The sequence below is a fragment of the Bos indicus genome, chromosome 19 (assembly GCF_029378745.1).
Source record: "Bos indicus isolate NIAB-ARS_2022 breed Sahiwal x Tharparkar chromosome 19, NIAB-ARS_B.indTharparkar_mat_pri_1.0, whole genome shotgun sequence".
NCBI lineage: Eukaryota > Metazoa > Chordata > Mammalia > Artiodactyla > Bovidae > Bos > Bos indicus.
Window position 1 is genome coordinate 26,898,417 of NC_091778.1, and position 70,985 is coordinate 26,969,401.

At 51.5% G+C, this 70,985-nt stretch overlaps 1 protein-coding gene across 3 annotated transcripts; it reads right to left on the minus strand.

The window, feature by feature from the left end:
- Positions 1 to 9,500: 9,500 nt before the first annotated feature.
- WSCD1 (WSC domain containing 1) lies at positions 9,501 to 57,063 on the minus strand. Of its 3 annotated transcripts, none has more exons than XM_019981841.2 (9): positions 56,997 to 57,063; positions 44,697 to 45,399; positions 37,752 to 37,866; positions 37,215 to 37,399; positions 35,372 to 35,493; positions 20,474 to 20,633; positions 19,309 to 19,473; positions 15,794 to 15,994; positions 9,501 to 14,203 (listed from the first exon to the last, which is right to left on the minus strand). In XM_019981841.2, exons 2-9 carry the CDS (start codon positions 45,121 to 45,123, stop codon positions 13,851 to 13,853), a joined length of 1,728 nt encoding a protein of 575 aa, XP_019837400.2. In that variant the 5' UTR covers positions 45,124 to 45,399; positions 56,997 to 57,063; the 3' UTR covers positions 9,501 to 13,850. The 3 variants fall into 3 exon arrangements, with proteins under 3 accessions (XP_019837400.2, XP_070628988.1, XP_070628989.1); XM_070772887.1 differs by lacking the exon at positions 56,997 to 57,063 and adding an exon at positions 55,774 to 56,022; XM_070772888.1 differs by lacking the exon at positions 56,997 to 57,063 and adding an exon at positions 55,724 to 55,742.
- Positions 57,064 to 70,985: the final 13,922 nt, after the last annotated feature.

Here is a 70,985-nt window from a genome sequence, read left to right on the forward strand (position 1 = left end):
GAGGGGGGAGGTGGGAGAAGGAAGGATGGAGAACACTCTAGGACTTGCTCCCCCTCCTTCTGAGCATCAGGCAGGACTGGGTGGCTGCCATAAGCCAGTGGACCAGGCCACAGTCTGTATGTTTGCTCCTGGCTGAACTGCAGGTAAATATGGCCCCTCCCTGAGCTAAGCTTGTCTGGCAAGTGCTTATCCAGCACACTAGGTGTCTCTGGGACTGAGACAGGTTACTCTCCCCACATTCCTGCACCAGTGACCTCCATTTTGTCAGTACCTGTGGTTCCCCACAAGCAAAGCCCAGCTGCAGCCTGGCGCCTGCTTTGCCATGGCGGCTCTCCATCTGCCCTTCTCTTCACTTCCTGCATTCCATTTGGCTTCCGTGGGCTCTCCAGACATCTCCTGCCTGCACTGCTCTCTGACACTGTGTAGCAGCTTTCAAATCAGTATTTGTCCCTGGAGGATCATGGAAGGGGCTGAGAAAATGAGCCAGAGACACCCATCGCTGCTAGCCTGGCTGCAGCACTAAGTTCCTGTCTTCCTGAGGGTCATCAGAGGATTGTCCTGGACCCAAAAGGATGAGACATGCTTCTCTGTATCCCTTAGGAACATATCTGGAATGACACCGACTGGTGTGGCTTCTGTAACAAGCGTGTCCTTGGAATTTTCCTGAGTTGTGAGGGGTCCACGGTTGGATGATGGAGGAAAAGGTTTATGGTCATGACTTAGATTCTAGGAAACGCCTTGCTTTAGTCAATGGAGTGGATAATTTTTCTATATTTGTGTGATTTTCCCCCTCATTACTCATTTGCTCATTGATGTGTTTGATTATTCACTCAACAAACATTTCACAAGCACTGAATGGAACGACTGGGTAAGAGCAGTTAGCTGGCAACTGGGCACCCTAGGTTCAATTCTCAACTCCCTCATTTCCACACAGTTTTTTCAAGCCCCCAATTCCTTATCTGTGAAATACAATTAGATATAGAATCTGCGTCATTTTATTGTTCTGAGGGATCAGTAAAATCACCTTTTAAATCCTCCATAAAAGGCCACTATTATTACTGTTGCTGATGCTGTCATTGTTCAGTTTAGTTCAGATCAGTCACTCAGTCGTGTCCAACTCTGCGACCCCATGGACTGCAGCACGCCAGGCCTCCCTGTCCATCACCAACTCCCAGAGTTTACTCAACCTCATGTCCATTGAGTTGGTGATGCCATCCAACCATCTCATCCTCTGTCGTCCCCTTCTCCTCCTGCCTTCAATCTTTCCCAGCATCAGGGTCTTTTCCAATAAGTCAGTTCTTTGCATCAGGTGGCCAAAGTATTGGAGTTTCAGCTTCAGCATCAGTCCTTCCAATGAATATTCAGGACTGATTTCCTTTAGGATGGACCAGTTGGATCTCCTTGCAGTCCAAGGGACTCTCAAGAGTCTTCTCCAACACCACAGTTCAAAAGCATCAATTCTTCGGCGCTCAGCTTTCTTTATAGTCCAACTCTCACATCCATACATGACCGCTGGAAAAACCATAGCCTTGATTAGATGCACCTTTGTTGGCAAAGTAATGTCTCTGCTTTTGAATATGTTGTCTAGGTTGGTCATAACTTTTCTTCCAAGGAGCAAGCGTCTTTTAATTTCATGGCTGCAGTCACCATCTGCAGTGATTTTGGGGCCCCCCAAAATAAAGTCTCACTGTTTCCATTGTTTCCCCATCTATTTGCCATGAAGTGATGGGACCAGATGCCATGATCTTAGTTTTCTGAATGTCGAGTTTTAAGCCAACTTTTTCACTGTCCTCTTTCACTTTCATCAAGAGGCTCTTTAGTTCTTTGTTTTCTGCCATAAGGGTAGTGTCATCTGCCTATCTGAGGTTGTTGCTATTACTTTTAGCCGAGAGTCTGGGGGGATGCTGGGGAAGCAGACATAAATAGCATGGCCCCTGCCCTAAGAAAGCTCACAGTCCAACTGCAAAGGCAGATACAGATAAGACAAGGGTCATTGAGGGTTAGCGGCAGAACCATGGAAATGGACTGTGGGGATTACAGAGGAGAGACCTGTGAACCGCACTTGGGGGAACAGAGAAGGCTCCTCAGAGAAGGCAGGTCCATTCAAGTGGGTCTTGAATGGTATTTAAGATGCTAATAGTCAGAGATGGGAAAGAATGACATTCCAGGGAAATAGAAGACAATGAACTTGAGCAAAGGACAGCTAACCATCTATAGTAGCTGAGCATCACATGAAGATGGCAACAAGGAAGAGGATGTTCATGTGGCCACATTACAGAGGGCTTTGCATGCCAAGCCAAGGCAGGGCGGGAGGGGGCATTTGGGTTTTATTCTGTTGGCCTTGGGCAGTGCTTCCAGCACCTTCAGCAAGGGAACAATAGGATCTGATTGTTGCCAAGGGTACAACCTGCCATTATAAAAATAAATACATTCACCCGAGACTCTGAGGAAATTGGCAGGAATAAGCAGCCAGATTTTCAGTGCTTTGCCTATGTGAGTTAGCTTCTTGCCACAGGCAAAGGGGCCAAGAAGAATGATGTCACGGGGGCCTTGGGACGTCTCGTGTGCAGAGCAGGTGGCCAAATTGCGCCTAGCAGGCACTGTGAGGCTGAGGAAGTAAACAGGAAGGCATTTAGCACAACGGCTCACTTCCTCCAATCCCTGTGGCTCCAGCCGACTCCTGGCAATCTGGGGAAATTATAGATGGGACGCCGAGGTCTGGTGGGACCGGTAACAAAGCACATTAGAGCCAGATGCATCCGAGTCTGAATCCTCATTCTGCCACTTAATTAGCTGGGTGACCATGAGGACCAATTGTTTAACCTTTCCAAGGCTCAGTGTCCTCATCTGTAAAATGGGAATAATAGTGACTGTTTCTTCCTGTACCTTCTCAGTGGGAGAAGGTACAGGAAGTTTTAAGCATAACACCAGATATGCAGTAAGTGCTCATGTTAGAGCAGGTGATATGAATGATTTTTTTTAAGTCGCTCAGTCGTGTCTGACTCTTCGCAACCCCATGGACTATACAGTCCCTGGAATTCTCCAGGCCAGAATACTGGAGTAGGTAGCCTTTCCCTTCTCCAGGGGATCTTCCCAACCCAGGGATCGAACCCATGTCTCCCGCATTGCAGGTGGATTCTTCACCAACTGAGCCACAAGGGATGTTAAAAGGGACTTTGGGACTCCCCTGGTGTCCCAGTGGTTAAGAATCTGCCTGCTAATGCAAAGGACATGGGTTCGACCCCTGGTCTGGGAACTAAGATCCCACATGCCACTAGGCAACTAAGCCCGTGTGCCACAGCTGGAGCCTATGTTCCGAAGCAAGAGAAGCCACTGCAATGAGAAGCCTGAGCACTGCAATTAGAGTAGCCCCTGCTCGACGCAACTAGAGAAAGCCCAGATGCAGCAACAAAGTCTCAGCACAGCCAAAGATTAATTAATTAATTAAAAGAATAAAATAAAAGGGGCTCTGGGGACTTCAAAAGGCTCTGCACACAGGCCTTCCTCACTTCCCACACCTTCCTCTGTCATATCTTCTTGCAGTTCCGCTCTGCCCACACTGCCAACAGCCCCGGAACTGGCTGGAGAAGAGCAGGAGTACAAAGATAGCTCCCTGCCTCAGAGGGTTTATTGTCAGAAAACACAAAAGCGTATCATACATTTTTCACCACTTTTCTCCTAAGAGGGTAAAATACGCATCGTGTATCTTTTTTTCCCCCCAGAACCTTACAAATTTTAGCTGTAAATGGTAAAACACATCAATGAATTTCCCCATGAATATTTATTGAAATTGCACTTTTAATACAAAGCCATTTGAAAAGTGAAACTCCAAGGAAAATGCATTTTGTGCAGCCATTGATCTTAAAATATTTACTATGAATATGCTCATCCTGGAAATATTGCACACTGCTTTTTATTATTTGTTCTGGATGAAATCACAGGGATTTGGCCAAGATGGTTTTTACAAGCGGAGCAGTACTGGCAAGATGATCCTCTGGATGGCATTCAGCTTGCTTCCTTTCCAGTCCTTCGGTTTGTTGGTTTCTGGCAACTGTTCCATAGACACCTCCGGGATTCAGACATGACTAGTGAACGGAGACTAGAGGCACACCTGGAGCAGGTGAGCTCTGAAAACCGCTAACTAGAAAAGCATGGGCCTGAAGTGGAAGGATCGTCAGGTCATCTTGTCCAATGCCCTCACCTGTACATGACATGAAAGAAAAGTGAAGTCGCTCAGTCATGTCTGACTCTTTGCAACCCCGTGGACTATAGCCTATCAGGCTTCTCCGTCCATGGGATTCTCCAGGCAAGGATACGAGTGGGTTGCCATTTCTTTCTCCAGGAGATCTTCCCGTCCCAGGGATTGAAGTCGGGTCTCCTGCATTGTAGGCAGACCCTTTACCACCTGAGCCACCAGGGAAGTCCATGACATGACGGTGCCCTTAAAGACTGGATGCCATTTCTCAACTCACCCACTGGATTGGTAAACCTGGAAAAGAGTGATAATTCCTAAAGCCTGTAAAGATGCAGGGAGATAAACATTGTATACACTGGTAATGAGACTATGAATCGTTGCAAACTTTTCTGAGAGCGGGCCATCAGTATTGATTAAAGTTGTAAGTACAGGACTTCCCTGGTGGTCCAGTGGTTAAGAATCCACCAGCCAATGCAGGGGACATGGCTTCCATCTCTGGTCTTGGAAGATTCCACAGGCCTCGGGGCAGCGAAGCCCCTGCACCCCAACTACTGAAGCCCCTGTGCCCTAGAGCCTGTGCTCCGGAATAAGAGAAGCCACCGCAATGAGAAACCAACACACCACAACTGGAGAGTAGACCGTCCACTACAACTAGAGAAAGTCCACGCACGACAACCAAGACCCAACATGGCCAAAAATCAAGAAAATTTTTAAAAACTGTAAGTACACATACCCTTTGAATCAGCAATTTCACTTTTGGGAATCTGTCCTATAGATCTAAAAGCATCCATGCAGAAATGCATATGTAGAGTGATGCTTTTTACAGCCTAGTTTGTAGGAGCCCTAGCTAGAAACTGCCTAGATATTCACCAAAAGGGAACTGTGTGAATGAAGCAGTCCCTGAATCTGTAGACTGGTGGTCTCTAAGTATTATTCATTGCTCATTTAATGATAGCATGTACTTCCAGAACATGGATATTTATTTGCATGTGTGAATATCTTAAGTGTAGGGTAAACAAATACAATGGAGAAGGCAATGGCAGCCCACTCCAGTACTCTTGCCTGGAAAATCCCATGGATGGAGGAGCCTGGTGGGCTGCAGTCCATGGGGTCGCTAGGAGTCGGACACGACTGAGCGACTTCCCGTTCACTTTTCACTTTCATGCATTGGAGAAGGAAATGGCAACCCACTCCAGTGTTCCTGCCTGGAGAATCCCAGGGACATGGGAGCCTGGTGGGCTGCCGTCTATGGGGTCACACAGAGTCAGACACGACTGAAGCGACTTAGCAGCAGCAAACAAATACAAAATAGAAATTTTAAAGAGATGAGATTAAAAATAAAGAGATAGAACTTTGAATATTTTTTCTTTGTGCCAGTGGGGTGCAGGCTCCCTGTTTTGGAGGTTACTAGAGAATATCATGCTACCTTCCTAAAGGAGTGAAATCAAATACTGGGGACCATCATCTGATTTTGCAAAAGTGTGACTGTACAACGCAGATTGTTACGCCTTTTTATCTTCTACTAACTGATGCACTATCATTCATGGATATAGATATAGTCACACTCACACACACATGGTTTTACATATTCATAAGACTATAGAGAGCAGTGTGCATGGATTATACCAGGCTGTCACTATTGGGACTCCATTGAGGGCAGGACAGGAAAGTTAGAAAAGAAAAGAAATTGAGGAAAGGGGGAAGATCTTTAAAAAGACTATAGCAAAATGGGAAAATATTGCTAACATGAAATTGAAAGCTGCTCAGTCTGACTCTTTACAACCCCGTGGACTGTAGCCCACAAGGCTCCTCTGTCCATGGAATTTTCCAGGCAAGAATACTAGAGTGGGTTACCATTTCCTCCTCTAGGGGAGCTTCCCAACCCAAGGATAGAAACTGGGTCTCCTGCAGTGCAGATTCCATCTGCCAAGGAGAACAGGCCCGTGCGCCACAACTGCCGAGCCCCAGGGCTGCAAGTACTGAAGCCCGTGTGCCTAGAGCCTGTGCTCCTCAACAAGAGCGGCCCCAGCAGTGCGAAGCCCACACACTGCAACTAGAGAGTAACCCCTGCTCGCCGACACTAGAGAGAGCCCTCGAGAAGCAACGAAGACCCAGTGCAGCCAAATATAAATAAGGAAATCAGTAAAAGTTTAAAAAACAATTCACTTATGGGCTCCACTGTCCAGCACAGCCGTCAGATCTGAGCTGACATCCTTTGCATCTCATGTCCTCTTCCCAGTTCCATGACTTGGCCTTACCCTGAGCAGCAAAACAAAGCTCAGTCCAGTGATGAGAAAGAGAGAAAGAGAGGTTTGGGCACAGGGTCCCCAGACAGGGCAGCTATGGTTGGGATAACCTCTACCTGCTGCTCCAAGGGGCAGGAGACCAAGTCAGGCCCAGGATGCTTCCTCAGTCAGAACTCACTGGTGCCAGAGATGGTCCCACTGTCCTTGGCTACTGGGCCGTTTGAAGGGAAAATTGAATTATAATCCTAACATCTTCTGTACATCTGAAAATTTGTCATAGTAATTAAATGCTAATAAGGCGAAGGAGATTAAATGGATAGTTTCCTTAAAGATCACACTCCACCATCCAAGGTCAGGTGGAAATTATAAGTAATGTAGTGGTGTAGTCAGATCACTCCGGCTGAATAAATGTCACGACCAAAGCAAGGAGTCACTCAGTTTTCTATATTTGAACATCTCATTAGAGCCTGTGTCATTCAAAGATGTATCGGGTGGCAGAGAGGTGACATTTAAGGTCTCTCATGGAAAGCCAAACCCTTAATTATCTGATGGAGGTTAATGTGGCTATGGAACAGGGGAAGCCTGAGTATAACAGGAAATAATGGATTATGCTAAGAACTGGTTTCAATGGTAACCCCGGGGAGTGGACCATCCTGGTAGGATGTGGGGCCAGGGCCAGAGTTTTCCTGCCTTGCTGGTTCCCTGCCAGGCTGAATGGAGGGAACCAGGACAGTCCTCCTTGGTATCAAGAAGCGATGCCTGATGAAACTTCCCTGGTGGTCCAGTGTCTAAGACTCGGTGTTCCCAATTCAGGGCCCTGGGTTCAATCTCTGGTCGGAGAACTAGATCTGGCATGCCACAGCTAAGAGTTTGAAAGCTGAAACTAAAGATCCTGCCTGCTGCAAAGATCAAACATCCCATGTACCACAACTAGGACCCAGCTCAGCCAAATAAATAAGTAAAATATATATAAAAAAATACAACACTGTTCCTGTCTTCACTGGTTTCAAAGCCAGTGAAACAAATAAGTAAATATAGCTTTTCAAGTGAATGGAAAATGTTGTTGAATTGATTGCTGCTGTGTTAGTCGCTCAGTCATGTCCAACTCTTTGAAACCCCATGTAGCCCACCAGGCTCCTCTGTCCGTGGGATTCTCCAGGCAAGAATACTGGAGTGGGTAGTCATTTCCTTCTCCAGGGGATCTTCCCCACAGCCAGGGATCAAACCCAGGTGTCCTGCATTGCAGGCAGATTCTTTACAGTCTGAGCCACCAGGGAAGCCCATTGAATTGATTATCGAATTTGAAAAAAGAAAAGGAAGAAGAGAAGAAATAAACAAAAATCATTTTTATGTTAAGAGGATTTTACTTCTCCCGGGGCACTATCCATTCTGGAGGAGACCTGACAAAGACTGGCTTTTTCAATATCCAGACTCTGGTCACTTGCAGTGGTCAGGATGGCTGGCATGTGATTTAAAGGGACAGCTGTCTTCAGCAGCCGGAGCCCACACCTGCATGTACATGGAAACACACACAGACTGCTGGGCTCAGGTCCACCAAAGATGCTTATCTAATAATGTTTTGGAGGAGCAGGGCCTTTCTGTTGCCTGGAATGCTTATGACTAAGGAGTGAAAACTCTGAGCTCCTGATTTAATTGTTCAGTCACTAAATCATATCCAACTCTGCAACTCCATGGACGGCAACACGCCAGGCGTCCCTGTCCTTCACTGTTTCCCATAGTTTGCTTAAATTCATGTCCACTGAGTCAGTGATGCTATCTAACCACTTCATCCTCTGCCACCCCCTTCTCCTCCTGCCTTCAATCGTTCCCAGCATCAAGGTATTTCCCAATGAATTGGCTCTTCCCATCAGGTGGCCAAAGTACTGGAGCTTCAGCTTCAGCATTGGCCCTTCCAATGAATATTCAGGGTTGATTTCCTTTAGGATTAACTGGTTTGATCTCCTTGCAGTCCAAGGGACTCTCAAGAGTCTACTCCAGCACCACAGTTCAAAAGCATTAGTTCTTTGGCACTCAGCCTTCTTTATGGTCCAACTCTCACGTATATACTGGAAAAACCATGAAGTGAAGTGAAGTGAAAGTCGCTCAGTCATGTCCAGCTCTTTGAGTCCATGGGATTCTCCAGGCCAGAATACTGGAGTGGATAGCCTTTCCTTTCTCCAGGGGATCTTCCCAACCCAGGGATTGAAGCCAGGTCTTCCGCATTGCAGGCAGATTTTTTACCAGCTGAGCCACCAGGGAAGCCCCATAGCTTTGACTATACGGACCTTTGTCAGCAAAGTAATGACTCTGCTCTTTAATATGCTGTCTAGGTTTATCATAGCTTTCCTTCCAAGGGACAATTATGGTCCCCATCTCTAACCTCAGACCTTTGAAAAGCCCTCCTCCCTCTGAGGAAGGCCCTTAACATTGAACTCAGGTGCCCACCAAAAATATCTTGGCAAAGAATTAGCAGTGAAATGAATGGGGTCACTTCCAAACAAGTTGAATGTGCACAATTGCCTCAATTCTAGAAACTTCTGGAAGAGTTATAGGGATGCAATACAGGGGCAATCAGGTGGTTTCAGGGAAGGAGCCCATATTCTGGCCCTAGCCACCCCCACACCTCAAAGCTTCATAGGAAACCCACCCCCATTCCCAATCTCATTTTTCTTATCTGCAAAATAAAGGTTTTGAACTTTGGGCAACTCAGTCTCAGAAACTAAATTTGGTAAGGATTGAATGAGACAATTTATGGTTTGGGTTGGTCAATCAAGAGGATTGATTTTTCCAAGGAAACCCAGGTGACCTCATTATGTACCAACTTAAAAATGCTACTTGTCCTGGCTGACAGAGCACAGCTTCCTACTGAGCATCTCGCATCCACCCCCATTCCTGCAAAAAGCAACTTCTTAATCCGACAGCTCATTGTTGTTCTTGTCTCTGTCTTCATCTAGTTCTGCCACAGAGATAGAGAATATCAGAATCCCAGGGTCTCTCAATCCAAGCCTTGTAAAAAACCCTCTGGGCTGTAAGTAACAGAAACCAAACTCAACCCAACATAAACAATAAAGGGAATTTATTGGCTCATGTAACAAAACCATCCACAGGCAGGGCCAGTCACAGGCAAAGATGGATCCTATGCTTAACAGCATCAACAAGGATCTGGTTTCCTTCTGCCTCCTGACTCTCTCTTCTGTTGTCAGCTTCATGCTGGGAGGGGTCCCCTCCAGGATTCCCAAGACAGCCCCTGTCAAGACCCAAGGTTACCTACTTCTTCGTTGACATCTAGCAAGGTGAATAAAAAGAGCCTTTACTCAACATTTCCAGAAGTCTTGAAATTCCCTCTGGCTCCATTGCCTTAGGAAACATGACCATCACTGTAGCCAGAGAGATGGGATGAGGTGTGGACTTAGCCCAGGTAATGCATCCCACCCCAGAAATGATGACAGAGACAGCTCCAGCAGAACATAACCCGCCCCTGCCAAGAGACATCAGGGGCTGCTGGGAAAGGAAATGGGGAAATGAACACCAGGGATGCAACCAACAGCCTCCAACTCGTCTCCCATTTTACAGATGGGGAACCGAGGCCAGAGAGAGAGAAGGCCTGTTCTAAGATCACAGCAGAGAAGAGCTGGGACCACGACCCACCCCTTTAATCTGCAGACTTGATCCTATTTCCACTCTACTCTAATTCGACCTTGTTCAGGCCAACTCAGGAAATATTGAGTGGTCATCAATGTGGGTTCAGATCAATCAATTTCTCCCCAAACCTTAATGAACTACTTCGGAAGCATCACATTTTAAACACTTCCAACAAATTTTCAGCCAAAAGAAAACAAACCTCAGTCCCAGGAATTCTTGCAGCCACAAAGATCAACCCCAGCACTTCCATCTCCCCTCTTGGGGCCCCCTAAGAACCAAGTGGCTCCTGTTACTTTTAAGGGGAAAAAATGCATTCTGGTGTGCAAACATTCTCGCATATTCATGCACTCTAAATCTAATTTTAGCTGCACGAGACTTCATTATAAGACGCTCACATAATTAAGCAGTTTTCTTCCCAGGGTTTGGAAGCCTGTCTATTCTTCTCTCTCATTAACACATCACTGGGATTATCAAGAATGAGTTTCAGTTTTTTCAAATTATATATTTTGGTTTTTCCAAATTGATCCACAACGGGAGATGAAATCCATGAAAATTACATGTTTTAACACAGGTTTGTGCAACTCCACAGCTTTGCTATTAAAATTGGAATCTGTAAACAGGATTTCTCTGTTCTGGTCTGATTAGCTACATCTGCCATGCTTCTCTCCTAAATTCAAGCCTGTTTTACTCCTTGGCTGGCTGGGACAGCATCTTCTTTATGGAGAAGCTGAGAGCTAGAGATGAGACCTAACTTGAAGAAGCAAACAGACTTTCCCAAAAGAACAGACACATCCCCTTCCCGTGCTTCTCAGGAGCTGGTGGGGGCGGGGGGGGGTGGGGTGGTGGTGGTGACTGCTGAGAACCATTAGCACATGGGGCCTTAACATCTTACTCACCCAACATCCAGGATCAGGTGCTGAGGTTCAGGTATCTTGCCAGGTGGACTGACTCAACACAATGCACCCCAATCCCATCATTCCACTTATCTGCATGCCTGGCTAAGGTGCACAGTAAACTCCAAGGCCATCTGAGCAAGTGGCCCTCCACCTGAAGGAGTGAGGGTCTCTGGGTACCTGGCAGCAGGGAACAGTCTCATCATCTATCAGGAAAAACAGGCTGGGACTGCTGTTCTCCTGAGCCCAGGGGGCCATGCCCTGGCTGCAGTCCTAATCGGTCCTCCAGCCACTCCACTGCCCTTTGCAGACTCCTTGACATTTGAGTCTTCTCCCCAAAGACTGTCTGGGTGGCCAGGAGAGTGAGGGTCACTGCCAGGGAGCCAGTTTCTGGACTGGCTTCCCTCTCCTCCATCATCCAGGGCTGCAGTCTCCTTTGAGATTTTAGGTTCACTCTGGGATGCAGGTATTCCCTGGGCCCCCTTCCAAGGCAGGGTGAAAACTCCTGGTGGATTTCAACTGCTCCTGCTACTCAGGAGAATCAGCCTCATCAGGGCTTGTCGCATACTTGATCCTCGAGCCATGCTGTATCAATAATTGCTTATCAAGACCCTGGAGTTTCCAGCCTTGAGCTGAGCCCCAGCAATGCTTTAGGAGGATCTAAAATGGCCTCAGCATCGGTGTGGGTTTGGGGGAGACTCAAAAAGAACTTGGAGGCCACCAGGAACGGATGCTCAAGGCCATTCATTAAAAATTGAAGGCTAGGGAGGCTTCCCTCTGAGGAAGGGCCTCTCCTCTAGGGCCCTCAGCTCTGCCTGCCCCCACTGGGGTGCTGTCAGTTCCTGATCTCCAGCCAGGGAGCAGGTGGTCCCACATTCCCATGCCCAGCTTTCCCAAACCCTTCACGCTGATGCAGAGGTCAGACCAGCAGGCCCAGCCCAGGCCTGGAGAAACTGCAGAGGGACTCAGGGACTGCCCAAGTTCAAGCCCATCCACCTTTCTCCCTCACAGGGGTCAGTGTGTGGCCGAGCTCTCAACAGCCCTCCCTGGGTCCCACTTGTCCTGGGCTGTGCTCCCAGTTTCACCTCACCCTCTAGACTTCAGACCCCTGGTCTCTGCAGCCCCATTTCCGAGCCCAAGATGTGTAGTGAAGGGTGACCCAAGAAGGTAATTAGCATCAGCACCCCTCCCCCTCCCAGGCTGAGCACTGGCTGGCAGTGAGGAGAGTCCTTTTCTCTGTCCCCTCCTCTGTCCTCACCCACCCACTCCCACCTTCTTCCTGCACAGACTCAGAGGCACGCACCCACACCCACTCATCGGTTCTCAAAACACACAAGGGTTTTTCCAAACCTCTGAGCCTTCATGCGTGCTGTTCCCTCTGCTTCAATTCCCCTTCCCCTTCGCTCCATTGGAATAATGTCTACAGACTCCTCAGGACCAGTGCAGAGCCGCTGCAATGCATTATCTGACCTCCACACCCCGCACACACACTCGTCTCTTGCTGGATTTCTCACTCCCTCCCCCAGCCCCTCTAGGCCCTGAGCAGCGAAGAGGAGGCCATCTTCTCAGGAGCCCTGTAAACTCATACACAGCAGTGCCGCTAGCGCCAGCTTCCCATATCCCCGAATGGGAAAGATGTCAGTGTCACAAAAAGAGACAGAGGGTGTGACAAAGAGACCCAGTGACAGGAAGTGGAGGGTGAATAACAGTGAACCGAGAGGGCTGGCGGGTAGGGGTCAGGCAGAAGCTGCAGCCATGGCCTCCCTCCCAGGGTCTTGATGGGCCATGCTGGCCCCCACTTCCTCATGACCAGGAGTGGGGGGATCCTGCGAAGAGCTGTCAAGATGGGTGGGGCAACCAGCCCAGTGGCCCCCAAGACTCATCTCTCCTGGGTCTGCCCAGCCCAAGCAGCCCCCTCCACTGGCACTGCTGGGATATGGGCCCTCTCCTGGAGGCCTAGCCCCCTCCCACCCAACCCGCCACCCCCACCCCTGGTCTCCTCACCCCTACACCCTGCTTCTGGGATAAGGCGTGAGTCCCCAGCTTTATGTGGAGAGTCGGAGAAAGAAGCCAGGCAAGGAGGCGCCAATTCAAGGAGTGCTGACATTGGATGGGGCGGTGGGTGCACAGAGCTTACAGCCGGTCCTGAGGTGGGGGTGTCTGTGGGCGGCTCTGCTCTGCCCATATCGCCACCAGCCCATCCAAGGAGAAGGGAGAGGCCAGGCTACAGAGCCGGTCATAACACCACGCACACTGGGGGATGCAGACGTGCACTCAGGGCTGCCTGGCCCGGCGGCCATAGACTGTGAGCCCGTCTCCAGGCCAGGGTCCTGGCTCCTCGGGGCACTAAGCCCACCCAGCCCAGCATCCCGCAGTCAAAGCCCCTGACCAGCAAGCCTGCACTGGGCTGGCGACAGGAAACCCCGGGTCCCTGAGAACTCGGGGTGCATGTGTGTGTCAGGGTGTCAGAGAGACAGACAGGCAGCCCCTGGGAACACATAACCTGGCGTCTGCGGGCCTGCACTGACGTTCGTGTTTGCAAGTCTGAGAGTGTCAGGCACGCCCAGGGTGGTGGCTTAGGCGCATTAACGGGACACCGTGAGCAGAAAGTGGCAGGTCTAAGCAGGTCTGGCAAGGAGTGTGTGTCTCTTTGCATCTGTCCTGTGACATCAGGTCTGCTGGCTGGGAGTCAGGCCCAGGTGTCCCTGTGCGGCAGGGACGCAGCCCCAGGGCGGGCCTCTGTGCAGGTGGCATAGGCCCCTCCTCTGAGCATCCCAGGGAGGCAGCGGCAGGCGAGCGTCCCAGCGAGCACGTGTGCAGCCCCGTGAAGGCGGCCGGCTCCCGGTGGGGTGGGCAGAGCGGGCCTGGAGCCTATCATCTGGGCACGTACTCCCGGGGCAGCCCGGCCCAGTTGTGGTCGCGCAGGGCCTGATCCACCGTCCGGATGTAGCCGTTGATCAAGTCCTTCATTTCCGGGGTGAAGGGCTCAGGGTCGTGTGGGCGCCGGCCGCGCCGCCGGAAGCTGCCTTCCTTGTTGTTCTCCACGCACAGCAGGCGCTCCTCACTCACGGACACGTTGAGGAAGGCTACCATCTCCCTCAGCGTGGGCACCAAGCTGCGCCTCAGCTCCTCGTAGTGAACCACCAGCAGTCGCTTGCCATACTTAAGCCAGTCCAGCACATGCGAGGACCACCACGACGCATAGCTGTTGACAAAGTCCGGCCACTCTGTGGAGAAAAGAAGGGGTGCCGTGTCAGAGCCCGGCCCGGCGGGCCTGGGGCCTCCCCTTCTGGGGGCCAGGATGCTCCATCCCCCTCTGCCTGGGACCAACCTGCCCGGATCCCCCCACCAAGGAAGGATCTCGTGAGGGGTGACCTTGTGAGGGGGACAGTTACTATGAGGCTGGGCTCTGAAGAGCCCCAAGCCTGCCTGGGAGGTGTGACCTTGGGTCCGCCTTCCCCTAGCAGTTTCCTTGGAAACACACCAAGACACATGGGGTCTGAATGTTCCAAGAACTGGTTCTCCCTCTGATGGACCTTGACCGCTGGAACCATCCCTGGACAGGAAGAGCCCAGGGTCTCAGGCCTATGGGACACAGCAGAGTTAGACAAGCAAGGCTGGGCATCTCTGTTGAGATGACCCTCAGTTCACCTTGATGTTGCCTTGGCAACTGTGCACATCATCCAGTCTGGGTGATGGGGGCTGAGCAGTGTGTGAGGGCAGATGCTGGGCTTCCCAAGGACATAAAGATGCTGTGCAGGCTGGGTTTCCTGTCCCAGGTGCTCCTATGCAGCTACACGGGGTGCATAATTGATGCTTATTGACACATGGGTGTGACCGCCAGTTTAACCAGTGATGTACAACAAGGCAAGGGTTGGAGCTGCAATCTTGGACAGATGATCTGGTCCATGACATTTTTTTTCCAGCAAATTTAGAAAGTCAGTGCCCCCACCCCCTCCCTGCCTCAGTGGAGAGAAGGATGCCAATATCAAGAATCACCCCCAACAAAATAAGCTTCCATAACTGGGTTATTGCACTGTGCTCAGTCACTCATTCATATTTGACCCTTGTGACTCCATGGACTGTAGCCCACCAGGCTCCTCTGTCCATGGAATTTTCCAGCCAAGAATACTGGAGTAGGTTGCCATTTCCTCCTCCAGGGGATCTTCCCTACCCAGGGATTGAACCCTCGTCTCTTGCGTCTCCTGCATTGGCAGGTGGATTCTTTACCACTAGCGCCACTCTGCGATGCTGTGGGAAGCATTTGCTTTCTCTGATCTTCTTAACGATCCTAAGAGGTAGGGGCCATAGGGTTTTAAGGTGAGAAAAGCAAGGCTCAGAAGACAGGGTCTGCAGCTTGCCTGGGGTCACTGGCCTGGTAAGAGGCCCAGGAGGGATCAGAGCTCAGCCTGCCTGCTGGCTCAAGGGGAATCAGAGGGAGGCAGGAATGGCTGGAGAGGGGAGTAGCCTAGGGGGAGTGTGTCAGGGAATGGGGAGAACACCCACCAGCCTCAGCTGACCACACAGGGACAGAAGCAGGAGCCTGCCCAGCCTCGTTTCTCATCATGCCACCCAATCTGCTGGACACAGCTTCGTTTTGTATCACTCACCGCCCTGACTTGTGTCTCTCTAATCCATTACCCAAAGGTTAGACTGTGTGCCTCTCTTGAGGGTGGCAATCATGACCCCTTTAGCCAACCCCTGGCGCCTCGCTCAGCACCTGGCACACAGTAGGACTTCGGTTAGTATGTATCAGCAGATGACTCCAGGAATAAAGAGGCAGCCCGTCCCCTGCCCTGCTGGCCCCTTCAGCTCACCTTTGCTCTTCCAGTTGCGGTCAGCTGCGTAGCCCAGGTGCCCGGCACATTTTCTGTTGAACTCAGCCACCAGGGACCTGTATGGGTTCCGGATGAGCAGGATAGCCGAGTCAAACATCTCAATCTCCCTCCTGCCGCTCTCGTGGGTCTTCACGCAGATGGTACGCCGGCTGCGCCAGTGGTCCTTCTCGCCCTTGAACCCTGCCCGTGAGAAAGGCATTATGGAGACCCCACTGCCACAGTGGCAGACAGGTGTGAACCCTAACCTGTGCCCCCAGGGAGAGCTGACACTGGTGGGCACTGAGGGGCCACTGGGGCAGCCTCTAACCACAAGGCCTGAGCCTGCCCAAGAGATAGTGAGCGAGGGAGGCATCTAAGTGGGAAAAGATGGCATCTGCAAGAGAAAGCAAATCAGGCACCTCCTGTGGATCCTGGAAGTCAGGAGGCAGAGGCCTAATGATGCCTCCTTTGGGCACCTTCATGGCTATTTCACATGAGCATTGCAGAGAGGCTCATGAATGAACCGCAGCTGCAGGCTCAGAGTGGGTATGTGACTTGCTCAAGATCACACAGCACCACAGCATCAGAGCCAGGGGGCTCTCCATGTGGCTTTGTGTGTCCCTGGGAGGCCTTTGCCATTTGCCCACCTTCCCACGGAGTGGGCAGGATCCCCACCAACAGGCTCAAGGGCAGTCAGCAACTGTAGCCCCACCCTCTGACCTTATGTCCTGTAACTGAGCTCCAGTCTTGCATTCACGGAGACTCTCCCCAGCCCTACACAGCGTCATGCATTTATCAACAAAGATCATTGTGTGCCCATGCCGTGCTGAAATTTATGTCATGGATAAAGGGGTAAGACTCAGAACCTGTCTTCAAGCTTATAGTCTATTGGGGGGAGGGCAGGTGGTTCAGGGGTAAAGAATCTACCTCCAATGCAGGAGACTCCGGTTTGACCCCTGGGATGGGAAGATCCCCCGGAGAAGGAAATGGCAACCCGCTCCAGTATTCTTGCCTGGAGAATCCCATGGGCAATGGAGCCTGGCAGACTACAGTCCATGGGGTCATAAAGAGTTGGACACAACTTAGAGAAAAAATAACAACAACAGCTATTTGGGGGACAGCCCAAGTGTATGTAATACAGAGGATAGGGGCTTATGGGGACAAAGAGTAGGGGGACCAGTTTGGGAGTATGGTGGGAGGTGATAGAAGGCTTCCTGCAAAGATGTCCCCTGAGGCTAATCTGGCCACATCCCAATGTAGCCCATGGCATCAGCTCTGGGGACACGCTCCATAAATGTACATGAGTTGGTCTTCAGCTCTTGGAAACATAAAGGAGTCTCACCCCCACCCCATGAATGGCTGGGAAGCACCTATGTCTACAGCCAGCAGCGAGGGAGTCTTTGATGCCTGGAAAATGCAAGTCTCTTTTGAATCTGAAAGTCTGGAGTCACCAGCTGAAACTCAACATATGTTTTCAAACTCATCTCTGCCATGGGCCAAACACCAAAAGTCTTTGCTTTGATTCATTCTGTCAAACAGCTGGGAAGTTCCAGGAAAGAATGAGTCAATCCATGGGCTGAGGAAGCATGTGATCTGGTCTTTGACACCCTGAGACCCAGGGTGTCTTTTGTACTGTCTTAGCCTAATTCAGCAGTGACCACTTTTCCTTATAACTCAGACCAGGCTCACCCATGACAGGTTTGGTGTTTGGGCACTGGAGTTGCCTTGAGAATTTCACGTGTGCACGTGTGTGTTCATTGCTCTGACAGTGCTCTGTAACCTGCGGCTATACCTAACCAGTCCCGTAAGGCTCAAAGATGCGCCCAGGTAGCTCTAGAGCCATTCAGACAGTGTCGCCGCAACCCTTGATACCTGGCTGTCGAGCCACTGGGTCACTTAGCCATGTGTCGACCAAGACAGCCAGCTGTTTGAATAAGGTAAAGGCCTTCTAGATGAATATGGTGGGCAGCTACAGCCTGTACACAGTAGGTGGTTCCCAGGGGACTAGACCAGAGTGAGCAGGACCACAGTCTTCATCTGGCTACTTTGCCTATAGGTGCTGTAACACTCAAGGCTCCCAAGGATGAGCTTCCTTGGTGGCTCAGTGGTAGAGAATCCCCCTGCCAACGCAGGAGACACAGGTTTGATCCCCAGTTCGGGAAGATTCCAAGTACCACGGAGCAACTAAGCCCGTGAGCCACAACCACTGAGCCCGAGTGCCCTAGAGCCTGTGCCCTGCAGAAAGAGAAGCCACTTGGATGAGAAGTCCTTGCACCAAAACTAGAGAGTAGCCCCTGCTAGCCACTAGAGAAAAGTGTGCAGCAACAAAGACCCAGTATGACCAAAAATAAACAAATAAACAAATACATAAAAAGAAAACCACCCATCAAGCTTTGTGCTACATAATACTAATAAATAAACATGAGTTCAAAATTCTTTTAAAGACTCCCAACTATGATGAGACTGGGTTATATGGACACCCTTGGCTTTTTTACCAACCAGATCAAGACTGCTGTGGGTAATCACAGAACCTCAGGAACTTTCTGTTTTCTCTAGGAGGTTAATGATAGGCTCCCCTTTCCCTAAACCAAACTCTGAGCTAAGAATCCCAGAGAAACTGTTGTAACACCTGACAACAGAGAAATCTATTTCACCAAATATGTATCCCACTTGGCTTATCTGAGGTTCTTAGTCTTAAACAGTGCACAGATTTGAGCCGTTTTAAAGTTCATTTACTTGACATAATGAGGCCTCTTATTTCTACAAGAGAAATATTAGAAATCATTAAACTCTTGAAGATTTTTGGACCTAGTTGTAAGAAACAGTATTTTGATAAGCTACATTTACCTCGGGGGAAAAACAAATGAACAGATGAAGTCAGTTTCCCCTAATTATTGAGGGCTGTAAAAATTAAGGAAAATTTTAAAAATGTTTATTGAGAGGGAATCTAAGTGACTAGGCTTTCCCTTTGAATCCAGATCAGATCTTGTGAATTTCCTCTCAAGTGAGGTCCTAGAGCTGACTGCTTCAGCATCACACAGGAGCTTGTTGGAAATGCCAGTTTCTAGGCCCCATCTCAGATTAATCCAGTCATACTCTCTTGGTGGCGGGGTGGGTACAAACCAGGAATCTATGTTGAATTAATAAGCCCTCAAGGTATTGCTTAGGGCTTCCCAGGTGGCTCAGTGGTACAGAATCTGCCTGCCAATGAGGAGATATAGGAGACGCCAGTTCAATCCCTGGGTTGGGAAGATACCCTGGGGGAGGAAATGGCTACCCACTCCAGTATTCTTGCCTGGAAAGTTCCATGGACAGAGAAGCCTGGCCGGCAACAGTCCCTGAGGTCTCAAAGAGTTGGATGTGACTTAGCGACTGAGCATGCACACACAAGGCGATGTTGACACACATTCAAGAGTGAGAAGCACAGCTCTGATGCTCCAAGGAGGACCTGGGCTGCAGAGGCTGCGGTCTGGGCCTGAGAGCTGCCTCCTCCCTTCCCGGCAGCCCTCACTCACCTTTGTTGTAGAGAGTTCCGTCGAAGTAGTAGCTCCCTGTATAGAAGCCGGTGGCGTGCTCGATGAGGTGCCGCGCCCATGTGTTCCCCGCTCCGGGGAAGCTCGACAGAGCCACGAACACCTTGGATTTGGTGGGCAGGAACCTCCGGTCTGTGCATCGAGTGTCTGAAAGTCCAGAAGTCATCTCAGGGTTCCCCATTTCCACTGTGACTCCCAGACTCACAGCCTGACTCCTCTTGGCAGGAAATCAGACCCAAGCCGCCCATTTAATGGAATGGGAAAACTGAGGCTCAAAGAGGGGAAGGGATTTGCCACCTGGACCTTGGCTGCATGGGTCTGTGGCTGGCCAGAGAGAGCCCCAGTGATGACGAGACCTCCCACTGGACGAGTCTAGTGGGAATCAGTGCCCTGTGGGTTCCCCACCTCATCTTTCAAGTGGTCACAGCCAAACCCTCCTGGCCCAGCTCAGGTAGTTCCAGACTCTGCAGGGGAAGTGGGCTGGGGTCGTGGCCAGGCAAAACAATGTCACACACCAGGTAGAGCAGCAAGGAATCAGGATTCAGAACTTCCGGTGTTAGTCGCTGTGCCCCCTCTTTCTGGGAGGCCCTCCAGGGCTGTGTCAGGGGCACATGGAACCCTCAGGTGAAAGTCTCCCAAGACCCGAGGGCTGTGCTGGGTCACCATAGGTGTTTGATAAAGGTGACAATGACCTTCCCCACCTGCTCTTCCTCTTATCAGCCCCTAAGTTCAGCTGGGGCAGACCTGCTTCTCAGACAAGGAAGATGCTGGGGTCTTGGCACAGTCTGAGTGACTCACTGGTCCCCAGGTATGGGCTGGCTCAGGGATGTCCCAACAGTCACTGGGCTCCCCTGTCACCCAGCCCCACCACCTTGCCATGTTATCCCTCTGGACCCTGCCTCTCTGCTCTTCCTCAAACCACCTTCATCCCCAGAGTCAGATAAAAGTCAGGTGCTCTTCACACGGATCCCTGAATCCTCTGTCCAGCCTCCAGGGATGGCAGAGGCCTCTCCGTTCATATTATCCCAAGATAGGACCACCCACCAAGATGCCTTCCCCATCCCGGGACCATATACTCAGTCCAGACTCCCAGACCAAGTACAGAAGGAGAGCCCTGCATGCCAGTTCACTCTGGGGTGGAACTCACCCTGCACAGGGGTCTGGTAGACCTCGCAGTACTCTGCCAGCCTCTGGGCCTCAGACTCCTGGCCACACAGCGAGCTGTCCACGGCATCCCGCAGGTTGAACTGGGGGGTGGAGTAAGCACAGTAGCACTCCCAGCCCCGGAGGATGGCCAAGGGGAACTCCTGCCGGGGAGGAGAAAAAGAGATGTGTCTCCAGTGAATGGTGAAAGCAAGGGCCACGACCCCACTGCTCAGGCACTGGGGCGATCTCTGCGGATGTCCTGCCAGCTGCTTGGGATCAACATGGGTGTCTGTCCATCCTTTCAGGGCCAGGCACTGAGGCCAAACCCGGGGAGACAAAGCTCAACAAGATGGGACTCTGCCCTCCAGCAGCTCACTGCTGGCCACTGACAAGCCTATAGTTAACACCAGAGTGCAAATGGTGCTTCTAGGAGGGGTGACTCCAGTGGGGGGACTGGATCTGAGATCTTGGAGACGTCAGGAGTGCCGGGGAGGGAACGGCACTCCAGGTCTGGGAGTCACATGAACGCATGTGTGCAAGGGTGAGCATGGGACAGAGAAGCCCACCCAAGGGCAGCTTAGTGAGGTGCTCAGCATCTTTAACCAACAGACTGTGGAATTCCTGCCAGCCTTCCCTGGAGAGACACGACCTAACCCCTGTTTCTGCAGTCCTGCTTTGGGGTGGTGGGCAGGGTGGATGACAGTTTCCCACGCAGCATCTCTTCAGAACGGGAGGGGTGGACAAGGGCAGGCTTTGATTGCTCTGAGCTGATCCACTCAATGGGGACTTCCTGAAATCTACCAGAGCTAGGAGAAGGACAAGTCGCTCCTCGCAGCCTTTATTTATTTTTTAATATTTATATATTTGGCTGCACTGGGTCTTAGTTGCCACATGTGGGATCTTTAGTTGCAGCATGTGGGATCTAGTTCCCTGACCAGGGATCGAACCTGGGCCTCCTTCATTGAGAGCATGGAGTCTTAGCCACTGGACCACCAGGGAAGTCCCACCTGGAAGTCTTTTACATACATTTTCTTGGTTCCCTCTGGGCAGGAGGCTGCACCCACCACACAGTGGTGAGAGCTGGGGTGCTGGTCTCCAGAAAGCCTGAATGTGAATTCAGGTTCACAGGCTGGGTAACTTTGAACCTCTCTGATTGTCACCATTGAACAAAGGTAATAAAACCCACCTTGCACATCCGTTGTGAAAACTAGATGTGCGTGTGTGCTCAGTAGATTCAGTCATGTCCGCCTCTGCAACGTTATGGACTATAGCCTGCCAGGGTCCTCTGTCCATGGGATTTCTCCAGGCAAGAATACTGGAGTGGGTTGCCATTCCCCCTTCCAGGGGATTTTCCCAACCCAGGGATTGAACCTGAGTCTCCTGCGTCTCTTGCATTGCAGGCAGATTCTTTACCCACTGAGCCACCTGGGAAGCCCGAAAACTAGATGCTGCTGCTGCTGTCGCTTCAGTCATGTCCAAATCTGTGTGACCCCATAGACGGCAGCCCACTAGGCTCCTCTGTCCCTGGGATTCTCCAGGCAAGAACACTGGAGTGGGTTGCCGTTTCCTTCTCCAATGCATGAAAGTGAAAAGTGAAAGTGAAGTCGCTCAGTCGTGTCCGACTCTTAGCAACCGCATGGACTGCAGCCTACCAGGCTCCTCTGTCCATGGGATTTTCCAGGCAAGAGTACTGGAGTGGGGTGCCATTGCCTTCTCCGGAAAACTAGATGAGAAAGGTCCAAATTGCCCAACACTGGGCCTTGCATGCAGTAGGTATTCTCACAGAGGAATGGGCCATCCTCTGCCTCCTTCCTCCCACCCTGTGGGCATCAGCCAAGGCTCGCTCAATAATTCTTCCACCCATCTCTCCCACACCTATTACTTGAACACCTACTGTGTACAGGGCACCACGTTCCAGGACACTCAGCCTTATTTCCACTCTGCTTCTCCAGTGGCTCTGGCAAACAATGAGCAATTCAAGTCCCCGCCCCTCCCCCAGGCAGAGAGATGAGAGGAGTCTATTGAGTATGTGCAAAGGAGGCAGTGGGCGGAGAAAACTTCTCACTGCTTGGGGAAACGCTGAACAAACCTTTTTATTTTTTGCCCACAGCAAAAATTTCATAAATAAATAAATAAAGGAAAATCAATAGCATTTTCTGAGCGTGGCTTGGCAGAGCCAAGGATCTCGACACTCAGAAAAGACAATGGATGGTGTCCCAGCCAGGGAGGGTGATGCAGAGCCTGGGGGTGGGGCAGTCCCTTAGGAGGAAGGGGGAGGGGAGGTTGCCCTCAGTGGAGGGTGTTCTCCTGGACATAGGGGGGTTGTTCCCTCAGGTGCCTTGCAGCCCCCATGAAGGCTCCTCCCCACCTCCCACCTCCTCTGTCGAGCCTCAGGGGAAGCTTTGCCTCTGCGAGAATGAGCCCAGAATTTCACCGGGGGGGCCAGGCCCACATCTCCTGCTTAGGGTTCCTGCCACATGGGGACAGGAGACAGGAGGCTTTCACTATTCTTATACACCCCTGCACACACACTCACACACTCACACAGCCTGCTTCCAGAGCTCAGTGCTTCCTCTTGCACTAGAAAAGCTCTTCAACATTCTGAGATCGTAAGCAAGTCACCTCCCTTTTTGAAACCTTAGCTTCTCCATCTGTAAAATGGACACATCCCTTGAGTTGTCCTGCCTGGAAGAGTCAGAGGATCTTATTTCTCTCCCTCTGATCCACCACAAGGACCAATGTGACTGGGACACCTATCCCCCCATGCTTTTTCTGGATGAGGCGTGAGTCGAGGACTTTTTCCTGGATCGGAGGGGGGCAAGCAGTCACTCTGGGTGTCCACGAGTTCATGTCCAGGGGCACCAGTGAGGAAGCACTGGGAGGGGGGACAAGCAGTCACTCTGGGTGTCCACGAGTTCATGTCCAGGGGCACCAGTGAGGAAGCACCGGGTAGGAGAGAAAACACCATGCTTGCAACCCAGCAGACCTGGACTCGAATCCCAGGGCAACAGTTGAGTATCTATGTGACCTTGGGCCAGTAACCGGGCCCATTCAAGTCTCGGTTGCCTCATGGGTCATCGGAGGGCAATAATATTAATGCCATAGAGTGTAAGGAGACGGAGGGAAGATGATGCATAAAAAGGACCCAGCATAGGAGCTCGCCTACTCCTAGCTCTTAAGACCTTTCATCATAGAGGTAGGCCGCAGACCACCCTCCGGACACTCAGAGCATGTGAGAGTCTGGTTCCTAAAACTCCCACTTTGGCTCCCCCTCCAAGGCCTCAAAAGCTCAGGATCAAGCACAGGTTGGAAGCCCCTCTCCCACGTAGCCCTTGTGGTCCTTTGTCATTTTTGTGGGGGGGGGGGTGTGATTGCTTTACAATGCTGCGTTAGTTTCTGCTGTACAACAAAGCGAACCTGCTGCAAGTATACATGGATCCCTCCCTCCTGGACCTCCCTCCACCCCAACCCCGCACGCTCCATCCCACCCATCTAGGTCATCAAAGAGCACCAAGCTGAGCTTCCTGCGCTTTCTAACAGGCTCCCACTAGCTATCTGTTTTACACATGGTATTGTATATGTCAATCCCCATCTCCCAGTTCGTCCCACCCCCATCTTCCCCCACCGAGTCTGCAAGTCCGTTCTCTGTGTCTGTCTGTGTCTCTATTCCTGCCCTGCAAATAGGTTCATCTGTCCCATTTCTCTTGATCAGTCACATAAAGAAAAGAACCGCTTTGAGGACTCAGTGGCCCCAATAGGGCCCTAACCCCGGAACCAGGACCCCCTTGGCCACAGCTGCTGTTGCTGTCAGAGCTGCAGTGACATCCAGCCCCAGCACCTGGGGTTGCTGGGCTTGCCGAGAGTGTACAATAGCATGACAAGCCCCATCAGTATCTGTGACTAGACTCCACCTGCCCCAAGGACCCCGTGTCATTTTTCTACAGAAAGCGAATCTGTGTCCTGACCCTCAATCAGAAGGCCGCTGGCTTTCTGGAAGCCAGCTCTCCTGCTGCTGTGAATTAGTGAAAAGCCATCACAAGAACTGCGACCTCCGGCCTCTCTCACTGCCATCCATCCTCTCCCGCAAAGCCCTCATCCCACCTCGTCCCAGACTGACACCTTCATCACAACAAGTGGTGAAAACCAGCAGCCTGGGTACCACCCGGCAATAGAGTGCACACCGCGCTCTGCATCTGTGTTCCTGCTCTTCTGCAGACACTGGTTGGATCGTGTCCTCTAAACTTCCCATATTGACGATCTCACCCCCAATACTTCAGAATATGACTGGATGTGGAGACAGGGCCCTTCAAGAGGAAATGAAGTTAAAATGAGGCCATTAGGATGGGCCCCCATCCAGTCTGACTGGTGTCATTATAAGAAGGGATTAAGACCCAGACACACACAGACGGAGTGATGACACAGGGAAATGAAGGCCATCAGCGAGCCAGAGAGACAGGCCTCGGAAGAAGTCAACTCTGCCAACACCTTGATCTCGGACTTCTAGCCTTCAGAACTCAGAGAAAATAAATTTCCGTTGTTTAAGCCACTTGGCAGTCTGTGGAACTCAGTTATGGCAGCCAAGCAGGTCACTTCCTGTGCCCTCTGCCTGGACTGTCCTTTCCCAGACACCCTCATGGTTTTCTCTCTCACTTTCTGTAAGACCTCGTCCGTGAGGCCTTCCAGGGCCACCCCATTTCAAGTTGCAAGTCCCTCCTGCCATCACCGAGACACGCCATAACCCCTCACTGTGTTGTCTGCTTTTGTTTCATGCATGTAACTTGCCTCAGCAGAATGCTCTGGCCTTCTCTCAGTCCATCCTGCCCTCTCCTTCTCCCACCCCGCCGCATGTCCACAAGTCCTTTCTCTGCATCTGTGTCTCTATTCCTGCCCTGTAAGTAGGTCCATCATGATTTAACATATATACACTATCATTTAGTGGGAAGCCGCTGTGTAGCACAGGGGCTCAGCTCTGTGCTCTGCAATGGCCTAGAGTGGTGGAATGGGAGCGGGGTGGGAGGGAGGTTCAAGAGGGAGGGGATATATGTATCCATATAGCTGATTCATGTTGTTGTACAGCAGAAATTAACATAGCACTGTAAGGCAATTATACTCCAATTGAAAAAAAATCAGACGGTAAATATTAAAAATAAAAGTTTGTTAATGAAAAAAAAAAAAAAGAATGCTCTGACCTTGATGTACCACCCAGCCTGTTTGGTGAATGGTTATCAGGACGCACAGCAGCTCCCTCCCACCAGTTTCCTCGGCCCCTTCCCACTCATCTCTCCCTCCCTCCTCCTAGTCTGATTCCCATCAGCACGGATGAGTTTTGTCTATTCTAGAATGGCCTATAAATAGAATCCCTCAGCGCATATGTTTGTGAGTCTGGTTCCTTTCAGAAAAAAAATAGTTTTTAAGTCCACGCATGTTGTTTTATCTGGCAGTAGATTGCTCCTTTATATTGCTGAGTATTATTCCGTGTGTGCACATAACAGTTTGTGGATTCATTCACTTGATGGACCCCTGGGCTGCTTCCAGTTTTACCTATTATGAATCTTGCTGCTATAAACATTCCTGGACAAGAATTTCAGTGGATACACATCTTCATTTCCCACGGGAAAATACCATAAGGATGTAAGGTTTCTGCTTTCTTCTCCACAGCGCTTGTCATCATTCAGTATACTATTTCACTTATTTTTCCTGGTTTACTATCTGTCTTTGGGGTTTCCCTGGTGGCTCAGATGGTGAAGACTCTGCCTGCAATGTGGGAGACCCAGGTTCAATTCCTGGGTCAGGAAGATCCCCTGGAGAAGGGAATGGCTACCCACTCCAGTATTCTTGCCTGGAGAATGCCATGGACAGAGGAGGCTGGCAGGCTACAGTCCATGGGATCACAAAGAGTCAGACACAGTTGAATGACTAACACACACACACACACACACACACACACACACACGTCTGCCTTTATCCACGAGAATGTAAGCTGAGATTTTTGAGTGCCTGGCGTGCTTTGCTGCATTCTCAGTACCCAGAACAGTACTGACAACATGGTGGATGCTTAATGAATGTTGGATGGAGGAACCAAGGAATGAATGAATGAACGTCCTTTCCAGATCTCAACTCCCCCCAAAGTTGTTGGCAATACACTTGGACATGAGCCTTCTGTGGGTCACTTGTGCCCCAGGCATGAGTAAAGAGAAGAAAGTCTGCTCCATCTAAGCAAACTCTCTCTGACAACAGGAACCCCAGGGGGCTCTGCCATCCTGAGACTTCTGTTCAGACAAGAATCTCAGCCACATGGTAAAAAAAAAAAAAAAGTCTGCTCTTGGGCTGGCTCTGTCTCCCTCCCTGGTGGTAGTGGCTGATGTTGAGGCCTCAGGAGCCTGTATCCCTGGGCTGCCCCCACCAGTGACCTGAACCTTTTTGCTTCCTTGAGTGGATTAAACTGTCACGTTTCCGGGTGTTTGCAGAGCAACGGGAGAGCTGCAGACAGTAATGTGGTTTTATTTACAACATAACCTCTTCAGCAACATCACTGGATCCTGAAAACACAGAACAGTTTTTAGCCCCTTGGGGATTTCTAAGACAGGATTTCCATAAAAATTAAATATTGATAAATCTTATCTTGCTGCCGACCTCCTTGTTTCCTGTACCTCCACCCCAAGCTCCAGAGAGAGACAGAGAGACAGAGAGAATGTATGTGCAGAGAGAACAAAGAGGAGAAAATGAACCAAGAAAGCAAGGGAGAAAAATGGGAGCACAGACGTGGCACCGTTTCAAACAGATGAGGGGTTCGAAAGGGAGCCGGCTCAGCCTGTGTCCGAGGGCAGGGGGGATATACATTCTCATCCTGGTACTTCCTCCACAGCTTGAGGCTGGGTGCCCAGGATGGGAGCTCGGGTGCGGGCTGGGGCTGTGGTGTGGGTGGGCATTCAGCCTAGAGCCAGGTCATGACATGGCCAGGGCTGGGCTCTCCAAGTGGTGGGGCATGTACATGCATGTATGCTCAGTCCTGTCTGACTCTTTGCAACTCTATAGACTGTAGCCCGCCAGGCTCCTCTGTCCATGGGATTCTCTAGGCAAGAATATTGGAATGGATTGCCATTTCCTCCTCCACGGGATCTTCTGCACCCAGGGATTGAACCCGTGTCTCTTGTATCTCTGGCGTTGGCAGGTGGATTCTTCACCACTGAGCCACCTGGGAATCCCTGGGTGGGGTGGAGATCCATAGGCAAAGGCTTGGCCGTGGCCAAGGGGTCAAGGAGTGGACATTTCCACCAGGCAAGGAGTGAGGCCCCGAGCAGCAACCCCTCTGGGATCTCCTCTCCTCCATCCTTGCTCTTCTCTAGGCATCTTTCTCAGGATCTCTAGGATTACGCAGCATCACCCCAAACTTCAGAGACAGGAGCTTCAGGTTTCAGAAGGGGAAACTAAGGCTTGGAGGCAGGTGGAAGGAAGCCCACAACAACCTCAGACAGTCAGGGTATGTGAGTGGGAGCAGAGGCCAGCCTTCCAGACTCCTAGTCCGGGGCTTTGCCATACACCACACTTGACCCCTGGGAGGCAAACACGTGAAGGCAGTAGATTTGTGATGAAATCCGTGAACCAGCATGGAGGTTGGCTTTGACCAGTCTCTCGCTTCCAGAGGCAGAACTGGGTAACATTCAAGACACAAAAAGGAGAGGAGATGCCCATGGAGGGAGATGGAGGGTGAAGGGGTTGACTCTTGTTTTCAGGCAAATGTCAGATTGAATGTAAACCTACTGATCCTGGAACTGAGAGCATGTTTCCCTCTGACCTGAGTGCAGGTGCGGAGCTGTGTGGTTTGGAAAGGCAGTTATGGGAAATGGACCCAGTTCAAGGCTTGTCATAAGGAATCCCGGGCTTTGCCAAGCCCTCCTCCAGGGGATCTTCTAGACCCAGGGATAGAACCCATGTCTCTTATGTCTCCTGCATTGGCAGGCAGGTTCTTTACCACTAGCACCAATTGGAAGCCCCACGAATCCCAGGTTTTGAATCCCATTTACATGACTGTCAACAAACTATTGGGCAGTGTGAGCCTTGATTTTATCATCTGTAAAAGGGGGGCATAGCTTAATGATTAAGGGTTCTGGTATGAGTTTAAATTCAGACAGATGGAGTCTTGACTTCTCCAGCTATAAGGGGATTTGTGGATGGAATGAAATATAGTCATCTCTTGGTATCTGCAGGGAATAGGTTCCAGAACCCACTGCTGATAACAAAATCCTCGGCTCCTCAAGTCTGTGGTTCTATGTCCGCGGATTCAACCAGTGGCTGATGATGTAAACGGTGGTACCCTTTCATCGAAAAAAAATCTATGTACCAGTGGACAAGTGCAGTTCAAACTGTGTTCTTCAAGGGACAACCATACTATTAAGATGTCTTTCAGAGAGTAGATTCTCGGCAGATTGGTTGGTCTGAGTCTGAGGGGGGCTAACACATGGAGTGTGGTGGGGGCGCTGGGCCATCTCCCTGTATCCACTCTTCTTCACTGGAAGCACTGACTCACTAGTCCCCTTCCATGTCTCCAGCCTCAAAGGTGCCACCTCAAGATAGCTTGGGGCAAATGTCAGTGTCCCCTAAGGACTGTCCCCTTGGGCAATGGCTCTCCACAGACTGGAGCCCCAGACATCAGACAGAGGTACTAATTCACAAAACCCAGATCCTTACAGACCCAATCCTTGGCAGAGACGTGAAATTTCATGCCCAGTGGAGGGAATGGAGCCACGCAGGATGGACTGCATCTATCAAGATCTAAGGGGATTTGGTCAGGCCACCGCCCAGCAGAGAACAAGCAGGCTCAGAGTTAATCTGTGCCTTTCTACTGCACAGGCGGCTGGGTTAGCGCCTCCGTTAAATGGACAAAGGAAAAAAAACTCAGAAGATACATCGATGGGAAAACATCCAGGTGGTTACTATTCTGTATGCAGAACTCACACACCCCAAAAGAGGCTAAAAGGGGGCAGGCGGAAAGGATAACACCTCTCCCTGCGATGCCTTTCTCGGTAGAACTACTAGCGGTTGCTGAGAGAACAAGCCTCAGATCACAAGGCTTAATAGCTGAAGCTTCACACATTAGTAACCTATTTACAGATGGTGCTGGATTTCACACATCAGCCCTGCCATGGAACACACGCTCCCGTAAAGGGCCTGTCTACTTGTGCACCAATACGGGGCTTCAAAATTAATGACCCCTCACCCGAATGGGCAGCACTGCAAACAGCTAAGCTCATTCTCACCTTCTGTCCAAATGAAGGAGGTGACAGGATCCGGAGGACTGAGAATGAGCAGGTTTTCTTCCAGCTCCAACACGATCGCAGAAAATTAGACAAGATCATTTTACTGTGTTTAAAAACACATTTACATAGGTCAAGTTGCTCTTATTGGCAGACAGTCAGATCATTAAGATGCTGATGTGGCCCAAAATGTTCTTTCCTTGTCAAACTACATTCTGGGAGCTCCCCAAATCCATTGTAACTAACTAGCAAAGAGGAAAAAAAAAAGCAGAGATTTTTATCGGGAGCCACAAATAAACCTCAGATGGTGCTCAAAACTGGGGCATGGCACAAGGAAGGCGCCCCCTCTTTTCCTGATTTTGTGCCCCACCTCTGGCATCTGCTGCTCCTGGCGCCCCTGCCCAGTCAGCCCTAATTAAGCCTGTAGCCCCGACTCCCCGATTTAGCTGTGCCCCATTTAACATTCTGCTGTGAGCATTTCAATCATAAAAGACTTTGAAAACATTTTCAATGGCTGTATTATAGTCCACTGTATGGCCATGGCATCACGTAACCATTCCCACATTGCAGTATATCCGAGCTTGTCTAGAAGCCAAATTAGGATGAGATGAAGCTGCAACTGGGATGTCTCTGCAGCCTTGGTTGCTGCTGGCCTTTCTGGAGAGGAAGTGCTTGGCACTCCAGGCAGGAAAGCACAGCCAGTAATCCCCCAATTCACCTCTCTCCCTCACCCTCCACATCCAGGAGAGGACAAAGAAAACCCTTCTGGCAAATAGAACTGTGACCTCTGCAGGCCTCAACTTCTGATCCTCCATCCACCAGACCTCAGGGCTGGAGGTGGAATTTGCTCCTTCATCCTCCCTAAATAATTGTTGAAGATAATCCATCACTAGGATTCAGATGCATGGCAAATGTGAGCTGGGTCTTGGCATGGCTGAGCCAATAGGTTCCAGGTGGCCCGCTGGACAGTGGTTCTCAATGGGAGTGCCACCGAGGACCCCTGGCTATGTCTGGAGACAGTCTGGGTTGTCACATCTAAGCATGGAGGTGCTATTGGTCTGTAGCAGGGTAGAGGGATGCTAAATATCCTACAATGCACAGACAGATCCCCACACAAATTAGCTGACCCAACTGATAACAGTTGCAAGGATGAGCAACCCTGACGTAGAGTGAGATCAGGGTCCTAGTCCAGCTCCCACTGAGAGCTGATAGGGACCATCCAGAAGGCCTGAGTCCAAGTCATACTCACAACCACAGGGCAGGACGAGGGAGAAGGGAGGAACAGACATTCTGGGGACCAAAGGCTCACTCTCTCAGATAGATGGTGGCTTTACCTGCGAGCACATCTGTAGCATCATCCTCGCCCTACCTGGAATCCCTAATTCCAGAGCCAGGTCACAGGCAAACTTGGGTCACAGTATTGCCAAGGCATCTCTGGGGGTGGCCCCGAGGACCACTGCCTCCCAGAGGGATCCCAGCATCCCACCCACAGCTATGAAGCCCATACCAGTTACACTGCCCGCTCCCCGCTGACACCGTCCATAGCTCCCTCTTACCAACTGAAAACCATCTGGATTGAGAGGCAGGCCTCTGAGGCCCATTGCAACCTGTCCCCGCCCTACCTTCCACATGGTGCAGTGGAGCCCTGCATGCTGGGTGGGCAGGCTGGCTGCTTTCCCAACCCCCTCACCCCTGCCCAGTTATGTGCATTCCTCACACCCCTCGTTTGCCCTTTGACACTGCCCAGCATCAGTGGCTCAGACAGTAAAGAATCTGCCTGCAATGTAGGAGACCTGGGTTCAGTCCCTGGGTTGGAAAGGTCCCCTGGAGATACCCACTCCAGTATCCTTGCCTGAGAAATCCCATGGACAGAGGAGCCTGACAAACTATAGTCCATAGGGTCACAAAGAGTCGGACAAGACTGACCAACTAACAACCCTTCTAAAAAGTTGCAGTCCTCTTTCCTGAGCCTTCCTCCCAGTCTCCTTCATCTTCATCAGGCACAGACCTTACTCTGATGTATGCCAGAGTCCCTGCTTCCTGTCTTAGCCTCTCTTCGGGGGGACTGGCACCCCCTACCCGGTGTCAGTGTATGCATTTGGCCCCTGTCCCACTAAATGTGTCCTGCCAAGACCTGCTTTCAACATGAAAGCTGGAAATAGTGACTACTCCTCACAGCTGCAACATTCTGTGGATCTAAACAATGGGACCCAAGAAAACAGCCCCCACCCCCCATCCAACGATACAGGGGAGGCGAGGATAGGAGCCAAGCCGTTAGCACAGATCCTGACACCTGGAGGGCAAAGGTCATTTATGAGAACCCTGGGTGCCCCTTCATCCTTGTTCTATCTGAACAATTCGCAGCATCACTGCCCAGAGCTGAGCAGGTAACCCATCCAAGAAATGCATCTCAAGGGGAGAAGTATGAAGCGTTAAGGTGCAAAATGGCATAAGGTACCAAGAGCCTGCAGGTCTCTTTTGGCACATGCTCCAGTGAGAGACTGCAGCAACCTGGATTTGTGTCAGTACATCTGAAGAAAGGCTGGAAATAGGCGTTGAAGAGTTTAAAAGCTTCGAGTTCTGTGTCTGGGCCCCTCACAGGCTGCCCCAGGGAAGGTGCCCCCATACACTGGGGCATCCACCTGGGATGTGGCTTTGAAACCATCCTCCCCAACAGAAGACTCTCAGGGGTGCCTTGCTTCTCTCTCACACAGAGCTGGGGCATAAGCATAAAATGAACACAGCTTTTGATCAGGGCAGCACAGCAAAGTTTACTCATAGAACAAGGACCTAGCCCCTCCTAGGAAATGTATCCAGCAGATCCACCACAAACACAGAACTACGCCCCTATAAGGATAGTCATCGCAACCTTGTTTGTAAAAGCAAAAGATTGGAAACAACCTAAATGCTTAACAGTGGGGTGTTTGTTAAATAAATTATAGGACATCCATGTAATGGCATAGAAGAGTGAGGAAGCGCTTCCTGTGCCAATTTGGAGCAATCTGTAAGACACAGGGAAGGAGAGGGGGCAGGGTAGTGCGTATGGCTTGTCACCATCTGTGGGGTTTGTAACGCCATCCTGACTCTGTAAAGGAACAACTGCCTGAACGTTCACAGAATTTCTCTGAGAGGGGAAGGGAGAGGTTAGGCCCATCACCTGCACCCAAGGAAGGACAGAGTGGACGACACAGAGGGGTGAGAGGAAGACTTTCCCCTGGACACCCTTGGGTGTCCTTTCACCGTGTTCCACGCGAGCATCTTATCTATGGAAAATAATTCAAAGCACCAAAGACGCACAGCTGTGAGGCTGCCGGCTCCCTTCCTCTTGTTTCTTTTCCTGTCTCCTCCTCGACAGCCCACCCACCTGTCCCCTTCCTCCACCGATGTCACACTGAGAGGCAGCAGCATGAAAAGCATGGGGCATGGGGTTAAGAGTGGGATGTAGGGGGACGTCCCTGTGGTCCAGTGGTTAAGAATTCACCTGCCAATGCAGGAGACATGGGTCCAGGAAGATCCCACATGCCGTGGAGCGACTAAGCCCGTATGCCACAACCACTGAGCCTGCACGCCTAGAGCCTGTGCTCTGCAACAAGAGAAGCCACCGCAACAAGGAGGCCTCGAACCACCTTGAAGAGTAGCCCCTGCTCATCGCAACTAGGGAACGCCTGCACACAGCAGTGAAGACCCTGTGCAGCCAAAGAGAAATAAATTAATTAATTAAATTGTATATATATATATATATATATACGAAAAGGAAATGGCAAACCACTCCTATATCCTTGCCTGGAACATCCCATGGACCCAGGAGCCTATGGGGGGCGGGGTGGTGCTGCAGTCCATGGGGTTGCAAAGAGTCAGGCATGACTGAGCGACCAACAGACAGACAGATAAGAGTGGGATGTAAAGCCGGTCCCTCCATGCTTGTGTATGAGAACTCTCACTCCTGCAAACCTGCGCTGGCTCTGCAGCAAGCGGGGGTCAGACTATCCCCCTTCACAGAGTGTTGGGAGGATCAGAGCAGACCAGCAGGGGGAAGGCTGCAACCCAGCATCCAGCACACAGGAAGATGCCTGTACATCTGTTGACCCAGGAGGCCAGCAGATCTGGAGCAGTTAAGTTCCTCTGATTACAGTGGGGGTCTTTCCAGGGAGCCGCTCTGAACTGCAGGTGTGAAGGAAACCTGGAGTGGGAGGTCTGCTTCCCTGCTGTGTGAGCAGGTGGCCTTGCCACCTCTACTGGCTCTGGTCCCACCAGCGGGAGAGGGGGAGAAGGGGGCCCCAGTCCAGGTGTCTGTGAATCAACAAAATGGTCTTCTCAGATCCCAGTATTGTGTCTCACGAGCCCTGACACCAAGACACCCTTGGCAGTGGCTTTGGCAATGCTGGAGATGGAAGAGAGACACTTCAAAGGCTGTGCTTGTGCAAGAGGAAAGCATGTAGGAAAAAGGCTTTGTCTCACCCAAATCCAAGGGAAGCATCTCAAGGGGGCTGAGAGCACAGAGCAGAGGGAGGGCGGCCCATGGCGGGCACGTCTTTGTGTCCAACTCCACGTGTTTTCACTGAAGTCTACGCCCTGCACCCTTCAAAGCACCAGAAGGCTACGGAACTAGGCAGAGTTCAATTCCTGGCTCTCCCCCTTCCTGGCTGTGTGACTTCAGGCAGAATGCTTAAGCTTTCTGTTTCCTCACCTGCAAGATGCAGTTACTCAGAACACCTATCCCATTCGGTTGTCAAGAGGATTAAATGGGTTAACCCATGTGAAGTTGGAACAGAAACTGGCATGAAATAAATGATGAGTACCGGTTAGGACTGTTGATAACCACAGTCATCCCCATCACAGCCAGGACCCGCCTGTCTCCTAGCCCCACTCGGTTACACTGCCACGTCTTACAGTCCCACCAAAGCCAGTGGACCCCAGGATTTGGAGCAGCCCCAAGTCCTAGCCTACTGCCACTCAGGGCCATTTCCAGGGCCATAGCATCTGGCCCAGTCTGGAGATCTCGGGTCTCCAGCCTCAGATCTCAAAGCTCTTGGGGCAGCCTGCAGGTCTCACCAGCCCTGCTTCACACCCCATCCCAATCATGCCATGTGCAAACCCCATCTGGCCTTGATCGATGTCTCCCACCCCAGAGCTGACATGCGGTGGAGGCGCATGGCCTTTGGTACCCAGTCCAGCCCTTGCACAGAGTCACACTCCACGCCTCAGCCCTGGCTGAGAGACCAAAGGGACTTGAGCGACTACAGCCCCTGAAGTCGGATTCTTGGCCCAATGCTGTCAGTGCCAATAACAGAAAATCCATCAGCACTCCCCAAGTCCCGAGCCAGCATCTTCCGGCTTCCAAACCAAGTCAATTTAACATCTGACACTTGTGCCAAGAGCTCACGTCGGGAAAGGCACGATCCTTTCAGTTTTACAACCTTCACTGACAATCCCCCACCCAGGCTCAGATCTCAGCATCAGCCGGCTCCCTGCTGGTGTCCTCAGCGACTCTGCTGCAAAGCCTGCCTCCCTCCCTCCTCAGCTCCCACCCGGGATCCAAGGAGGACAGAGAGCTGCAGTTCCCCAAGGGCACCTGCCGCTCCCTGAGACTACCATTCTGGCTGGATGGCTAAAGGACAGAGCTGTGAAGTCATAATTCCTCTTACTTTCTGGGAGCAGAATCCGGAGCACGTCTCCACGGTCACGTTGGCCTGTACCAGGGAGTCGGGGAAGGCATGCGTGATATTCTCTGGCAGTCGGAAGCAGCCCCGGTATGTGACGGTCCTCCCTGCGGGGAAGGAAATGGGGATCTGGTGAGAAGCAGTGCCTGCCCTTCTTGGGGCCTGACCCAGGAGAAATGGCAGCTTCAGATCCTGAAATAGGTGGAACTGCACTCAGGAGGAGCAGATTCCAAATCGGAGAGGGTAAACTGCCCAGACAGGCTGTGGTCAAGCCAGGCTCCTGAGAGAAACCAGACCCCAGAACCTTGCTCACCAGGATCACTGACAAGGGACCACTTGGCTGAAGCTGCTGAACTCATGACCTGCTACTCCCACCAGCCCTCGGGGGACAGTGTCCATCCTTCCCCCCTCCCTCCTTTCTTCCCTTTCTCCCTTCCTTCCACAAATCTGTTGATTTTTTTTTTTTTTCCTTTTTCACCATGCTGTGCAGCATGTGGGATCCTAGTTCCCTGATTAGGGATTGAACCCATGCTCCACTGTGAGTACCTCCCTGCAGCCTGGGGGGAGGCAGCATCTGGGTCACCCTTTTGCACCCCACACTCAGTCCTGACCCTGACATACAGCAGGTGCCCTATACATGCTGAGAGGTAAAGATGCAGCATGAGCTGTGAGAAGTCAGTGATGTAAGATGCTGCTGGCAGAACCTCAGCTGCCTCTAGACTTCAGGTGTGGCACAGGCTGTCACTCCCATTTCACACCCTTCTCCCCGGCTCCCCAGGTGAGAGCCCCAGGCCACTTAGGGCAGGAGGGCACCTCCAAGATGGAGCCACAGATGACCTACTCTGCCCCTTCCTCTGATCTCAACCTGAAGCTCAGGTCAAACAGACAAGTTTTTCTGTCTCTGGCAGGTGTTTGTTTGCTTTAATCTAAAATTTCACTGATGTACATACTTCAGTGAAATTGAATCCAACTTCACAAAGAAGTTTCAATCCAGGTCCCTACCTTGGCGGACTCAAAACCTCCTTTCCTGTCCTCCGTGGACCCTAAAACCTAAGCCGTGTGGCCACCAAGACCAGCAGCTTCCCCCATGAAGACCCAGTGCTGCACCGCATCGTTGACTGTCTTCATCTCACCACCATGATTCCTAGTTCCCAATGGAGCCGGGGATTTCCTTACTTTTTTGATAGTTCAGCTTTGCATTTACAACAACACATGTTCAGTTTTACCCAGCACTTTCACGGGCTTCCCTGATAGCTCAGTTGGTAAAGAATCCACCTGCAATGTGGGAGACGTGGGTTCGATCCCTGGATTGGAAAGATCCCCTGGAGAAGGGAAAGGCTACCCACTCCAGTATTCTAGTCTGGAGAATTCCAGGGACTGTATAGTCCATGGGGTCGCGAAAAGTCGGACATGACAGAGTGACTTTCACTTTCACCAGCATTTCAGGGTGTTGTATAGCTAGGAAACATTCCTACTATCTGGTCCGCCCCGGGTAATGAAAGTCTGCCTCAGCACTTGACAAAATAGACTGGAACCCAAAGATGGGAGGCCACACAGCATGTCTGAGAAACACCTAGACCAAGGCTCTGGGCCTCCTGATTGGTTTTTCTCTCCTGCAGAGGACAAGGAAAGATGTGGTTTGGTCATGAACTCAAGCGATCTTTGGCAGACCCTAACACCTCGCCCCCTGCCACAAGCCTGTCCAGGGAAGGTGGTAGGGAAGGCAGAGCACAGGTTCCGTCCCACAGAATTTAGATGAAGGGCTGTGGATGCAGAGGTGGCAGAGAGCAGGGGCAGACAGAGCTGAGGGAGAGGCTGGCGCACTCACGCTTCCTGGAGCCGGGCTGCAGCTCCTCCACGCGGTACACGGAGAGCCGGCCCACACCTCCGCACACGGAGCTCTTCTCCCCTTTGCACTCATGGTTACACTCCTCTGGCCCGACGCTCATCGCTGGGAGTCGGTTCCCACAGTAGCACTCGGCCCCAGCCTCCAAGCCAGCATAGATGTAGGACCTGCAGGTAGAGCAGGGCCTGGGGTGAGTCCCTAGCCTGGCCCGGGGCACTGAGGTCTGGATCCAGGAATGGCCACTGGGTCTGGGGCCTGGATAAGGATGAGTCCTGGAATCTCAGGACAGGAACCCCGGGTCTCCTGACACTGAGCCCAGAGCTCTTTCCACAATCCCCTGCCGTCTCGTCAGTAAACCTTCTTTGTTTTGGACAACTGCATCTGATCGGTCGAGCTCTAACCACACTCCAAAAGCCAACTGGCAGCAGAAGCACCACCTCAGGGACACCACTCCTACTCTCTGGGATTGCCTATTAGCCTTATTTCCAGTGGAGCTGACCGTTAGGGCCCCCCACTTACCGCTCAGCACATGCGTCCTGGCAGTGGGAGACAGTCATCTTTCTCAAGTCAAAAAACACAGCCCCCTTCAGAGTCCGCTCCTGGCCGTCGTCACTGAAGCATCCCACATAGGTGCCTGCAGGGAGTGAGGGAGAACCACAGCAGAGACTCAGACACCCTGGAGAGTGGGAGGGTCCTAATTCCTGAACCCACCCTTGGCATTGCCCTTCCTGGCTATGACACTTCTCAGAGAAGCCCAGGGGACAATGTTGTGGTCCAACCTTCCCCACAGTGCTTCTGGACCCTTCCAACTTGTTCCCTTCCTGCCCTCTTTCTTAGTTAATGGCCAACAGTCCTGTAGACACCCTGCCAGGAGCCTGGCATCAGCCAGAACACAACTTTCTTCTGCCAGCCCTCACCTGGTTTAATTAAGTCTGGCTGGTTTAATTGCTTCACCTGGACCCCTCTCCTTTTCATCCCTACCCTTCCTAGGCCAGGAGAGGCCTGTCTGCCTCCATGAATGAACTGATAGGCAGACTCTTTTGCCTCCTTGTGATCCAGAAGGAAGAAATGAGTTACGCAAAGTCTGATCTTAGCTGATATAGAGATTTTGCAAACAGGGAGAGCTAGTCCAAGAGAAAAAACAAATCTGCTGGGACATCCTTTGTGGTCCAGGGGTTAAGACTTCGCCTTCCCATGCAGGGGGTGTGGGTTTGATCCCTGGTCGGGAGCTAAGATCCCACACGTTATGCGGCCAATAAATAAATAAATAAACCAAAGCAATATTGTTAACAAATTCAATCAAGGCTGTAAAAATGGTTCACATGAAAAAAGAAAAGAAAATAGCAGCCATCGCAGGAGGGCAGAAGCCCCCATCACCGGAGGTGTATAAGTGGCGTCTATTAACATGTAAGAGGGCTGTTCTGTGTGGGAATCCTTAGGACCATGGGACCCTGAGCCCTCACCAGGTCAGGCATCTCCAGCACATCCTCGGAAGGGGACAACGTTGAGGGGCAAGGCTGCACAAAGCAGTGACCCAGTGGTGCACGTCAGTGGGAAACAGTCCTGCCCTGCCACACCCCAAGACAGGGAGCTGCCTCCCAGAAATGCACAGCGAAGCCCGGAGAACCTGAACGCTAACAAGTGCATTCGGTGTGTAAATGTCACACGCACCACAGCGCATTGAAGGAACTATGCATTAGGAGTTTGCAAACACGCCATCACACCGTCCGAGCTGTGACCGCACACCCACAAGAGTTGTGCCCAGATCTGGATCGGGCACCCATGATGAAGATGCTGCCGGTCTCCCGGGAAACATTGGCACTAAGCTCCAGGATGTCTCAAGTGGCGTCTGAGCAGCACACTGTAGCCTCTGGAAGTTGGGCGTTTCCGGGAAGCATTGTGCCCAAGGCCTCCCCACAGCCGGCCAACTTCCAAACAGCTTTGCGGGGAGGAGTGACCATCTCGTCCACCAGTCCTGGATCTCCCAGATCAGGCGAGACTGGTGCTGATTACTCCTGCCAAGAAGCTGGCCCAAAACAGAAGCTCAGGGCCACCAGCTGAATGGTTTGAAGGAATGAGTCTGCCAGCCACATTCCTGGGAACGTGAATCAGGGAGTGACTTTCCTGGATATGAACAGCATGCTTAAATCTGTCTCTGACCTTGACTAAATAATTTCAACATTCTATGCCTCAGTTTCCTCAACTGTCAAATGGATAAATGCACCCCTCCCCCTCCCCTTGCTCATTTCTCCCGCCCACATGGTCATGTCCCTGCTCCTTCCTGCACATCCAATCTTTGCTTTCTACTCATCCTTGATGGTATGGCTTACAGCCCTGACGACTCTAATCTTTTGCAGCCTCTCATTTCCCTGCACTGTCACATTGAGTGTCTGAAAAGCTTGCTGTCACGCAAATCCTGATCATTAACTGTTGTTAAAAATTGTGTACACCTGTGTGTTTCGTCTCTGTACCATGACCTAAGGCTCACTGAGGGCAGGGACCACAACTTCCCCTTAGCTGGTGACTTGCTGCCAAGGTCAGACATGATGCCAATAGTGGGTCAGAGATCCTAAAATCCACACTGACATCCTGTGAGGGTGCAAGAGGGAAAGCAGGGAGCCCACATGCAAGGAGGGGCTGGTCCCACTGGCTATACCAAAGTGCAATTCCCAGGGCCCCTGGTTAAAAAAGGCCAGGCAGGGGAAGATGGCCAAGATGGTAGAGACAGGACTCTCTGTCTCACCAGAAATGGTTGAAGATCCAGAAACCTCAGATTAGAGAACACTGGGCTGCAGCAAAAGCAAAGACCTTCAACGTCTGCACAGGGTCCTGCTCCCTTCCAGGCTATGACCCTCTTGAGGCCACCTTCACTGGGATGCCCGCCAGCACACACATGGCCACACACAGTATCCATCCATGGATACAAGCTCCACTCCTCTACTCGGCGCTCCAGACACCATGGCCATGCAAGCTTCTCTCTCTTAATATAAATCTCAGGACTACCGAGACCAAAAAGCTTTCACCCAGGTCAGCGAGAATCAATTGTTCTCCTTAGCCTGCCTACTTAGTAAAAGAAAACTAATATTTGAGAGATTTCTGACATGTGTTGCTCAGCAAAGAAGAAATTCTATTACAGCTTTCAAGTAAACATCCAAAACACAAGCTCGGGGGTTGTTAAACATTTATCACCACTGATGGGAAATTAACCAGAAGGTTCTGGTCACCAAGAGGGGACTGGGCTCACGACCCCTGGAGGCTGAGATTGGCACATACACACACTTGCGGGGCGGGGTGTGGGGATGGGGTGGGAAGAAACATCTCTTGGGAATGGGCTGCCTTAGATTCAAATCCAGGCTCTGGCTGTGTGACCTGGCATGTGTAGCCTCTACTTCCCCGTCTGTAAAATGCACATATGGTCCCACGGAATCCATGGGGCGGTTGTGAGAATTCCACGAGATAACATGGAAAGTTATCTAATGCAGGCGTGGCATGTAGCGTGAGCGCAGGGGTGACTGTTACTGTTGTAATGTGTCATTATTAATAATAAACACTTTTAGATTACTTTACTTCCCCGAAATGCAAACCCTTCATCATTAAAATGGTGATAGCACGGCTGACATCATAAGGCTGTTTGAAGATTAAATTAAATGAGATAACAGATGTCCATCTAGGCAGAACAATGGTTGGCACACAACAGATGCTCGGATAAGCGACAGCTATTATTATTCTCATCCTACACTGTAACCTGGGGCCGGGTGTGCCGATGGCTCTGTAAATATTAGCAGTGCACATTAATAAAAGAGAAAGAAAGGATTTCGAGCAGTCAGGGTTGGGTTCTTCAAAAACAAGGAGAGGCTAGCCAGCTCCCAGCCAGCTGGTGGGTGGAACTGACCAGTCTGGAGGAACACCCACGCCCGGCTGGCCCCGTCTCTGTTTGTAGCAAGACCCAGATACTCCCCTCATTCGTGAGGAGGAGGTGAGCTTTTTTTCCTGGAAAAATAATGAATGGCTTTTCTAACTCCCTGACAGAGGCGAGAATGTGTAGAAAGAAAGGACTTCCCAGGGATGCACTGGGACACATTCTGAGGCGGATTTATTACTTTCGGCTGAAACGGAGGCGATGCATTATTGTCTGTGACTCTGCATCTGTTCATTTGCACATCAAAATGGACATGCCGTGAAGCTATTAACGATGGCTTCGGAGATATTGGAATGTCTTTGGAAATTACTATCAATAAAAAACAAACTGGCTATGGAGAAGTTACTATTTTTCCCCTAGTAAACTTACTGACATTTTATTCCATTATGGATGTTGTCCAAGGTATAATGAAATGCTCAGTGATTGATGGGGCCTCCTGCGGCTTCCAAGGCTTGCCGGATCCCCTTACAGGAGGATGGCGGGCTGCCCGGGGCCGCGAAGAGACGCCCTCTTTGTCTGCAGCTCCAGCAGCTGTCCCGAGGGCGGGCCTCCACCAGGGAGGCCAGCCTGGCTATGCAGGGCCCCACAGAGCCCCAAGAGAGGAAGGGGGCTCCCAGAGGGTTCTAGGGCCAGTGCCCGCCTCTCCCCACTTTCTCTGAAGATCTTTAACTGCGTGACTCCACCACCTCTCCCAGGGTGAATTCTTTCTCCAATCCTGGGGGATATTCAAAATATTGAATAACTAATGGAAGGCATGTACTGGTCTGAATCGCCACCATTCAACACCAGAGCCTGACTGTTCCTGCTGAACTAGGCATTAACTCTTCCGTTGCCAGGTTTGGGGGTCCCCAGGGAGGGTCAATCAGAGTGAAGAAGGTACTCAGAGACTCGGGGCAGAAACCCTGCTGTATAATAGGTGACGGTCTGTCCTGTCTGGATCTCACCACCATCTCTTCAGCTTTTACTACAGCTCTTGCATCGCCTCTTTAAAAGATGACTTAAAGAGTGCCTGCTGGTTCTCCTGGATGTAGATATTTTACACACAGGGCTGTAAGCAGGTCACCCCGAGTCCTCCTGTCTTCTAGCCAGTCACCCGGAAGCCAGGTTACTAAGAATTTGTCACTTCTGTGTAACGAGCCCCAAGCCTTCTGCATGTACCTCTCTTATGCCTCAGTCATGCTAGGTGGTAATCATTTAGATGCATATCTGATTCCACCACCACAGACGGAGCTCCTCAAGTGTAAAGTGAATAGCACACATGGAGACTCACATGTGCTAAGTGTGGACTGAGAAAAATAAAAAGAGGAATCGTGGCTAATCTGCCAAGGCCATAGAGTCAATAACTGGCAATACCAAGAGACAAATCCAGGTCTGTTTTCAAAATCTATGCTCTTTCCATGGCTTCTTTTTAAGAAATCCACGGTGACTTTGGTCAGTCCTTTATACTTTAGTCGGAGAAAGCAATGGCACCCCACTCCAGTACTCCTGCCTGGAAAATCCCATGGACGGAGGAGCCTGGAAGGCTGTGATCCATGGGGTCGTTGAGGGTCGGACATGACTGAGCGACTTTACTTTCAATTTTCACTTTTTACTTTCATGCATTGGAGAAGGAAATGGCAACCCACTCCAGTGTTCTTGCCTGGAGAATCCCAGGGAGGGGGGAGCCTCCTGGGCTGCTGTCTATGGGGTCGCACAGTCGAACACGACTGAAGTGACTTAGCAGCAGCAGCAGCAGTTATACTTCAGTATAAGTGAGCTACACTGGCATTGCCCTGATAGAGACTCGGCTTCTTGATGTGTTGGGAGGAGTTTATAGAAATTACAACTACATGAAATGAGCTACAGAAGTGGTTCCTTGATTCTCCCTCATTCTTACATGGAAGCCTTGCTGAGGAATCCCACACAAGGGCTATGACCTAGAGGATTTCAGATGAAACTTCCTTCTGTGGAAGTTTCTTCTATAGAAGGCTTAGTTCTGCAGTCTTCATTGTATCGGGCCACCATCTTCTTCTATATCCTGCCACTGAGGATTCCAAGCTCCAACCATACTTCTTACACTCAGAGAGCAGTTTTCCTGCGATTCGTGGTACAGGATCAAATAAGGTGGTGACAGATGCTGAGACACTGACTGAGATCAGTCACCACTCGTCAGTGGCTCTGACGCTCCCTGGGTGCTCACTTCACACAGGCTCGGTTTCTAGGCCCTGCACAGTCTGGATAACACAGTGTTAAGAGCTCCGAGCTGGAGCCAAGCTGACCCCATGATGGAGTCCCAGTGGCGTGACTCCAGCAGTTCTGGTCAGTGCCCTGCCTGCGTCCCCCAGGCCTTGCTGTCTCCAGGCTGCACCCTAAGATGCAGGTTCTACCCTCATTCCAAGTCCCCCTCTGCTCCATAACATACCCTGTACTGGCCACCTCCTCCCCTGTCTCACGTCCCACTCCCTACCCGTGTTCCTGGGGTCACACCCAAAACAAACCACGTCCATGTGAATCCTAGTTTCAGGGTTTGCTTCCAAGGAACCAAAACTAAGAGAATGATCTTGGAGAATTTACTTAACAATTTCCACGCCTCTTCACCTGCAAAACTGAGTTATAATAATAGTGCGTGCATGCTAAGTCGCTTCAGTCGTGTCCGACTCTTTGTGACCCTATGGCCCATAGCCTGCCAGGCTCCTCTGTCCATGGGATTCTTCAAGCAAAAATATTGGACTGGATTGCCATGCCCTCCTCCAGGGGATCTTCCCGACCCAGGGATTAAACCTGTGTCTCTTACATCTCCTTCATTGGCAGGTAGCTTCTTTCCTACTAGCAACCACCTGGGAAGCTCCATAACAATAATAATAGCACCTATAAATACAACACTTACAGGTGTGTGGTCACTGCTACACAAGTGAGCTAATGTTATTAAATAATAATAATTCCTGACTGCCAGTGCATACAATAGGCCCCCTAGTCCAGTGGTCCTCAGCCTCAGTGCACATGCAAACCACCTGGAGACCACGCTGCTCCAGACTGCAGCCCTCACCCCAGAGTTCGAAATTTGGGGAGTCTGAGAGAACCTGAGAACCTGCATTTGCAACAAGCTCCTGGGTGGTGCTGGGGTTGGCAGCATGGGATCCCACTTACTGAACTGCTGCTCTACATTATCACATTTAATCCTCACCACAACCCTGGGGCAGGTATCTCAACCTCCATTTCCAAGGGACGCAGAGAAATTAAGAGACGTGGTCACCCAATAAGTTTGGGGAATGAGCCAGGATTTAAGCTCAGGTCTTCTTAGCTCTAAAATGCTTACACATCTCAACCCCCAGCCACATGCAGTCCAGCTAGGGAGTGAGCAGAACTCCCAAAGGCTTCCCCTCCCAGGCCCCTCCTGTCTATGGTGGGGCTGGGGGAAGCAGGGTGTGGGAAGGCCACAGGCCCTCGGTTCCCACTTCTCAGGCTGCAGCCAGGGCCAGGGAGAGGGGACACCAGTTCTGTGCCCCCAAATGGGGCTCCCAGGAATAGCTCCCATATGTGTAAGGGGACCCAGGCTAAGCACCTACCTCGGCTGCTGGTGGCTGGCTGGGGGGCCTCGGGGCTCAGCGCAGGCGGCCCTGGGGGGTCCGCCATGAAGTGGTGGAACCAGCGACGCCGCAGCTGGCGCAGCTCCGAGTTGCGGCTGCGGAGCCAGCGGGGGCCGGGCCGGGGCCGGGCCAGGGGGCCCCGTAGCACGTCCACGCCGAGCAGCAGCTCCTGGCTGACCCGGCCGTCACGCAGGGCTCGGCTGTCCAGTAGGCCCACGCCCAGCGCCACGGCGGCCACAGGCAGGGCCTGCAGCGGGCCAGGAGCCCGGGGGCCAGGCGGGAGGCCCACGCGGGCCCGCTGCAGCAGCAGCAGGCTGCCGGTCATCAGGTAGGCGGCCGTGAGGAAGAAGAGCAGGAACTGCGTCCGGCGGAGAAACTTCTGGAGTCGGAAGAAAGGTTTGGCCATGCCCCTGGGCGGCAGGGCTCCCAGCTGGAGCCCGGGGACGGCTCCTAGCACCCAGGTGGGAAGGAGGCCGGAGCCTCCGGAGGTGTCATCCCCGCATGCCGGCACTGGCCTGTTCTCTCCTGGGGTTACTGTTCCTCCTGCCCTGTTTCCAGCAGGTGCTCAGATAGCACCATCACTGAGCCCCAGTCCCGGGCCCTACAGCTGTAGCTTCTGCCCAAGCGTCAGGAACTTTGCCATCCTTGGGTTCTAGCGACCTTCATGTCCCAGCTCCGAAACCTGGAAAAGAGAAAGGGTACTTAGAGGCCATAGGAGGGTCCACCTCTCCCACTGCGCCAGGGTCAGGAGCCCCACGCCTCTGTGCTCTGTCTGCCAAAGGGACTGGCTATGCTGCAGAAGTGGGGGACAGAGAGCCTGGTTCCAATCCCAGCTCTGCCACTGGATGACTATGTGACAGCAGGTGGGCTATTTTACCTCATGGGGCCTCAGTCTCCTCATCTGTAAAATGGAACTAACGCTCTACCCTGGAGCAGTAGGACAATCCACTAATGATAACAGGAAGGAGGAAAAACAGCAGCAGTGACCTTGTATGAATCCTTAAACTATGTGCCAGGCTCTGAGCTAGACGCTTTATGTATCATCTCATTTAATCCTCACCCCAAAGTGATACATACAGCATTACCCCCATTTTACAGATGAGGAAACTGTGGCAAAGGGAGACAAAGTAAACTTCCCAAAGTCACACAACTGGGGAGAAGAGGAGCTAAGGGTTGGAATAGCCCGAATTCAGAGCCTGGACTGTGAACCCCCATGTGGTCCAGCCTGTAATGAACCCCACTACCTGTATGTGCACTCAGGCCAGCGCATAAGTATACAGCAGGTGCTCAATGCATGTGTGTACTGGGGTTGCATACTGTCTTTTGGAAATGCTTCTGCAGAGGTGGGTTGGTTTTAACCCAGGAGAGGGCACAGAGGAGGGAGTGGGCTTGCACAGTCTTCCCTGCTTCCTGAAGGGAGGACACCAGAGCAGGAGAGGCCCCGGGGCTGTGCACCTGTCAGCAGAGGCTGGGCTCCTGGTGTAGAGAAGCCTTCCCGGGGTGCCCCTCTGCTCCCCAGGACTCAGCTCTCACACTGGGCTTTGGTTTCCTTTGACAGCGCCTCTGAAGTGCACTGTCGGGGGTTGGTAAAGGGGCCCGCAGCTGCTGCGAGCTGGGCTGCTGGATAAGGACAGCCTGGAACACAAGGACAGGCTTGTCCTGGGGTGAAAGGCTCCGAGGAGCGTGACTAAGCCGCTGCCTGTAACTAACAAGGCCCGGGACCCCCGCCAGGACCCCGCGGCCCCTCAATGGCTGCTCTGTGCCCTGGGGACAGTGGCCGGGTGTGAGAGGAAAGACAACGTTTGGGCTCTTGTGGCCTGGCATTCCAGGGTCTGGGAGGGGGTGGTGTCAGACCAGCATGACCCTTTCTGATTCAATGCTGAGTGCCACCAGGTTCTGATGCTTCTGGGCAGGGCAGGATCTGAGAATTAGGGGGTCCAGTGGGTCCTTTAGGCTGGGGCAGGGGTGGCAGGGTAGGGAGTCAGCAAATGAAGGTGGAATTAAATGCTGAGTCTGGGAGCCATTTCAGATGGGTCTCCAGAGCTTTTATTTTCTCTCTAAGCTGGTGTGTGCCAGGCCCACCCCGGCCAGCCTCGTCAGATTTGTAAAACCACAGAGAAAATCCCAAGAAATCCGGACTGATCCCCTGCCTCCAGCTTTGGCCCCTCCAATCCATCCTCTGCAAGGCTGCCAAGGTGATCCTCCTAACACGCAAATCTGATCACGGCGCTCTCCTGCTTAAAACCCCTTTCAATAGCTCCCTGTGGCTTTGGGATAAACTCCAAGCTCCTTAGCATGACATACAAGGCCCCCTTCCTGATCTAGCCCAACCAACTCGTCTCTTGCTGGGCCCTTCCCTTCTGCTTCCTCATGGCGTGCACATGTGTGTGTAAACACACACACACACACACACAGACCCCATGGTCCAGCAAACAACCACAGCATGTCTGCCCTGGTGCCTTTGCACATACTTCACTTGATGTCTTTTCCTCCCTCTTTACCTGGTGAATCCCTCTGTATCTCCAAGACTCAGCCCAGGTGTCACTTCCTCCAGGAAGCTCTCCCTGACCATCACCCACCCACTGGTATAGATTTCTCTGTCTCCCCATGCTGATCCTCATCCCAGCATTTGCCATCCTAGGATGATTTTAATTGTCCTCATACTTGTCAACCATCCTTGCAGGACTGCGACTGACTCCAGGCTAGAGGTCATACGCTATGTACACATTTTGGTAACCCCAGCTCACAACATGAGTCCCAGCAAAAAAGATGCTCAGCCCTCTCTGTGTCTGAATACGTTTTTTAAATGGATGAGAAGATACACTGATAGGTGGATCCTGATATCAGAAACCTGCTTCTGTGGGGGTATTGTTGTTCAGTCACTAAGTTGTGTCTGACTCTTTGTGACCCCATGGACTACAGCACTCCAGGCTTCCCTGTCCTTCACCATCTCCCAGTGTTTGCTCAAACTCATATCCATTGAGTCAGTGATGCCATCCAACCATCTCATCCTGTCTCCCCCTTCTTCTCCTGCCCTCAATCTTTCCTAGCATCAGGGTCTTTTCCAATGTTGGCTCTTCTCATCAGGTGGTCAAAGTATTGGAGCTTTAGCTCCAGCATCAGTCCTTCCAATGAATATTCAGGGTTGATTTCCTTAGGACTGACTGGTTTAATCTCCTTGCTGTCCAAGGGATTCTCAAGAGTCTTCTCCAGCACCACAGTGGGGGATCTTAGGGCAATGAAATCTCAAATTCCGCTTATCCAGAGCTGTGGGGGCCTCCCTAGATAGGTAGGAGACAAAGCAATACATGAGCACGAAGGACACAGCTTCACCAGTTCAGGCCTTAGAGATACGTGGAAGTTAACACAGGTGCTGAGCTTTATATTTGATCTTTCCTGTGTTGTCATTTTAGGAAAAGGGGCTTCCAAATCTGCTTGCAAAAGGCTTCTGGTTACAACATTGAGATTCTATCAGTGAAAAATCCTATAAAACTAAAATAAAAGGGGAGTGTGGACCCCTGCTGTGGGAAGAAAGGTTCTGATGAGATGGAGCCAAAAGGTGGGCAATGGATCAACAGTTCACAATTTTGAAGGCAAGATGCAGCCTGAATTCCATATACGTTTGTTCAGAGGAGCTGCAAACATGCTACAAAGGGTGCAGCGGGGTGAGGTGTGGTCAGCGCTGATCATTCCGGAATTGAGTGATCACACCTGGGTTCGCCAAGGCACCTCCCCGCCTTCCACCAAGTTCTTTCTGGAGCCACCCCTTCCCACTGGGGCCCTCCCCTAGTCTGGGGAGGTGGACACTGGGCAAGGGGGCAGGGGACAGCTGCTTTCAGGCCAGAGCTCCACGACCCCTGCTTCTGATAAGACAGACTGCCACTCTGAACTTTTCACACTGCAAAGCTGATTCCTAGCCCAGAAAACCTGGATGGGGGTGGGGAGTGGGTCCATGTAAACCCACAGTATTAGCAACCTGTCGCCAGGCCCAGGCTTCTGCTCTGCAATCGTCCCCGACTCTCTGCCACACTCACCTCTCCCCGAGGGCACAGACAACACCTGATTTATCATCACATTCCCAGATCCTAGCATGCAGCCTGCAGTGCCTGTAAATGTCTGTTGAGTGACTTTATGGGAAAAAGCCTGGAGGTTGGGAGGAGGGGGTGTTGAGTCAAGTGCAGCATCTGCATAAGGACTCAGAGCCAAGCCACAAGGCAGCTGAAGAACAGAAGCAGCCAACACCTGGGGAGGGGGGTATATCTAACCACTACGTGTCAGCTGTGCCCACTGCATCCCAAAGCCAGGAGGCCCTCTATGAGAGCAAATCCACCTTGAGCAAGTCACCGAACGGGTGGTACCTCAGGCTTCCCATCTGTGAAATGGGGGTTAATCAGCATTGTCATGGAACCGAATGAGAGAGGAAACCTCTTATCTACAGCCAGTGGCAAGGGAAGCAAACTTGGAAACTCCTTGGAGGAGAGGCCTTCAGCAGTGAGCTGTGGGGGACATCAGCCACCCTCACCTCCAGTTAGCCTCCAACTCCCTGGGGTGGGACCAGTATCCCACGCTTACCTGCAGCTGCCTCCATGCTAAGATAGGTGTTAGCGAACTGCCTGCTATTTCTTTCTTTTTGAATATTTATTTATTTGCCGCACCAAGAGGCACGTGGGGTCTTAGCTCGCCACTAAGAGACTGAACCTGTGCTCCTTGTACTGGAAGTGTGGAGTCTTAACCATTGGACTGCCAGAGAAGCCCATGCTTGCTTTTTCAATGCTGAAGAACCTGCCTGCAACGCAGGAGACCTGGGTTTGATCTCTGGGTTGGGAAGATCCCCTGGAGAAGGAAATGGCAACCTACTCCAGTATTCTTGCCTGGAGAATCCCATGAACAGATGAGCCTGGCAGCACAGTCCATGGGATCGCAAAGAATCAGACACAACTGAGCGATTAACACTTCCATCCCTCTTCTTTTGCAGCATTTAGTAATTAGGCTACACTGGGTTGTATGTTTCACCTGCACCATCTCATTTACTCTGTATCTCCCGTCGAGGGGGATAACCTGATCACCCCCATTTAAGAGCCTGGGTCTCTAAAGCTCAGCTGGTCAAGGCCAGACAAACCAGGGCCAGGATTCAGACCCCAGCTCCCTGCTCCCAGAGCCCACCCTGTGTCCACTCAGCTGCCCACCTCTCTCCCCAACCCAGCTTCAAAGAAGGCAAGATGAAATCCTGAAAGGGGGTTGGTATGCCTCCATCAGATCTCTTTGAAAACATGCCAGGATGAAGCTCCCAGGCATGGTGCCACACACAGAGCACCCCCCAGCCAGACCTCCCCCACGCTGCCATGTGGTGACAGCCCCAGCCTCCTGACCCCTCCCCTCCTCTGCAGGTCCAGGCCATTCTCCCCTAAGGCACGCTCCCCATGTGACACCTCCCATCTGGGAACCACGCAAAGTGCTTCGAAGAATCATGGGGGTGGGGGGGCAGGGGACCCCCACTCCTGCCTGAGACTCCAGGCTTCTCAGGAGGGAAGGGGCACCACGGAGGCACAGAGCCTCAGGCTGGACAAGGTGGACACCAGATGCCCTGCCTGGGGGTCTGCCAGAGGCCCAAAAGCCACCCTAGAGGAGACCAGGGCCCAGGGGAGGGAGACCCTCAGCTTCTTCCAAGGAATGAGAAGAGAACACTGGGACAGGGAGGCTTCTGGGGGGTCTCTGGGAGGGAGCAGGAGCCTAGCACAGGTGGGAACACAGACAACTTGAACTGTTACTTTGTTGTCATCTGGACCCAGGTGGCAGCCGTGGCTCAGTCTGAAGCGGGGCAGGGGGTGGGGGTGTGCGTTGGGCAGATGGCACCAGGCTGAGATTTCCGCGGGACTGAAGAAAGGAGCAGTGGTGACAGCCAGGAGAGGAGAGAAGGCAGCCACTGGGGCCCGAGGGCTGGAGAAAGAGCTCAGAGAGGGCCCAGGTCTGACCAGTAGCCAGTGGGGTTCAGTCACACGACTCCACCACACCACCCCCGCCCCCACCAGAGAGGACAGACAGGGAAGGAAAGAACACCAGCAGCCTTAGGAACGCCATGGCCACTGCCGTGTGGGCTGTGACCATCTGCAGATCCAGAGCCATGAGCTCTTAGCTGGGTGAGCCCCAAACACAAGAAACAGGGACCCACGTGTTGCTCCCGCAAACAAGGAGATGGGCATTCGTGGTCCAGCAGCTCAGAGCCCCAGCCTCCATGATTGGCAGGAGGGTGTCTCAGCCTCTAAACTTCAGCAAAGCCCCACTGAGAGCCTCCAGCTGGGCTCGGTGCTATGAATTAGCACCCCTCCCCGTTTCTTCCCACCCTCAACCCCTGCCACTACCCTGCCCAGTCTCAATGCCTGTCATCTGGACACTGTCCCCTCTCCCAGAGGCTGCCCTCTCCCAGCAGCCTCACAAAGAGATCTTTCTAACACCAAGAAAGAGCAAAGCTCCAGGCTCCAATGGCTCTCCAGGACTCAGGTGACCAAGTTCAAGCCCCTCAGCCTGGTATTCACTGGCCCTTCCTGGGTCGGTCTCCCAGCAAACTCCTTTCAACATTCCTTCCAGAACTTGATGCCCCACTGGCCAGCAAGTGATGCTTCAAGCCCCCTTATACATACTCTTCTGTCGGCCAGGAATGCTAATGGGTGCCCTGTCTTGTGGCTCAGAAATGCTTTGCAGCCACCAACCTCAGCTCCAATGCTACCTCCTCCATGAAGCCTTGCTCAACGGGGAGGCTGGATGCTCAGGTTACGTGTCCTGCCTTGAGTCCCAGGTACACTGTCCACTTCTCCTCCCAGCCTATGGGCCCCTCATAGACACAGGCAGTGCCTGTTGGGTACAGGGCAGGCCCCAGAAATCTGTGCCCATGGGTCACCCTCCCTCCAGTGCTCAGGGCCACACTGCCCTCACCCCCAGGTCCCAAGGCTCTGGGTCTTGGAAGCTCAGAAAGAGAACAAAGGACCCACTAAACAGAGATCTGCTGGGCCCTGGGATGGGACAAGGTTTGGGAAATGGGAATGCAGTGGGGTCCCTGCCTTTGAAGAGGCAAATCTTTTGATCTTCTGAACTTTAGAACTTAAGGGAAAAGTTCCAAATTAAGAAGTGGTGCTTAAAAGGTATAAAACATAATACTAAGGTCAAAACTCCAGTCAAAGCAAAGGAGGTAGTGGGAGGGGAGATTCTTCCAGTGAACTCAGTGCTCTGGATTGGGAAGACCCCCTGGAGAAGGGAAGGGTTCAGATAGAAAAGACCAAATCCGTATGTTCCACCTTAGAGACTGCAAGACTGCTTTCACACACTCTCAAGTGTGCTGAAAGAACCAACAGGTCATCAAATGAATGAGGGATCTTCCCATAAACTTGTGAAGTCAAAATCATTACCATCTCCATCATGGTAAGGCAGAATTTGAGACAGAGAGAGAGGCCAAATTAACCTGACCAAAGACAAGCAGTTATTGCTAGACTGAACTCAGGTTTTCAGATTCCAGGTTTGTGATATCATCTACCGTATCACGTGGCCTTCCTTCATCCATTCAACTCCAGACATTCCTCCAGACACTCAGCTAGGGGCCAGGGCTGCCAAGAAAGAACACCTCCATGGGGGTGGCATCTCCCCTTTTTAGTTGGTTGGTCTGGAGCCCAACCCACTCTTGCAAGAGCCAATTACAGACTCTTTTAAGCTATCTCTGGGCCACCTCTTTGGTAGAACCCTATTTTGTTCATGTGCTTGGATGTTTCTTCCACTGAGTGGCAAACTCTTGAGGGTTGTCCAGACCTCACTGAGTGATTTGGATAAATCTGAGCAAGTGGGTAGAGCATCCAGCCGAAGTTAGCCTCAACCTCCTCTGGCTCTGTGCCTGAAGTCATGGGATGGGGTACTTATGCTGGGGGGTGGGGAACACCTTGGACTCTCCTGTCCTCAGAACCCTCCTGGCCCCCTCATGAGTTTTCAGCAGTAAGAGACAGAGAATCGAAGTGGAGGAGGAAAGCTTTAATGGCTACCAAGAGGCTCGCAGTATTTGAAGCCGCATATGGTTAACCCAGCCCATTCTTCCAACCACTCTCACATCCACCCTAGGAAATACAGTTCCTCCCTGACTATGTTCTCCAAAAGAGCCACCCTTCGAACAACTTCCCAGGTGACATGTCAACATGTGTGTTGTGTTCAGTCACGTCCGACTCTTTGTGACCCCAAAGACTGCAGCCCGCCAGGTTTTTCTGTCAATGAAATTTTCCAGGCAAGGATACTGGAGTCGTTTGCCATTTCCAACTCCAAGAGATTTTCCTGACCCAGGAATCTGATCCAGTGTCTCTAGTGTCTCCTGCATTGGCAGGCAGGTTCTTTACCACTTCACCACCTGATATGTCCACATGCTGATTACTAAAGCCAAGAGGAGGAGAGATTTAAAACAGCAGAGTGAAAAGAAGTCCAGGGAAAAGTAGTCCAAGGCCACGTTCCAGCGCTCACTCCCCAGATGAGCGGGGCCTGCCTCCATCCCAGTTCTGCCCCCGCTGGTGGGTCTGATCATCACTCACGTCCTATGGATAAGGGTCTAAACACTGAGCTATATTTCTGCTTTGCAAATAAGATCATCTATAGACACAGAAGGCAATGGCACTCCACTCCAGTACTCTTGTCTGGAAAATCCCACGGATGGAGGAGCCTGGTAGGCCGCAGTCCATGGGGTCGTGAAGAGTTGGACACGACTGAGCGACTTCACTTTCAATCTTCACTTTCATGCATTGGAGAAGGAAATGGCAACCCACTCCAGTGTTCTTGCCTGGAGAATCCCAGGGACAGGGGAGCCTGGTGGGCTGCCGTCTATGGGGTTGCACAGAGTCGAACACGACTGAAGCAACTTAGCCGCAGCAGCAGCATAGACACAGAGAACAAACTTATGGACACCAAGTGGGGAAGTGAGGTGAGATGACTTGGGAGATTGGGATGGACAGGTAGACATGACTGATATTATGTATACAACAGATAACTAATGAGAACCTACCATAGAGCTCAGGGAACTCTACTTAGTGCTCTGTGGTGACTGAAATGGGAAGGAAATCCAAAAAAGAGGGGAGATACATTTATAGCTGATTCACTTTGCTGTATAGCAGAACTAACACAATATTGTAAAGCAACCACACTCCAATAAAAACTGATTGAAAAATTAAAAGATAAACACGGAACTGCCCCAGAGTCCTTTGCCCTGGCCTCAGTGAAGCTCCAGATGGAGAATCCAGGGGACTGGCCTCGCCAAGGCTGACTGGGGTCTGAGCCGGATGGAAGCACAAGCCAGGTGTGTCTATAGAGAAACATACCTTCCCAAGAAGCACTGCTCAGACACAGTTCAGTCCCAGTCTGGAGGCTCGGGGCTGCCTGTTGAGGCAGACTCTACAGGAAAGCAGCTCTGCAACTCACTCCCCAGTGCTCCGAGGGCTCAGGCTTTAGCAGCCAACTGGTGGCCCACAATATCCGCTTCTGCCTGACTAGGCAGACAGGAGGGAAGGGGCAGGGGGCCAGCCATCTGCTTAATCCAGGCGTCTCTTCACTTCCAGCCAGACACACAGGACACAGGACAGCACCCCACAGGGCTCCAAGTGAAATAAGGGAACCCCTCACCCCAAAATAAAGCATGCTTCCAGAGGAGCTGTGGAAATAGTCCTGCTGAAGACTGGAAGATGCTGCAGCAGGGAAGGGCCAGCCCAGCTGTCGGCCAAGCTTCCTTTAGGAGATGAACACAGCTGCTCTTCCCCCATGGAACCACTGGGCTCTGGGGGCAACCAATGGGCCCACCGGGGCATCATCTCCGAGGGACTTGTGAGGCCAGAGCTAAGTGTATGGGGAGGATGAGGGCGGTCAGGGGAATACTGGACAGAACCTCCCCCGACCTTGCTCTCTCTCCAGCACTTGCAACGGCCAGGTCGAGGTTGCTGCAGGCAGAGCGCAGCAAGCCAGCCCTCTGCTGCCTGTATTCCCCTCTCCACCAGCCCTCACTTCCTGTGCCTGAAAACCTAGGCGATCCAGAGGAGAAAAAGAAAAAGTCACTCCCTCTCCCCATCTCCTGATCCCAACCATGGCGTTCTGACATGGGATAAGCCAAGCACTCCATAAACTGAAGCCCGCCCTTCCAGCGAAAAGAGAGACGACAGCGTCTAATGTTGTTAGAAAAGTGCAGTGGAGTTCCGAGTCTGTCCATATTGGGTGCTGCTGGGGACCAGGAGAGTGTGGGCAGCAGCAGGATCCCAGGGCAGGGCTGTGAGACTGGAACCCTCACGTCCAGCCTTCCCAGTGCTCAGAGAAGGGTCAGAGGTCTCCCTCCCCGCCCCTGCCTCCCCACTGGGCGAGCCGGCACCGAGCCAGCATCATTCGTGGGCACAGATGCTCAGGGAAAACAGACACCCGGGAGGTTATCCGGAGCAGAGGACCCCCGAGGCTTCTCCTGAGAAACGAAAAACCGCAATTAGCAGCCTCCAGTCATGAATCTCCTTCTACACTTAGGAAGATGCAAAAGCTCTACTTAGGGTAATTTTCCGGACAAAATACATACGTTTCGCCTTTGCCCATGCCTCCGTTCAAGTTCACCAAGAGACGGAGAAAAACCTCCGCTGACCGGAAACCTGGCGTGCTAGCAGAACGAGAGGGAGCTGCCGCTAGGTAAACGTCTCCTCTAAGAAAAGGCAGTGCGCACCCCAAAACCTGTCCTCACCCCTTCCCCGGGCCCGGATCCAAGGCTCCATCCCGGAAAACGGACAGTCTCTGAGGGTTCCAAGGCGGGTATGCGGCTTGGGAAACTGCCTTGAGCACCCCCGCCCCATCCCGCTCGTCCGAAACCTCCCTCCACCCAAGCGCACACACTCCAGGGCGAAGGCTCCCCGGCCCCGCGAGAGGCACCCCCCGCCAGCGCGCCCCGAGCCGGAGCAGGTGCAGCCCCGCCGCGCTCCCGGCCGCGTCTACACAAACTTGTTGGCCCGCGGCTGGGGGAACCCTACCCGCTGCCCGCGCAGGGGTCCCGGCTGGAGCACCCGGAGACCGCACTCACCCACGCGATCGCGGCCAGCTGGGGCGCCCGCTCCCCGCCTCCCCGGGGCGCTGAGCCCGCAGCCCCGCAGTGCCCGGAGCCTAGGCGCCCCCGGCGCCCGCACGCCCCCGGGTGGCCCGCGGCGAGGAGCGGCCCAATGCGCCCCGGGCACAGGGCGCCGCCGCCTGGCTCCCTGGGCTGCGGACGTCCGGGCTGAACCGCGGCGGCAGAGCGAGCGGGCGCCGAACGGGCAGCCGGGCGAGCGGGCGAGCGGGCGCCCGGCTCTGCACATGCTCACTCGCGCGGCCCGGGGACAGCGGCCGGCCGCCGCCGGGTCCTAGAGGCGACCGTCCTCCCGCCGCCCGTGGGAGGGGTCGCCCAGGTCCTGGGGACCAGCCCACCCGGCGCAGCCACACTCGCTGCTGGGAAGCAGAGTCGCCGGCACCCACTTCCATACACACACTCCCATACACACACAAAGAACCTCCCTTGCTGTAATACACACCAGGCTAATGCAGTAGCGCTCACACCAACACACGTCTACACAAACACACTGGACACTGCCACATAGAGGAACAGGCTCCCACACTCGCCCAACACACGGGGACACACAGTGATGCAAACACACTGAACCACTGCTTCACAGACACTCTGACACCCACACTCACACACACAACACACACACACACAGGGCTCTGTCCTGGGACACTGACAGCCACCCGTTTGCAGCACTCTGATACCAAGCCACAGAGGCAGACAGACACACGTTGGATCACTGTCCCACGCAGAGCTAGACACTAACACTCACATCCTTATGCACACACACACACGCACTCTGAGACAGTCACCCACAGATCGCTACCCCTCAGACAAATACACCGACACCATCTCCCATGCCCACACACTCAGGGCTCTACCACCAACCACTGCACTGCCCCACACAGACCTACAGTGACAGACCCACACTGAGGTGTAGTGATCCACACACCGGAGTCCACTGACACACACACTGCTGTGTAGAGAGTCATACTGGCCATTGGCCCACAGACCCCCTGAGGTGGATAGGCGCTGATACAGACACACAGGTACACAACCACACTGCTACACACCCATCCCCTTTTTAAAATAACGACTGGATCCAACCTTCAGGATTCTCCCTCCACGCCCCACTCCTGCTCCTCAGAAGTCCCCAAGCCACCGTGCTGCCCCTGCCCTGCCAGGCACATCCTTGGCCCTTGTCTCACCTGGGGCTGGCTGCTGAGATGCTCCGAAAACTGGGGACCAGCAGAGGCTGCGGGAACAGGTGGCGCTGGCATGGCTCTAAGAGGGTCTTCCTGAAAGGGAGTTGCATACCTCCGACTCCCACTAGGGGCAGCACTGCTTGGCAAGGCTGGGAGGAGCCGTTTTCAACAGGTGGAGGGCAGGCGGGGAGAGGATTAGCCTGGGGATCAGTCGAAGCTTTATGTAGGTCAGTCAAGTGGCACCCAAAGGGGAAACGGAGGCGCTTAGGTTAGCCCGGCTAGTCAGGCCAAGTGCAGAAATTCAGAGAGTCAGCCCCCCTCCCTGGGATGAAGTAGGGGAGTGCTGGGGCCAGGGAGGACCTGGAGGAGGGAACAGGAAGTGAGGGATGATGCTTGCAGGAAAGCCCCCATACACATCTCTTTGAAGTGTGAATGTGTGTGTTGCTATTATTGTTGCTGTTGTTCAGTCACTCAGTCTTGTGGGACTATTTGCGACCCCATGGACTGCAGCATGCCAAGCTTCCCTATCCTTCGCTATTTCCCAGAGTTGGCTCAAGTTCATGTCCATTGTTGCTATTATTACCAACAACAGTAATCCACTGTACATTTTTTGCATTGCGTTTTGATTTTCGAAGCCCTCTCCAGGACAGCTACATCATTTGTGGGACCCAGTGCAAAATGAAAATGTGGCCTTTGTTCAAGAATGGGTAAGAACTTCAGGAAAGGAGAACAGACGCATGAAACCCAGCGCAGAGCCCTTCTGAGCTTAAGCCCCATGCCCTGCATGCGGCTCATGCCAGTGGAGCTGGCCCTAATTCTTTCATGCCCTTAGCCCCCCCTTAGAACTCAAAATAAGTGCTGCATGCCTTCACCATCTTCATCTGCAAATTAGAGAAAATGCACCCATTCTTGGGCTTTTGTGAGGATCAAGGGAAATGCTTGGTGAGCTTGTAGCACTGTCTGCCACAGGATACACGCGTAATGCCTTTTAGTAAACATGATATGAAGAGCTTTCTCCCAAGGCTTTGCTACGATCCAGAAATGCCACCTGTGCAACGGTCTCTTGATCCACGGGCTTACAGTACCTTCTCATCCTCCAAATGTCACCTCCCCAGAGGCCTGCTCAGACATCCCAGGCTGCATAAAGCATACTCTGTCCTCACCTTGTGGATTTACTTGCTTATTGTCTGTCTTCTCCCAGAGCTTCCCAGCCCCCACAGCTAGAATTTCAGCCCCCACAAAGCCAGGAAAATTCTCATCTCATTCAGAATTATATCCTTAGTGTCTAGCTTAATTCTTGGCACATAGGCATGCCCACCACATATTTACTAGATAAATAATTAACTGGTTTTTAAAAATGCAATATGCCTAGCATGACGTATTTTTAAGGAACCCAAACAGTTTCCCAATAGTCTCCATGTGTCTTCCCAAGAACTCAGAGACTGCTTATTCCTGTTCAAGTCACAGACAGATCCACGTTTGTGTCCAACCACTTTATAATGGTCCATTGGGTGCTACTGGCCAGTAGGGAGACCAAGATTGAGTGCCTGGATGGCACATGGCCTTTCATCCCCCTGCCAGGGGCCTAAGGTGGGTTATGGAAGCAGGTACCCCTCCAGTACCTGCCAGCATCTGCATCTGAACACCCTCCTCCTTCAACTACATAGCTCTTGGCTACTGCTCCATCAGGACCCTGGCAGGTGACACAGCCTTGACCATCCCAGAGTAGCCTGTGAAGGTTGCCTTACGCTCCTGGCGGAGCCCTGCATCATTGGAAAAAGCATCATTCAAAGACCCAGAGAACCTTTGGCAACATCTGAAAAGACGAGGATGCAGTTTCTTCTCTCCTCCTTTGCTTTTATTCCCCCGTGGTGCTGTGACTGGTGCCCCCTCTGTGCACTCAGACCTGAAACTGGCTTCACCACTTTGCTACGCTGCCTATTTACCTGCTCTCTCCCATGAGCACGCTGCAGAGGCTTAAATATGCCTCTGTGAAGACGCCAGCCACACAGATGGTAATTGTACCCCCTGCTGAGCTGTGTCTGCAGATATCAGAGTGTGAGGTGGGGAAGGGTAGGGATCTGTACCTGCCGCCTGGCAAGGGAGGACAGGTCTGGTCTGGGAGCAGCTGGACTTCCTAGGTAGGGGCCAGAGGTGCCCTGAAAGTTTCAGGAATCCAGAGGCAACTGGGATCAGAATGAGGAGGAAACCTGAGTCGCATTTTTTTCTTTTTTAAAAAAATATTTGTTCTTTCTTTTTTTTTTTTATAAATAAAGAAATGTGCCAGGTCTTAGCTGTGGCATGCAGTATCTTTTAGCTGCAGCATGTGGGATCTAGTTCCTCAACTAGGGATCGAACCCGGGCCCCCTGCAGGAGTCTTAGCCTCTGGACTACTAGGGTAGTCCCCCAAGTTCCTTTTCTGACTAGACTGGAATAAACTGTGTGACCTCATGCCGAACTTACCTTCTTTTGTCCTGGTTTGCCTTTCTGCAAAATGCTGTTGCTGCTGCTGCTGCTGCTGCTGCTGCTAAGTTGCTTCAGTTGTGTCCAACTCTGTGCGACCCCATAGATGGCAGCCCAGTAGGCTCTCCTGTCCCTGGGATTCTCCAGGCAAGAACACTGGAGTGGGTTGCCATTTCCTTCTCCAACGCATGAAAGTGAAAAGTGAAAGTGAAGTCGCTCAGTCGTGTCTAACTCTTTGTGACCCCATGGACTGCAGCCTACCAGGCTCCTCCATCCATGGGATTTGCCAGGCAAGAATACTGAAGTGGATTGCCATTGCCTTCTGCTTCTGTAAAACGGGCGGTCGTCTAATTCATAAGTGAAGGACCTTGCTTTGAGAGAGGCAGGGGAGCGAAACAAGAGCGCTTCTCTGGTTGGGCAAATGGAATCGTTTTGCCAGAATGTAGTTTTTTAATCTGCAAAATGGGCAAAGAGTCCACTTTCTAGTGCAGAGTTCCTGGCACAGGGTAATATATTCAGTAAGTGATGACATGAATAATTCCTCCAACTGGTGGTATGATGACAATTCTTCCTGGCTGTGGTGTGGTGTGGGGTCTAATGTTGCAGGTGCTGGCCAAGAGTGTGTTGGATTCAGTTGAGAACTGCCTGACCCTGCGACCCTTCCTGTCTGCAACGGGCTGGGGCTGGGGAACAGAAAGCACTGAAGGATCACCAGCCAAGGGCAGAGGTCTGTCAGGTTAGACGCAGGGCTCACGGGCTCAGTTATCAGCCAGAGGGTGTAAGGCCTCCGGTGGAGAGGGTGGCAGAGTAGACCCCCACTCTGCTCCTCCTGCCTGGTGTTCATGTGCGTGCTGAGCAGAGGAAGCACCCTATCTTTGCTCCATTTTTATGAACTTCTCTGTAAGTCATTCATCAAAGGCCTTGAACTTGGAAGCTGTCATTTAAGAAAAGCTGCTGGAGCACCTCAAGCAGATGGCAGTGATTCAAGAGGAGATGGGTTCATGTTAATGAACTTCTTATTTGGGAATAATTTTAGATTTCCAGAAAAGTTGCAGAGCATTCTTGTGTGCCCCTCACTTAGTTTTCCCTATCGTTAATATCTTATAGGGCTTTCCCTACGGCTCAGCTGGTAAATAATCCACCTGCAATGCAGGAGACACCGGAGACGTGGGTTCAACCCCTGGGTTGAGAAGATTCCCTGGAACAGGAAATGGCACCCCACTCCAGTATTCTTGCCTGGAAAACCCCACGGACAGAGGAGCCTGGCAGGCTATAGTTCATGGGATTGCAGAGTCAGACATGACTAAAGTGACTTAACACAATATCTTATGTGACCAGGGCACCTTGCTCAAAGCTGAGAATTTCAGCTTGGCATGCTGCTTGCTATTGACTAGACTGCAGACTTGATTTGTGTTTCCTCTTTCCTCATTCGTGTTCTCTTTCTGTTTCAGATTCTATTCAGGGTCCAGGGTACCACACTGTGTTGTTATCCCTCTCCCTAGTCTCTTCTGTTCTGTGACAGTTTCTCATTCTTTCCTTGACTTTCATGACCTTGACAGACCTGAGAAATACTGGCCAGGTACCCTGTGAAATGTCCAGAGGGCTCAATTCAAACGGGACATCTCAGACTAGAAGGATTTTTGAACCTGGTGGCATTAAGTGGCTATTTTTTTTTTTAATCTACATTGAACTTGCTACAATATTGCCTCTGTTTTATGTTTTGGTTTTTTGGCCATGACGCATGTGAGATCTTAATTCCCCAACCAGAGATTGAACCCACATGCCCTGCATTGGAGGGTGAAGTCTTAACCACTGGACCACCAGGGAAGTCCCTCATGTGACTATCGATACCATCTCTATGCGTGAGCCTATTATGGCCCATTACAAGAGACCTGGTCAGCATCCTAGGGAAAGAAGACGAGGAGAGGCCACAATGGAAGAAATTTCAACAGGATAGGGGCTGGCAGATGGCTAGTGGCTGGAGGAAATACAACATGAAGTTCCAAATGTAATACTAGCCAGTTCCTGTACCTGATATGCAGGTTCTGCTCATTTCCTGTGTTTCTCTTCAATCTGAGTGTCCTGGCCGCACAGGGCATGTCACTGGGGAAGGAGAGCTGCTGCCCTGAAACTCCCACTTCAGCCCTGCCCTTCCATCCCCCGACTTGCATGGGGCCCATATTCATCCGCTTACACAGTTGGCCATCTCCCCTCACCTCAACCTGATTGAAAACAGCACATCAATGGTAATAGGCACAGTAAAGTCTCCATAAATATCTTCATCAAGGCAAATTAAACCTTCATTTGGAAATATTTTTAAGAACAAGAAACACACAGACTTAATAGAATAAGCTATGGTTGCCAGGGGAAAGAATGGGAGAGACAGTTAGGGAGTTTAGGATGGACATGTACACACTGCTATATTTAAATGGATAACCAAAAAGGACCTATTGTATAGCACATGGAAATTTGCTCAATGTTATGTGGCCACCTGGATGGGGGGGAGTTTGGAGGAGAATGGATACATGTGTACCTATAGCCTAGTCCCTTCACTGTTCACCTGAAATTATCACAACATTGTTAATTGGCTGTACCCCAATACAAAATAAAAAGTTTAATAAAAGAAAGAGAAACATGTTTGGTTCTTTCCAATCCCTTTCTCTCCCTCCCCTTTGTAGGAATTTCTATTATAGAACCTTAAACACAGCTGTGCTGCTATGCCAGAAAGTGGAGTGGCCACTTCAAGACCATAAGATGACAAGCCAATCCTCTATGTGGGGCAGAGCACAAAGACAGAAGAGACCCAGGTGTGAACCAATTGATGACCCCCTTCCCTGTGGACACATGTTAGAAAAATAAGATCTATTTGTATAGAAATACATCCTGATCTCTTATGTGCTTTTATCCTTCAAATTGTGAGCCGCCAATATTCAGCATAGGAACAGCAAAGTCCTAATAACTAAGTTTGTGAACCAAGTGAGTAGAAATCTAAAGATCTTGCATATTTTGAGTTTCTCCCTTCTGGAAGTTTTGGTGTACAAGCAGGTGGATGAGTGGAAAGTGGATGGAAGGGCTAGGGCTGTGCAGATGGACCTAAGGAGAAGCAGGCAGACAGGAGGCGGAGGATAAGCAGAAAAGTTGGATTGTATAGATGCTGAGCTCTGTGACCGCAGGGAGCTCATTTGTCTTCAAGTTCACGGCTGTCACCCCAGCACCCTCCTGTCCCCTGCCCTGAATAGCCTTACCTACTCAAAACCCCTTCACGTGGCAGCCCCGCCCCCATCTTGCCCAGGTCACCATCCACCCCTCTCCATCCTCCTCTGGCCCCCCACTTTGAGGTTTTCCCAAGCTCTTTGTCATCTCCCCCCATCAGCCTTTGCCATCCCATCTCTGGAGTTCACTCACCCTATCTCCTTTGCCTGGAATGCCCCTCTCCTCGCAATCTGTTGCTCTTTCAGGGCCTGGAACAAACTCTCCCTCCTCCTTGAAGTCTTCCCAGATTGCACATCCAAATTTAATCTCTCACCCCCACCCCCCATCAGTGTTTCCACAGCTTTGTGTTTGGGATAAAAGCCAGGATGGAGAAACACAGAAGCCAAGTAGGAGGAGAAGGTGTGTGTGCATGTGTGTGTGTATGGCAGGGTGGGGGGAGGCATGTAGAGCCATTCAGAGATCTACTGACAGAGGAAATATCTATGTCACCACCTGTCTGCCCTAGGTGAGCGTGACAGGGGAAGATGGTGTCACTTAGGAAGAATCATGACTTGATGGGTCCTATGCTAGGCATTTTACATATGTTGATCATGTAATCCTCTTCACAACTCTATTAAATATGTACTGTTTTAGCCCCATTTTACAGATGAGAAGACTGAGGCTCAGAGGAATTAAGTGACTGAGCCAAAATAACATACCCAGAAAGCAGAAAAGCTGGGTTGGAGTTCAGATTTGGTTGGCCTCAAAGGGCCTCACCCCCATGGGCTCTAACTTGGTCACTCATGTCCACCCACCTGTCCATCCTCCCAACCCACCCAGGGGACACACAGGGACAGCCTCCTGCCCCTGCTCAATCATCCCAAGGCCGACACATATGTGCTTGTCCTCCATCTCAGATCATGGAGGAATTCTCTGGAAAAAGTGCTGCTGAGTTGTTACTAAAAGAGGACATAGTCAACGTCATGGCTAGAGCTCAGGGGATCATGGGAAGGGGGGAAGCGGGGAGGGATAGAAGGAGGGAGGGAGAGCGGCTACTTTCCTAAAGATTATTAAGTAGGATCCAGGAATCCTCTAGGGAGACGGAGAGAAAAGAGGTGCTGAGGAATGGAATTTCCAGCCCTACCCTGCATACACCCTGGTGCCAGACACCCCAGATGTGTGGGCTCACCCACAGGAGGAAACTATCCTATAACAGGACACACATGGGAGTGGAGCAAATTCGGCTGGATAAATAAACTGTTCCCCCATGTTTCGTCTAGTTCCTTCTGCTTCCTTTTATGTGTGTTCCCCAAGGGCAGCTGAGGGATAGGGGAACCAAGGGACAGAAGTGCTAAGAAGGAACAGAAATGCACTGGAGCAAGAAATTCACCAGTCTCTGGAAGAGCAGACAGATTCTGCCGTTCACTAATCATGTGGTGTGTGTCGCTGAGCAATGCTCTTCACCTCTCAGAGCCTCAGTTTTCCCATCTGTAAAATGGAGATAATAAGAACGCGAGGAGATAACATGTATGTTTGGGGAGGGGGGAGTTGGTCCTGTGATTCCCACCTTACATACACCAAGTTACTTATTTCTTTTCCTTTGGATGTGTTCTCACAATTTTTAGTCATATTTTTTGGGGGGGGTGTAAAGAATCCACCTGTAATGCAGAAGACCTGGGTTCAATCCCTGGGTTTGGAAGATCCCCTGCAGAAAGGCATGGCTACGCACTTCAGTATTCTTGCCTAGAGAATCCCAGGGACAGAGGCTACAGTCCATGGGGTCACAAAGAGGTGGACACAGCTGAGGAAAAAACACTTCCACTTCCACTTCTGAGACTAGACTTTGCAACCCGAAGGCAGAGGTCGTTCTAAAGTTCATGAAGCCTGCTTTCCCTGGACCTAGGACAGCACCTGCCATGGGGCAGGGAAAGATGAGAGCAGTGAATGATGCTTGGAGCGCCCTCTTACTTCTTGCTTCATCCAGGCCTTCGGGAATTGTACCTAAGGCCGGGGTGTGCACCGGTGCCTGGGAGGGCAGAGAGCTGGAGGATGGCGGGTAAGGTCTGGATGCTGGTGGGGACCTGAGGACCCTGAGAGTGTCTAATTCAGATTGTCCCTGCCGACCCTGCTTTCACCAGTTGGAGCAGCTCATGAGAGCAAGAATATTTTCGAAGAACAGGTGTTGAGACTGAGAAGACTTCAAAGAAGAAATGGTGATGGATGGAGGGGAAGTGGATGGAGGGGAAAGGATACTTTAGGATGGGGAGGGGCTGGTGCAAGTTAGCTGAGACTAGGACAGCACACCTGGAGTGCTGAAGGGAAGGGGAGAAATTCTCTGTGGTTGGCAAGCGGATGGGGGCAGGGAGTGTGTTAGGGGAACCTGAGAGATTTGGCCTTTATCCTGGAGCTAGGTGCTGAAGAGCCAGGGAAATTTTTCACCGGCAGGTAGAATCAGCGATATGGGGAAGGGGTAGAGAACAGTGGGGTCCTGACCATCCTGTCATCCCCAGGCCTGCCTGTTACCATGGCAACCAATGGCGGGGGGAGCGTGGAGAGAGATCTTTCTGTTTCTATATGTATGAGTTCGACCTCGATCATCTCAAGCTGAGTCTCAGACAAACAGTGGGTCCACCCGCTTCCCCTGAGAGACCCCAGGTGAGGAAGCCAACTCAGCACTCCCAGAAAGCAAAGGCCTGGCTCCTGACCCCTGGGCCTCTCCTGGTCCCCCTCCCTGTTCACCTGAGGGATGGCAGGGCTCAGGTGTGCATCTGACCAGCTTCCACCCCTTCCTGACCACGCTCTGAGGAGCAGGGAAATGGGAAGTGACAGCCAATGCCAGGAGTCACTAAGTCTCTGTCACCTCGATTTCCAAGACAGGAGCTGGTGCTGAGCGAACGTGGCACTTCAGAGACACCCCTGTCCCTGCAGGAGCCACCAGAGCCAAGCTGGGGCCTAGCCCCGCCCCCTGCCGACCTGCCTCTCCCCCAGCCCCGCCTCCCCGTCCCCACTCCACCCCCCCCCGCCCCGCCCCGCGCGCCCCACTCACCCGCCGATCCTGGACCTTGCTTCCATCCGCAGCCGCAGTCCCGCCCGGTAGACACACATCTGACTCCTCCACACCCAGCCTCAAGTTCAGTTCAGTCGCTCAGTCGTGTCCGACTCTGCGACCCCACGGACTCCGGCACGACAGGCATCCCAGTCCATCACCAACTCCAGGAGTTGACTCAAACTCATGCTTGGAAAAGCCCATGGATGGAGGAGCCTGGTAGGCTACAGTCCCTGGGGTCTCGAAGGGTCGGACACGACTGAGCGACTTCACTTTCACTTTTCACTTTCATGCATTGGAGAAGGAAATGGCAACCCACTCCTGTGTTCTTGCCTGCAGAATACCAGGGACTGAGGAGGCTGGTGGGCTGCCGTCTATCGGGTCACACAGAGTCAGACACGACTGAAGTGACTTAGCAGCAGCAGCAGCAGCATGTCCACTAAGTCTGTGATGCCATCCAACCATCTCATTCTCTGTCCTCCCCTTCTCCTCCCGCCTTCAATCTTTCCCAGCATCTGGGTCTTTTCCAATGAGTCAGTTCTTCCCATCAGCTGCAAGCTGTGGGCGTAACTTTACCCATCACTAGGACCACCTCCTCAAAAGAAAGGACTCTCCTCTGTGCCTTTGAAAGACAGCCTCTGTGGGAGTTTCCTGGGAGCCTAGTGGTTAGAAGTCTGGGCTTTTGCTGCCGTGGCCTGGGCTTCTCCGTTCCCTGGTCAGGAAACAGATCTTGCAAACCCACCTGGCATGGGCAAAAATAAAATAAAGATAATCTTTGAAAAGTTCGCTTATGATACCATCCCACAATTCTGGGGATGGTAATAATAATTATTACCTGTTATTATAATTAGGTAAAATAATAATTTTTACCTAATTTTTGCCTAAAGATAATAATTATTCCCAGGAATGATTAATTACTCTATCTGTGTTCAATGCCTTGATCTTTTTTTATTTTTACCAACAGATTGAGGGGTTTCTGGCTACCAGGTCTTTCCCCAGACAACTCGGCTTTTTGAAACAATCTCTACAGTGCCTTTTTCTAAGGGAAATACTGGAGAAAAATAATTACATCTTACATGCAGGCATTTACAGTCTCTAAAATGCAAATCTGGTCAAGCCACTCTCGTCCTTAGGATCCTTTTAGGCTCTACAAGATTCAGGCAGGAACCCCTTCACCAACCCCAGTACTGACCCAGCCAAAAGCGCCACCCACATTTTGCCAGCTTTTGCTCCAGACATGACACTCGGTCCCTGAATCAAGTTTTCTGACTCCCCCAGGTGTGATTGTTGTTCAGTCACTAAGTCGTGCCTGACTCTCTGCAACCCCATGAACTATGGCATGCCAGCCTTCGCTACCCTTTACCATCTCCCGGAGTTTGCTCAAACTCATGTCCATTGAGTCAGTGATGCCATCCCCCATCGCATCCCCCATTGTCCCCTTCTCCTCCTGTCCTCAGTCTTTCCCAGCATCAGGGCCTTTTCCACTGAGTCAGCTTTTCACACCAGGTGGCCAAAGTATTGGCGCTTCAGCTTCAACAACAGTCCTTCCAATGAATATTCAGGGTTGATTACACATGCATGCATGTGCAAACATAGGTATATGCGCGTGCAAGCAGTGCACACCTGCACGCATGAACACGAAAGTGCACTGTAACACACGCATGTGAGAGTACATGCCCACACACAGCTGGACGTGCACACACAAACACGTAGGTGCTTTTGTGTGTGTATTTGTTTTTACCTTAATACTGATGAAGTGAAGTGAAAGTGTTAGTCAGTCGTTTCTGACTTTTTGTGACCCCAACAGGCTCCTCTGACCATGGAATTCTCCAGGCAAGAATACTGGAGACCATTTCCTTCTCCAGGGGATCTTCCCCACCCAGGAATCAAACCTGGGTTTCCACAAAACCTGGGTTTTGTTTGCAAGCAGATTCTTTACCTCTGAGCCCAAGGGAGCCACTTGGTTCTTTCCACAGTGTCTTTGGGCCTTTGGTACTGGACACTCCCTCCTCACTGTCAGCTCCTGGCCCTGGGGCAGTACAGAGTGCAGCACCCAGTGAGACAAGGTTGAACACACGAGGTGGTCCAGAGGTGCAGCCCTGGGACCCTCTGCCGGACGTGAATGGGTCCCCACCCCTTCCTGAGGTTGTCCCCTGCAAGGACGTTGGGAGGGGTCCATGTGGACCAGGTAGGCTTGAGGGGGGCGGGGAGCTAGCAGACCCGTCCAGAATTCCCACTGCAGCCAGCATGGTCGGCGCAGCCACCCAACCTAGCTTATTTACGATGCTTTTAGCTCCAAGCAGGCCCATTTCCGAAGTCCTCTCTGAGGTATAAATTATCTTAAAGGGCTGATTTGTATCACTGTGGTTGGACAATGCTTAACCAGAAAGCACTCCGGCCTTTCAGCAGTTTCAATCCAGGGAGAGCTATGGATTTTTTTTTCACCCTAATTGAGCACTTCAGAAAGGGAGGGTGTTGAAAAACCTTCAATAGGTTGCATTTTTAGGGAAAGCAATTTTGACTTATTAGGCACTGTTGGCTTCAGAAATATGCTCACTAATGACTTCTATTTAAATATTTCCCTCCAGCTGAGACTTAAAAAAAGCACTGTGTTAATGGATTTGACATCCCCTAAATGAGTATTTTCCCACCTCGGCCTCTGAACTTCCTTGGCCAGATCTTCTCAAACAGTCAAGAGATCCCAAGCAAGCTGTATTCAGAAAAAACCCCTGTCAGAATTAGCTATAGAAAGGATAATTTTCCTTTTTCAACTGTAGGGCCAACAGTGATCTTCTAGGTGTAAGCCCAAACTTAGATGGAATCACTGGTTTCTCAGTCTTTCACTGGTGACCCAACCCTTATAGAATTAGAATTAAACCCAAAGCCTCTGATCTTGCACAAAAGGCCCATCCTACCCTCATCTGACACCACAATACCCACCTGGCTCTCTTTGAACCCCAGGCAGAAAATTCTAGGTGAGTGCATGGCCTGGGCTGGCATGCAGAACCTGACATCCAGAAGGGCTGTGTCTGCTTTAAGGCTCTGCTGTGGCCGTCTTGAAATTCCTTTTTTTTAAAGAAAGATTTATATATGTATATAATTTTATTTCTTTTTGGCTGCGCCAGGTCTTCATTGCTGCCCACGTGGTACAGCAAGTGGGGGGCTACTCTCTAGTTGGTGTGTGGGCTTCTCACTGCAGTGTTTTCTCTTGTTTCAGAGCCCGGGCTCTAGAGCACAGGCTCAGTAGTTGTGGGGCACGAGCTTAGTTGCCATGAGAAATTGGGGTCCTCCCAGACCAGGAGCCAAATCCGTGTCCCCTGCATTGGCAAGCAGACTCTCACCCACTGGACCACCAGGGAAGTGCTGTCTTGAAATTCTTCATAATTTTTGATCAAGGAGCGCCCTATTCTCATTTTGTACTGGGCTCTGCAAATTGTGTATAGGATCATGCCCAGATTCATCACCCTCTCCCACTCCTCTCTACATTTCCTTGTATAAGCAGTTTCCTCTACCTGAGGCATCAGCCTTCAGCCCAGCCCTGCCTGCTCCTTGTCCATGAAATTAACCCTGAGGAAGCACCTTGGATAGTGGAGACAGCACAGCCTAGTAGCTGAATGAAGCCAGAGACCAGAATGCCAATCTCAGCTCCACCACTTCTGGGTTACATGATCTTCGGCAAACAACTTAGCTTCTCTGAGTCTGAGTTTTCCCTTCTGAAAGAATGGAATTACCATTGTCCCAACTTCCTAGGTTGCTGTGAGAACTAATTTTGAGATAATCATGGAGCATTTAGAAGAGTGTCTGACACAGTATTCACCACTGTTGCCAGTCCCTTCATGAGTGTGATTGAATTTTGATCCTCTCATGAAGCCCTCCTTGGCTGGCCTGACTGCTTCACCTAGAGTGAGACATCCCCTGTCCCAGGTCCTGTAGCCTCCTCTCTTCTATAGGGCCAGCAGGCCACTAGATCGCCATTTGTCAGTATGGTTACAAACACTTTTGTTTGCAAGCATCAGGAACTCACTCAAACTAACTTAGGCAAAAAGACAGGCCTAGTTGTAAGTATATGAGGGACAAGAAGATGGCTGAGCCTCAGGAAGACCTGGAATATAAACTTGAAAACGCAAGTACCCACTTTTCCCATTTAACTCTTGCTTTTATCTCAGGAATGGCCTCTTTCTCTCTCTCTGTCCCTCTCTGTCTCTTCATCTCTCTACAAACCAGCATCTCCCTCAACTTGGCCACAAGGTAGAAAAGTATTACCTGACAGCATCTAAATTGTCCGTATGGTTCTAGCCACCTGAAAGCTGGACCATTACTGGTTCAGTTTCACAGTTCTGCGGACAGAGCCCCAACTGGCCCCTCCAGGGTCAAGCTCATCAATGGAGCCCAAACTACAAGATGATTTTACGCTCCAGTGTGGCTTAATCTCTCCACACCTGTCTACCGCACATGTCTATCTTTCCCTCAAGGGCCACAAAGGATCCCTAAAGGCCACGTGCTTCTCAGCTTCGCCTCCTCCAGTCTGGTGCCTGGAGCCTAAATTGTTGTTGAATAAAGGAAAGTGTGAAGAGATCAGAGGATGATGTAGTTGGATGGCATTACCAATTCAATGGACATAAATTTGGGCAAGCTCTGGGAGATGGTGAGGGGCAGGGAAGCTTGGAGTGCAGCAGTCCAAGGGGCAGAGAAGACTCAAACAGGACTTGGGGACTGAACAACAACAAGAAAGGAGGTTGTAAATGGTAGTGGAGAGGCTTGCATTTTCAACCCAAACACTGATACAGAGCAGGGACCTATGGGGCTCCGCAAAGCCTTCCTGTGTCCCCCATTTCTTTGATTACAGGAAACAGCTTTCATTCAGCTTCCATGACCTTTCCTGAGGTCCAGTGGGCAGATTCAAGCAGTTGTTAATTAGGGAAGGGAGGGGATGTGAAACCAGGGAGAAACAGTCAAGAGCAGCCTTGGGGAAAGGTCGCGTTTCCCCATCAATGGAGACACACAACAAACATTTTGAGCTATTTTGCAGAGATTGAAACCCCCTCCAGGTGGGAGAAGTTAAAGATTAATGATGTTAGGCTGCCCACAAGCAGATAGACCTCAGACCAGTTGGACCTGAGGTTGTTAACACTAACTCCTACTGACCTCACCGCTAACCCATCAGAAGAATGCCCACATCCTCTTTAAACAATTACTGTAAAACTTCTCACGGCACATGGTTTTGAGGGCATCAGCCCACTGTGGTCCCCTCTGCCTGGCAAAGTAATAAAGCGATCCTCTTCTGCTTCACC

Excerpts from the sequence above, each read along its gene's own strand:
- WSCD1 (XM_019981841.2), bottom strand. The coding sequence starts at position 45,123 with ATGGCCAAACCTTTCTTCCGACTCCAGAAGTTTCTCCGCCGGACGCAG. Across the intron at positions 35,494-37,214 it reads GCAGCCCGGCTCCAGGAAGC|GGAGGACCGTCACATACCGG; the intron begins GTGAGTGCGCCA and ends CCTTCCCCGCAG. Across the intron at positions 14,204-15,793 it reads CCGCAACTGGAAGAGCAAAG|AGTGGCCGGACTTTGTCAAC; the intron begins GTGAGCTGAAGG and ends TTTTCTCCACAG.